This window comes from Miniopterus natalensis, chromosome 6 (assembly GCF_054644295.1).
Source record: "Miniopterus natalensis isolate mMinNat1 chromosome 6, mMinNat1.hap1, whole genome shotgun sequence".
Lineage (NCBI taxonomy): Eukaryota > Metazoa > Chordata > Mammalia > Chiroptera > Miniopteridae > Miniopterus > Miniopterus natalensis.
In genome coordinates, this window is record NC_142086.1 from 4,511,877 (window position 1) to 4,583,965 (window position 72,089).

The 72,089-nt window shown below is 41.9% G+C and overlaps 1 protein-coding gene and 1 long non-coding RNA gene across 3 annotated transcripts; one reads left to right on the top strand and one right to left on the bottom strand.

The window, feature by feature from the left end:
• Positions 1 to 20,806: 20,806 nt before the first annotated feature.
• On the bottom strand, positions 20,807 to 25,244 carry LOC107543240 (uncharacterized). The gene is made up of 2 exons (XR_001603794.2): positions 24,630 to 25,244; positions 20,807 to 21,308 (listed from the first exon to the last, which is right to left on the bottom strand). It is a non-coding gene; the product is annotated as an uncharacterized LOC107543240 (long non-coding RNA).
• Positions 25,245 to 26,609: 1,365 nt separating this feature from the next.
• On the top strand, positions 26,610 to 47,728 carry DIPK2A (divergent protein kinase domain 2A). 2 transcript variants are annotated; one of them, XM_087818064.1, is made up of 3 exons: positions 26,610 to 27,266; positions 41,193 to 41,496; positions 44,911 to 47,728. In XM_087818064.1, the coding sequence occupies exons 1-3, from the start codon at positions 26,610 to 26,612 to the stop codon at positions 45,240 to 45,242; spliced, it is 1,293 nt and encodes a 430-aa protein (XP_087674190.1). In that variant the 3' UTR covers positions 45,243 to 47,728. The 2 variants fall into 2 exon arrangements, with proteins under 2 accessions (XP_087674190.1, XP_087674191.1); XM_087818065.1 differs by lacking the exon at positions 26,610 to 27,266 and adding an exon at positions 29,314 to 29,909.
• The last annotated feature ends 24,361 nt before the right edge of the window (positions 47,729 to 72,089 follow it).

Consider the following 72,089-nt stretch of genomic DNA (forward strand, 5'->3'; position numbering starts at 1 on the left):
GCAATGTATCAGATATAGAGTTCAGAATACTGGTTGTAAGGATGCTCAACAGCATGAAAAAGTTATGGAGACTATGAAGGAAATGAAGAATGACAGTAGAAATAAAGAATACATTGGAAGGAATAAACAGTAGAGTAGAGGAAGCTGAGGATCAGATCAGTGAATTAGAAGACAAGGTAGAAAAAATCACTCAATCAGAGATCCAAAAAGAAAAATCAATTAAAAAAACAGGAGGACAGTCGAAGGGAGCTGTGAAACAACATGAAACTTAACAATATTTGTATTATAAGAGTGCCAGAGGAGGTCGAATGTAAACAAGGATTAGAGAATCTGTTTGAAGAAACACAAGCAGAAAACTTCCCTAACCTGATGCAGGAAAAAGTCATGCAAGTTCAGGAGGTACAGAGTGTCTCAAGCAAGAAGACTCCAAAGAGGCCCACTCCCAGACACGTCATAATTAAAATGCCAAAAATTCAAAACAAAGAGAGAATCTTAAAGGCAGCAAGAGAAAAGCAATCTGTTACCTACAAAGAAGCTCCCATAAGGCTGTCAGCTGACTTCTCATCAGAAACTCTACAGGTCAGAAGAGAATGGCATGAAGTATTCAAGGTAATGCAAAACAAGGATCTGAGACCAAGACTACTCTACCCAGCAAGGCTATCATTCAAAATAGAAGGTGAAATAAACAGTGTCCCAGACAAAACAAGGCTAAAGGAGTTTATGACCATCAAACCAACATTGCAGGAAATGTTAAAGGAACTGCTGTAATTAGAAGTAGAAATAAAGAGAGTGACATAGATATAAATAATTAAAATGGCAATATATAAGTATCTATCAATAATAACCTTAAATGTAAATGGATTAAATGCTCCCATAAAAGGACATAGGGTGGCTGAATGGATAAGAAAACATGACCTAAATATATGGTGTCTACAAGAGACCCACCTCAGAACAAAAGGCTCATACAGGATGAGAGTAAAGGGATGGGAAAAAGTTTTCCATGCAAATGGAAATGAAAAAAAGCCAGTGTAGCCAACTCATATCAGCCAAAATAGACTTCAAAATGAAGACCATAACAAGAGACAAGAAAGATCATTACATAATACTAAAGGTATCAATCCAACAAGAGGATATAACCCTGGTAAACATATGCACCCAATATAGTAGTATCTAAATTTATAAAAAAAACTTATAGAGTTTAAGGAGAGGTTGACAGCAATACAGTCATACTAGTGGACTTTAACACCCCACTGACTTCACTAGATAAGTCTTCCAGACAAAATATCAACAAGGAAACAGTGACCCAAAATGACATACTAGTTCAGATGGATTTAATTGACATTTACAGAACATTCCACCCCAAAGCTGCAGAATATACATTCTTCTCAAGTGCACACGGGACAATCTCAAAGATAGACCACATGTTAGGACACAAAACAAGTCTGTATAAGTTCAAGAAGATTGAAAATTTATCAAGCATATTCTTGTACCACAATGGCATGAAATTAGAAATCAACCACAATAAAAGCACTAAAACACATGGAGGCTAAATAGCATGTTTTTAAACAATGAATGAGTTACTAGTAAGATCAAGAAAGAAATAAAAAAGTTCCTGGAAACAAATGAAAATGAACACACAATAACTCCAAATCTATGGGACACAGTGAAAGCAATCCTGAGAGGGAAGTTCATAGCACTACAAGCCTACTTCAAAAACCAAGAAAACCTTCTAATAGACTCTCTAACCCTACAACTTAAAAACTTAGAAAGAGAACAACAAGAAAAGCCCAGAGTAAGTAGGAGGAAGGAAATAATGAAGATCAAAGCAGAAATAAATGACATAGAAATTAAAAAATAAAACAATAAAAAAGATCAATGAAACCAAGAGATGGTTCTTTGAAAAGATAAACAAGAATGATGTACCTTTAGCCAGACTCATCAAATAAATAAAATCAAGAATGAAAGAGGTGAAATAACAATTGACCCAACATAAATACAAAAGATTGTAAGAAAATACTATGAACAACTATATACCACCCTGCTGGACAACCTGGATGAAATGGACAAATTCCTGAAAAATACAACCTTCCACAACTTAATCAGGAAGAGTCAGAAAACTTGAATAGAATGATAACTGCTGATGAAGTTGAAGCAGTAATCAAAGAGTTCTCAGCACACAAAAGCCCTGGCCCAGATGGCTTCACAGGGTAGTTTTACCAAACATTCAAAGAACTAACACCTACCCTCCTCAAACTATTTCAGAAATTCCAAGAGGAAGGAACACTTCCAAGCTCTTTTTACGAGGCCAGCATTAGCCTAATTCCAAAATCAGATAAAGACACTACAAAGAAAGAGAATTACAGGCCAATACCCTGATGAACATAGATGCTAAAATCCTCAACAAAATATTAGCAAATTGGATCAAGCAATATATTAAAAAGACCATATGCGATGACCAAGTGGGATTTATTCCAGGGATGGAAGGCTGGTACAATATTCGCAAACCAATAAACACGATACATCACATAAACAAATTGGAAGACAAAAGTCACATGACCAATATCAATAACTGCAGAAAAAGCATTTAATAAAATCCAATACCCATTTTTGATAAAAACTCTCAGCAAAGCAGGAATAAAGGGATCATACCTTAACATAATATAGGCCATATATGACAAACCTACAGCCAACATCAGACTCAATGGGCAAAAAGTAAAACCATTTCCCCTAAAACCGAGAACAGGACAGGGATGTCCACTTTCATCACTCTTATTCAACAAAGTACTGGAAGTTCTAGCCACAGCAACCAGATAAGAAGGAAACATAAAAGGCATCCAAATTGGAAAGGAAGAAACAAAACTGTCATTATTTGCAGATGACATGATATTGTACATAGAGAATCCTAAAGACTCCACCAAAAAGTTACTAGATTTAATAAATGAATTCAGCAAGGTAGCAGGATACAAAATTAACACCCAGAAGTCAATGGCATTTTTATACACCAATAGTGAACTCTCAGAAAAAGAAACTAAAAAAAAACAATACTATTTACCATTGCAACTAAAAAAATAAGATACCTAGGAATAAACTTAACCAAAGATGTAAAAGACTTGTACTTGGAAAATTACAGGACACTGAAAAAAGAAATAGAGGAAGATACAAACAAATGGAAAAATATACCATGTTCATGGATTGGAAGAATTAACATCATTAAAATGTCCATACTATCCAAAATAATCTATAAATTCAATGCAATCCCTATTAAAATACCAACAGCGTATTTCACAGATCTAGAACAAACACTTCAAAAATTTATATGGAACCAAAAAGACCCCGAATAGCCACAGCAATCTTGAGAAAGAAGAACAAAGTTGGAGGGGTCATATTACCAGATATCAAGTTATACTACAAAGCCACTGTAATCAAAACAGCCTGGTATTGGCACAAGAACAGACATATTTTGTCTAATATTAAATAGCTACTTTAGCTTTTTTTTTTAATAACTAAAGATCTTTTGTTTTCTTTATATTTAGAGCAATATTTGGCTTTTTTTTTTTTTTTTTTTTTTTAGAGAAAGAGACATCAGTTTTTTGTTATGCTTGTTTATTCATTCATTGACTGTTTCTCATATGTGCCCTGACTGGGGATCAAAGCAAAACCTTGGAGTATCAGGATGATGCTGTAATCAAAGTGATTATTGTGGACACCATAAAGTTTGCCTTTGTTTTTTTATCTAGTATGAAAATCTTGGCCTTTTAATTGGACTGTTAGAACATTTGAGTAGGGTCAAATTTTCATCTCTTATTATTTTTATTTAGCTTAAAATAACTTCCTTTATAATTTCTTGTAGCACTGAACTATTAGTGATATGTTTTCTTAGCTTTGCTTGTCTAAAAAGTCTTTATTTTGCCTTCATTTTGAAGGATATTTTAACTAGATATAGAATTTGATTATAGTTTTTTTTCTTTTTGTATTTTTTTCCATTGCCCTCCAGCTTATATTGTTTTTAATAAGTCACTGTTAATTCTTATCCCATTAATAATTCTCCTCCACGTAAAATGCCTTTTCTTGTCTTTGACTCATTTAAAAATTTTCCAAAATCTGTAAACAGTTGTTTCCTATGTTTTGTCCAAATTTTTAGTTGTTTATGGTGAGAGCACTAGTCCAGTTCTTGTTACTTATTTTATTTTATTTCTTTTTTGTCTTCTTATTGAAAAACAAAATTAAAGAAAAAATATGCAAAAGAAAATTAAGCTCAGTGAATTACTATAAGGTTAAATACCTGCTAGAGTGTGAATGTTTGTGCCCTCCCCTCATAATGAATGTTAAAATCCTAACTCCCAAAGGTGATGGTATTAGTAGGTGGGGCCTTTGGGAAGTGCTGAAGGAATGAGGGTGGAACCCTCATGAATGGGATTAGAGCCTTATAAAAGAGGCTCCAGAGGGCTCCCTACTGAGGATACAGAAGTCTTCTCTTCACCTTGAAGTCTCTAACCCAACCATGTTGGTTCTGTGATCTTGGACTTCCAGCCTACAGAACAGTGAGAAACAAATTTCTGTTGTTTATAAGATACCCAAGCTCTAGTATTTTGCTATAGCAGCTCAAATGGTCTGAGAAAATACCCTTATAACTGCCCACCTGGCCAAGAAATGGAATTTGGTTAGCCATCCTAGGAGCCTCTCTGTGTGCATTTTCCTACTTACTGCTCCCTCCCACCCATATCCATTATCTCAACTTTTATAATATACCTGTACTCCTTTCCTTGGAGTTTTTCATCACCCAAGTAGGCATCCCTAGACACTATAACCAGTTGGAAACCTAGCCATCTTTGTGGACCAAACAAGTGACATAAGTGTCTATGAAGCTGCTCACTCTAATACCATATTCAGTGGTGAGTAGTTCGGTGGAAAAATGGAAAGTTTGTCTTCTTGAGGGATGCAATTCTAAAAAAAGGTTTTAAACATTCTGGAGTAAGTTTTGTGTCTAGACATCATAGACTAATTTCAAGTAGTTTAACTGCATCCCAAAACAAACCCCAACAACATTTAAATGAATACACTAAAATCTAGCATCTTCAAAATTCAAAATCCTGCCATCCAGTAAAACTTAGCATTCATACAGAGAACCAGGAAAATATAACCCCTAATAAAAAGAAAAAAAAATCAAATTAATAGAAATAGACACAGAAATGACAGGTAGGATATTAAGTTAATATAAATTTGTATGTTCAAGAAGATAGAGGAAAGTATGGATGTGATGAGAGAATAGGAAGTTTCTTCAAAGAACTACAAAAAACTTGTAGAGTTGAAAAATACATTATCTGAAATAAATAATATACTGAATGATATTAACAGCATATTAGACTCAACAAAATAAGCCTAGTGAATTTGAAGATACAGACATGGAAACTACCCTAAATGAAACAGAGAAATAAGAGGGGGGGAAATCCAGTGACCAAGGAAACAATCAACTAGTTTAGCATAGGTGTAAAAGGAGTCACAGAAAAAGGGGGAGACAAATATTTGAAGAAATCACCCTGGTCAGGTAGCTCAGCTGGTTAGAGCACTGGCCCAATACACCCCGGCTGTGGGTTTGATTCCTGGTCAGGGCACATACAAACCCATGAGTGCATCTATAAGGGGAACCACAAATTGATGTCTCTCTCTCTAATCCTTTCTCTGTCTTTTGAGATCAATAAATAAAATATTTAAAAAGCATTTGAAGAAATACAGGTAAAAAATTTCCAAACTTGACAAAAGGTGTAAACCTTCATATCCAAGTTCATTGCCTGCCAAGTAGGAGAAACAGGAAGAAAACTACAGCAAAGCACATCAATTCCTTTCAGCCGTGATAAAGAAAACACCTTAAAGGGGGAAGGCCATTACTTACAGAGACACAGAGATAAAAATAACAGCGCACTGCATCTCAGAAGCTACACAAAGCAGAAAACAATAGAGCAAAACCTTTTTCTGAAAATAGTCAACCTAGAGTTCTATAGCTAGAGAAAACATTTCAAAAATTGAGATGACAAAAACTTTTACATACTAAACAAAAATTTGAAAAATTTCATCACTAGAAAATTACAGTACAAGAAGTGTTAAAGAAATACAGAAGAAAAATGACCCCAGGTAGAAATTTGGATTTACGCAAAGGATTGAACAACATGGGAAATGGATGGATTGTTGCCTTTATTTTATTTTTAAAAATGTTTTTAAGTTTCTTTTTTGTTGTTGACATTATTACAGATGTCCCCTATTTTCCCTCCACTTCCCCCTCCACCCAGCCCCATCCCACCCCATCCTTCACCACACTATGGTCTGTGTCCATAGGCTATGCATATATGTATACACATTCTTTGGGTAATCTCTTACTGTCCCCTCACCCACTCCTCACTGGGACCTATCAGTCTGTTCCATGCACCCACACCTCTGGACCTATTTTGTTCATCAGCTTCCTTTGTTCATTAGATCCACATGTAAGTGAGATCATGTGATATCAGTCTTCCTCTGACTGGCTTATTTTGCTCAGCATAATACTCTCCAGGTCCATCCATGCTGTCCAAAGGATAAGAGATACTTTCTTTTTATAGCTGCATAGTATTCCATGGTGTAAATGTGCCACAGATTTTTCGTCCACTCATCTATTGACGGGCACTGGGACTGTTTCCAGATCTTGGGTATTGTAAATAACCTACTATGAACATAGGGGCATATATTCTTTCTGACTGGCATTTCACAATTCTTAGTGATACCATTGCAATAACCTGGTTATTATTTAATAGGAAAAGAGCAAAGGGGCAACTAGATATTATAGATATGCCTTTTATACAGCTTTGCCAGGAAGCTGCAGTTAACATTCTCCAAGTCTGGTCCCTGAAGATCAATGGGAGAAAGGACTGGACAGTAGACAAATGCCCAGTAAGGCCTGGGTGATGTGGGAAGATGCTCACCTGTCAGGCACACCTGGGAGTGAGTCAGTGGCCGAAGTATGTGTGGCCATTGCAAGGACATGAAATCTGAGATACTTAACTCCTGAACAAAGAAAGCCCCCCCCCCTTCTCTCTCCCTGCTCGCCCCCGACTCCTGGCTTGCAGGGCTCTCATGCTCTGCCAATGGACTAATGGACTATTGCTACACTTGACCCAACTCCAATGTGGAACAAAAATTCTGGACACTGGTTTTGCTTTTATTTCTGCTAAAGCCCCCGCTACAACTTTTAAAGGACTGGATTCAGGGAAATAGGACTTTGGAACCCAAGGAATGTAGCTCCATGAAAATAAAGCCTTTTCCCACATCTCATCCTCCCACGGGGGCCTCAAGAAGTGCTCATTCCAGCGGCACCCCAAGAACCCACTCCCACTATGATGGAGAAATTCAATTATCTGATCGATAACATTAACATATATTCCCAGAAGAGAGAATCCTGGGTCAAATGGCAGCTCCATTTTTAATTTTTTGAGGAGACTCCACACTATTTTCCATAGTGGCTGCCCCAGTCTGCATTCCCACCAGCAGTGGCCTCGGTTCCCTTTCTCCACACCCTCGCCAGCACTTGTTTGTTGACTTCTTGAAGAACAGGCATAGAGATCAGTGGAACAGAACAGAGAACCCAGAAATTGACCCACGCCATTGTGCCCAATCAGTATTTGACAAAGGAGGCAAGAGCATCCAATGGAGTAAAGACAGTCTCTTCAATAAATGGTGCTGGGAAAATTGGACAGAAAAAAAAGAAAGAAACTAGACCACCAACTTACTCCATACACAAGAATAAACTCAAAATGGATAAAAGACTTAAATACAAGTCACAAAACTAGAAAAATTCTAGAAGAAAATATACATAGTAAAATCCCAGACATCTCACGTAACATAATTTTGGCCGATACACCCCCTAGGGCAAGATTAACAAAGGAAAAGATAAACTAGTGGGACTGCACCAAACTGAAAAGCTTCTGCACAGCAAAAGAAAAGATTAACAAAATGAAAAAGAGGCCCACTGTATGGGAGAACATATTTGTCAATGATACATCTGATAAAGGGTTAATATCCAAAATATATAAGGAACTCATACAACTTAACAAAAGGAAGACAAACAACCCAATTAAAAAATGTGCAAAGGACCTGAATAGACACTTCTCCAAAGAGGACATACAGATGCCAAGAGACATATGAGAAAATGCTCAACGTCGCTAATCATCAGAGAGATGCAAATTAAAACCACAATGAGGTATCCCCTCACACCTGCCAGAATGGATCATTGCCTTTAAGAGGAAGGTTAGCAGAATTGCTTTCTTAGCCCACAGCTGCACTACATTTAAAATATACCAAAATGATGAAAATGAGATACCAAGGTCTTCTGATTCTTGGAAGAAAGTAACCTACTTAATAAAATTGCATACAATGTAAATTAATACAAATATAAGAAAATGTATATTTTCCTTGGCCTTATAGATATTAATAATTTACCTTGTGTCTTATGTAACAAAAAATGTTGAGTAAGTTGTAGTTTCTTGTTGAGATTGGAGTTTAAAGGAAAAGTAATTGAATATTTAAAATATATGTGGTAAGCTGATTAAAGGCAAATATTTATTTTTACTTTTGAAATTAGAAATGAAAAAGACACTTAAAGATTTTACAGAATAAATTACTGTATTGTCATGGCTGGAGCACAAAATATTAATAAAGCTGTGTATAGATGACATTGCAATACCTGCTAGATGAAAATTCAGTAAAAGTAAATCATGGAGGTTCTATTTTCCAAATATATAGTAAATTTTTTATTTATCTTTATTGTTGAAAGCATTACAGATGTCCCTTTTTTTCCTCATGGACTCCCTCCACCCTGCTCCTGCCCCCTACCCAGGCCTTCACCACACCTACACTATTGTCTCTGTATACATGCATGTAAATTCTTTAAGTTCTTTCATTAATCTCTTTCTGCCCCCCTTTCCCTCTGAGATTCATCAGTCTTTTCCATGCTTCCATGTGTTTTGTTCCTTAGTTTATTTGATTCATTAGATTCCACATATAAGTGAGATTATGTGATATCTGTCTTTCTCTGACTGGCTTATTTTTCTGAGCATAATACTGTTGCAAAGGGTCAGAGATCATACTTCTTTACAGCTGCATAGTATTCCACAGCGTGAAATGTACCACTGATTTTTTATCCACTCATCTACTGATGGGCGCTAGGATTGTTTCCAGATCTTAGCTATTGTAAATAATGCTCCTATGAACATAGAAGTGCATAAATTCTTTCTAGTTGGTATTTCAGGATTCTAAGGATATATTCGTAGAAGTTGGATCACTGGGTCAAAGGGCAGCTCCATTTCTAATTTTTTGAGGAATCTCCATACTCTTTTCCACAGTGGCTGCCCCAGTCTGCATTCCCCCCAGCAGTGCACTAGGTTCCCCTTTCCCCACACCCTCGCCAGCACATGTTGTTTGTTGACTTGTTGATGGAGCCATTCTGACAGGTGTGAGGTGATACCTCATTGTGGTTTTAATTTGCATCTCTCTGATGATTAACGACACTGAGCATTTTCTCATATGCCTCTTAGACATCTGTATGTCCTCTTTGGAGAAGTGTCTATTTAGGTCCTTTGCCCATTTTTAATTGAGTTGTCTTCCATTTGTTAAGTTGTATGAGTTCCTTATATATTTTGGAAATTAACCCCTTATCAGATGTGTCATTGGCAAATATGTTCTCCCATACAGGGGCTCCCTTTCCATTTTGGTGATGGTTTCTTTTGCTGTGTAAAAGCTTGTTAGTCTGATGTAGTCCCATTTGTTCATTTTTCCCTTTGTTTCTTTTTCCCTAGGAGATGTATTGGCAAAAATATTGCTACGAAAGATGTCTGAGATTTTCTGCCTATGGTTTCTTCTAGGATTTTTCTAGTTTCGTGACTCACGTTTAAGTATTTTATACATTTTGAGTTTATTCTTGTGTATGGTTTAAGATGGTGGTCTAGCTTCATTTTTTGCATGTACCTGTCCAATTTCCCCAACACCATTTATTGAAGAGACTGCCTTTACTCCACTGTATGCTCTTGCCTCCTTTGTCAAATATTAATTGACCATAATGGCGTGAATCAGGTTCTGGGTTCTCTGTTCTGTTCCATTGATCTATATTCCTCTTCTTGTGCCAGTACAAGGATTTTTTTATTACAATGGTTTGATAGAATAATTTTATATCTGGTATTGTGATCCCTCCAACTTTGTTCTTGTTTCTCAAGGTTGCTGTTCCTATTTGGGGTCTTTTTTGGTTCCATATAAATTTTTGGATTGTTTGTTCTAGATCTGTGAAATATGCTGTTGGTATTTTAATAGGTATTTTAATAGGTATTTTTATAGATTGCTTTGGGTAGTATAAACATTTTAATGATGTTAATTCTTCCAATCCAACAGCATGGTATATTCTTCCACTTCCTCTATTTCTTTCTTTAATGTTCTGTAGATTTCTGAGTACAGGTCTTTTACATCCTTGGTTAAGTTTTTTCCTAGGTATCTTATTTTTTTAGTTGCAACAGTAAATGGGATTTTTAAAAATTTTCTCTTTCTGAGAGTTCACTATTGGTGTACAAAAATGCCATAGATTTCTGGGCGTTAATTTTGTATGCAGCTATTTTGCCCAATTCATTTCTTAAATTTAGTAGTTTTCTTGGTGGAGTCTTTAGGGTTCCCTATGTAAAATACCATGTCATGTGCAAATAATGACAGTTCCCCCTTTCCAGTTTGGATGCCTTTTATGTTTTCTTGTATGATTGCTGTGGCTAGGACTTCCAGTACTGTTCTGAATAAGAGTGGTGAGAGTGGACATCCCTGTCTTGTTCCTGTTCTTAGGGAAAATGGTTTTAGTTTTTGCCCATTGAGTCTGATGTTGGCTGTAGGTTTGTCATATATGGCCTTTACTATGTTGAGGTATGATCCCTCTGTTCCCACTTTGTTGAGAGTTTTTATCAAAGATGGGTACTGGATTTTGATGAATATGCAGCGGTATGTTTTGCATCTATTGATATGATCATGTGATTTTTATCTTTCAGTTTCTTTATGTGATATCACATTTATTGATTTGTGAATATTGTACTAGCCTTGCACTACCAGAACTAATCCCACTTGGTCATGGTGTATGATCATTTTAATGTATTGCTGGATCCAATTTGCTAATATTTTGTTGAGGATTTTTGGCATCTTTATTCATCAGGAATATAGGCCTGTAATATTTTATTTGTACTGACTTTATCTGGTTTTGGAATTAGGATAATGCTGGCCTCTTAAAAAGACTCTCCTTCCCCTTTAATTTTTTGGAATAGTTTGAGGAGGGTAGGTGTTAGTATTTCTTTGAATATTTGGTAAAACTTCCCCTGTGAAGCCATCTGATTCAGGACTTTTGTTATGTGGGAGTTTTTTTAAAAAATATTGCTTCAATTTTGTAAGTTGTTATTGGTCTATTCAGAATTTTTTATTCTTTCTGAGTCAGTTTTGGAAGGTTGTATGTTTCTAGGAATTTGTCTGGTTTGCCCAGTTTTTCCAATTTGTTGGCATATATTCTTTTGTAATGTTTTCTTACAATCATTTGTATTTCTGTTGGATCAGTTGTTACTTCGTCTCTTTAGGTCCTCTCTCTTTATTTCTTGATGAGTCTGGCTAAAGGTTCATCAATCTTATTTATCTTTTCAAGGAACCAACTCTTGGTTTCATTGATCTTTTGTATTTTTTCTTTTTAGTCTCTGTCATTTATTTCCACTCTGATCCTTATTATTTCCTCCTTCTACTTCCTCTGGGCTTTTCTTATTGATCTCTTTCCAATTCTTTTAGTTTTAGGGTTAAATAGTTTATTAGAGATGGTTCCTGTTTCTTGAGGTAGGTCTATAGTGCTATGAACTTCCCTCTCAGGATTGCTTTTTCTATGTCCCACAGATTTGGGGTGTTGTGTGTTCATTTTCATTTGTTTCCAGGAAGTTTTTAATTTCTCCCTTGATTTCCTTGGTAACCCATTCATAGCCTAATTAACATGCTATTTAGCCTCCATGTGTTTTAATGTTTTTGAGTGCTTTTATGTAGTTGATTTCTCGTTTCATGCCATAGTGATCCGAGAAGATGCTTGATATGATTTCAACTTCTTGAATTTGTAGAGACTTAGTTTATGTCCTAACATGTGGTCTATCTTTGAGATTGTCCCATGTGCGCTTGAGAAGAACATATATTCAGGAACTTTAGGGTGGAATATTCTGTAAATGTCAATTAAATTCATCTGAACAAGTGTGTCATTTTGGGTCACTGTTTCCTTGTATATTTTTTGTCTGGAAGACCTATCCAGTGAAGTCAGTGGGGTGTTAAAGTCCCTTAGTATGACTGTATTGCTGTCGATCTCTCCCTTAAATTCCTTCAAAAAATTTTTATATATATTTACATGCTCCTATATTGGGTGCATATAAGTTTACCAGGGTTATATCCTCTTGTTGGATTAATCCCTTTAGTATTATGCAATGGCCTTCTTTGTCTCTTGTTATGGCCTTTGCTTTGAAGTCTATTTTGTCAGATATAAGTATTGCTACCCTTGCTTTTTCTTTTTTTCATTTGCATGTGCATGAAAAATTTTTTTCTATCCCTTCACTTTCATCCCGCATGAGTCTTTTGTTCTGAGGTAGATCTCTTCTAAACAGTATATATTTGGGTCTTGTTTTCTTATCCATTCAGCAACCCTATGTCTTTTGATTGAAGCATTTAATCCATTTACACTTAAGGTTATTATCGATAGGGAGTTATCCATTGCCATTTTTATTCTTTATGCCTATGTTTCTCTCTATATCTATTTCTTCTTATTATTATAGCAGTTCCTTTACATTTCTTGTCATGATGGTTTGATGGTAATGAACTCCTTTAATCTTTTTTGTCTGGGAAGCTCTTTATTTCACCTTCTATTTTGAATGATAGCCTTGCTGGATAGAGTAGTCTTGGTTTTAGATCCTTGCTTTTCATTACCTTGAATACTTCATACCATTCCCTTCTGGCCTATAGAGTTTCTATTGAGAAATCAGCTGAGAGCCTTACAGGAGCTCCACTGTAGGTAACAGATTCCTTTTCTCTTGCTGTCTTTAAGACTCTCTCTTTTTCTTTAATTTTGGCATTTTAATTATGATGTTTCTTGGCATGGGCCTCTTTGGGCTCATCTTGTTTGAGACTCTCTGTGCCTCCTGAACTTGTGTAACTTTTTCCTTCATCAGGTTAGAGAAGTTTTCTGTCATTATTTCTTCAAACAGGTTCTCTATCCCTTGCTCACTTTTTTCACCTTCTGGCATTCCTATGACCCAAATATTGTTACATTTCATGTTGTCCCACAGCTCCCTTAAACCATCCTTCTGTTTTTTAATTGTTTTTTTCTTTTTGGATATCTGATTGAGTGATTTTTTTCAACCCCGTCTTCTAATTCACTGATCCAGTCCTCAGCTTCCTCTGATCTTCTGTTTATTCCTTCCAGTGTCATTCTTCATTTACTACTGGTTGTTTTTTATAGATTCTATATCTATTTTCATGCTGTTGACCATCCTTATATTCATTACTCTGAACTCTATATCTGATAAATTGCTTATCTCCACTTCATTTAGCTCTTTTTCTGGACACTTTTCTGGTTCTTTCATTTGGGGCTTGTTTCTTTGTTTCACCCTTTGGGCTGCCTGTTTGGATTTGCTCCTATGTATTAGGTACATCTACTTTAACTCCCAGTGTTGGTAGGGTGGCCTTATGCAGTAGGTAATCAGTGTGGTGCAGTCTCTCTGATCACCAAACCTGGGTGCTCTAATAATCTTCCTTTTGCACATTATTTGGTCCCTCCTGTAGTAATTGAGTCTTGGTTGGTATTGGCTTGTTCCTGCTTGTACAAGTTGTCTGACAGTGAGGCTCATCCTCCAACACAGTGTGCAAGCTGCTATGCAGGTGCTGATCACACAATGTAAAATTCAGCTCAGCCTGGTTTGGAGCCTTCCAGTATCTCCCTGTGGATATACTGTTTGTGAAGCTGTTGCAATCCTGCTCTGTTGTTGTCTGAAGCAGGCCAATGAGTTTATTGGTTTTGGGCCTCTTCATAGGGACTCTGGTGCAGGCCAATGTCAAACACTGTTTATGACTGGCTCTGTATACCCTGTTTGGAGCTGTCAGCGATCCACTACTTGTGACTCCCTCTGCTTGGCTGGGTTGTTTGGAAAGGACCAAGCTGCACACCAAGTTCTACTTTTCCTAACCCTGGGGCCAGAAGTAGATTAGGCAAAGACTCAAAACACCCAGAGATCCACCTCTGCCTGCAGGCTGATTATTAGTCTCAGTCACTTAATGAGTCTCAGGCTGTAGAACAGAGCATGGTGTAAATTCCACAGGGTGTGACAAGAGGGTTTACAATGGGTGGAGCAATTGCTTTCCTCCAGGCTAAAGCTTCCTGTATGTTAAAGACCTGCTTGAGAAAGATGGCCTCTGCAGTATGGGAGAATGACTCAGTACAGGGATCCTGGCATCTGTCCTCTCAGCCCTCTCCCAGAGCCCACAACCTTAGATTCTCCTCACGCAGCTCTAGTCTACTCTGCCCTCCCTCTGCTGGAGCCCAGGTGAGTGGTTGCGCATGAAACTTTGTTCATTGACCCTTTAAGAGGTGGCCTATATTTCCAGCAGTCTCTCCCTGGCAGACAGAAACCTGGCTTCTTTTCACAGCCAATGTTATGTGGACAACTTTCCCAGTTCTGGTGCCCTGGGCTGGGAAGCCCGGTTTGGGATTTAACCCTAGACTTCTCAGTGGGAATGGCCTCTAGCTGAAACATCCATCCAGACCTTCAGCTGCTACTTTGTGGGAGCCCTGCCAGCCCTCTCCCATCTCTGCATTTCCTACCAGTCTCAATGTGGTCTCCTCTTTATGACTTGGTTTTATGGATTCTCTCCAGCTAGCCTTCAGCTGGTTATTCAGGATGATTTTTCTATATTTTATTTGTAATTCCTGTTTGGTCCTGGGATAATGTCAGTGTAGCTTCCACTTAATTCACCACCATCTTGGAATCACCCTACATTTTTTTTTTCTTTAAATCCTCACTGGAGGATGTGTTTTGTTAGAGAGAGGGATAGAAAATCTTTGATGTGAGAGAAGAGCATTGATCGGTGCCTCTGGTATGCACCCTGACCAAGAATTGAACCTGTAACCTAGGTATGTACCTTGACTGGAAATCAAACCTGCAAACTTTCTCTGTAGGGACAATACTCCAACCAACTGAGCAACCCAGCCAGATCTATAGCAACTTTTTAAATTAAAGATTTAACTGAAATGAATATTGAGATGATATCTTGTCTGCAGAATTCTAAATTTTCCTTAAAAAAAAAAAAAATGGGCAGGTCTACATATTTTGCTGGACTTGCTGTTTTGCCTGTATCTGTCTGGTAAAGCTCCAACTAATAATCAAAGAATATCTTTTATTGGAATGATTGGCAGTACTTTTACTAAAATATTAAAGTGTTAAACTTTTTAAGAAATGTTTTTATTGATTTTTAGAGAGAGAGAGGAAGGGAGAGGGATAGAGAGAGAAATATCAAAGAGGGAAACATCATTGGTCAGCTGCCTCCTGCACACCCTCTACTGGGGATCGAGCTGTAACCCAGGCATGTGCCCTGACTGGGAATTAAACCGGTGATCACTTGGTTCATGGATGGATGCTCAACCACTGAGGCACAGTGGCCAGGCTAAACTTTTTGAATTTCATAATTTATCTTGGAACACGTACACTGACATTTGCAATGCTGGTGCAAAAGCACAGGTGAGTAAAACTGCTAACATGAACTAAGTCATTGAATTCTAGCCTGCCACACATATGTGGGAAAGGACAGTTTAAGAATGTCCTTTGTAAAATTTATAAAAACCATTAATTTTATTGAGTAATGTCCTTAACATTTTGTGTGATGAATGGGAAATACACATAAATTACATCTGGACACTAAAGTTACAAGGTCTTCAGAAAAAGCACATGTAAGAGTTTTGAGTTGCAAGCTGGAAGAGATGGTTTTCTATAGCACACTATTTTTACTTGAAACAATGACTGACAAACTATGATTATTTAGTCTATTAAAGGCATTTTTTTTTCTTGAAAAAAATAAAGCCTATTAATAGAAAAGAACTGAAAGTGTTGATGCCAGTAATAAAAATCAGACCATAGCTAGGGTTGGATCAAGATGTTCTCACTCTTCAGAGGCAGATCTAAGTTGGTGGGAGTTGAGGTTTATACACTGGTGAATTGCAGTGGGGGGAAGGGTTCTTCATATTTTTAAAAAAAGGAATAAAAATACAAAATTAGGCATGAAGTATTTTTTAGAATGAGAATGCAACAAATTTATTAAAGGACTGGCAATTCAGGTCCGTTTCTTCAAGAGATCTTTTCAGGCGATTTAACCAGAAATGCTTGCATAGAAATGCTTTGTCTTGCAACCGGGCTTCCTCACTGCACCTAGAACCCACTCCTCCTCTTACAGGGTCCCATGAACACTTTCAAGGGCCTGAAGCTGCACAAAAACTCACTTCTACTCTTACTGTTTGTATTATTAGAGCATGATGCTTCTCGGATTATCTCATAAATGTAAATTTGACTGAAAGAAAAAACTTGTGTACAACTTAATTTTTGCAAACTAAGAATAGCTGCCTAACTAGTCTGTATGTAAGAACTGTATCAGCACCCCAGAAGTCCTTCTGGAACACAGACCCATCGCTGTCTGCCTTTTGCACTGCCTAAGGGTGACTGCTATCCTGACTTATCACTACTGATTTTGCACTTTATGTAAGTGCAATCACACAGAATGTACTGTTTTGTGTCTGGCTTTTCTTAACATTGTTTGTGAAATTCAATCATACTGTTTCACACAGTTGTAGATGGTAATTCTCACTGCTGAGTCATATTCCACCCTGTGAATATACCAGTTAATTGTTTAATGGACATTTGAGTATTCTTAAATTGTCATTGTGAGTAGTGTTGATGTAAATATTCTAAAATGTCTGTTGATGAATAAATGCATTTTTTCTTGGGTAGAACTAAGATGGCTGGGTCATAGGGCATGCATACGTTGCCTGTAGCAGATCCTGCCAGGCGGTCTTCCGAAGCAGGCTTCCCAGTCGACCTTCCCGCCAGGAGAGCGTGAGGTGTGGCTGCTTCGCACCCTTGCTCTCTCCATTCCTGTCCACCTTCTCCGCTGTAGCCATTCTGGCTGGGCGCGCGGTGCTATCATATTATGGCCTTAGTTTACGAGTTTTGCAGAGCTTCTTTTTAAAGTGCTTTTTGTCTGCCTTCCCAACCCCCAGTTGGATTTCTTTTGTATTGATTCATATGAGTTCTTCACATAATCTGCACACTAGTCTTTGTCAAATGTATGTATTGAAGATACATTATTTGGAGTTGCTTAATCACCCTCTTAATGAATAAAAGTTCTTAATACAGAACAATTTATCATTTTTTATCTCTTTCGCTAGAGTTTTGGTGTCTCCTGTGTAAGAAATCTTTATCTACATGCAGTAAAAGATTAACCTTGTCCAAAGAAAGGTGTAGCCCTTTACCCCTGCGATCTGGGATGTAACCTGTAAGCCCTGGGAATATCTAGCCTCTTTTTTTTTTTTTACCTGTGGGCCTTAAGTCATGTCAGATAATCTATGCTAACAATGTGATTTACGCGGGGGCCTTGGGCCATCTGGTATCACAATGTTTGGTGGAGCACTGTGGGAAAGAGCCATGACTATGTGATTGACCCTCCAGTCAAACCCTGGACACCAAGGCTTTTGTTGTTGTTGTTAATCCTGAGGATATTTTTTCCATTGCTTTTCACAGAGAGTGGGAAGGAGGGAGGGAGAAGGAGAGAGAGAAACATCAATGTGAGAGACGCATCAGTTGGTTGCCTCCCGCATGTGCACGGCCGGGGCCAGGGATGGAGCCTGTAACCCTTGACCAGGAATCAAACCCTCCACCCTTTGGTGTGCAGGCCGATGCTCTAACCACTTCACCACACCAGCCAGGGTACCGAGGCTTTTTGAGCTTCCCTGGTTGACAATAGGTATTTACATTTTTTGGTTTTTAAATTTTAAAAAGTGATACTCATGTGATTTATATAATTTGCCTGTGTCAATAACCCAAAAGAATCTACAAACTATTAAAATAAAAAAATGTAACCTTGCCAATGGATGTCTCTCTCACAGCAATGTGTGTGTGTGTCCCCTGCCTCCCTTCCACTCTCTCTAAAAAGCAATAGAATATCCTCAGGTGATGATTAACAAAAAACAAAGTAGCACTGTTGCTGAAGTAAAGACAATATACAAAAATAATTTTATTTCCATAAACCAGCAATAACTAGAAAACAAAACATAAAAAGATTCACTAATAAAGTTTTATTAGAAAAACATTTCTCTTTAAATATAACTTAAAAAGATCTGTGAAATTCAAAAGTAATTTAAAAAATAATTTAATATTTTTCCTGAAATTTCCTTTGCAATTATTTCCAATTTTAAGAAAACAATGTAAAAATTTTAACTCATTTGGTAGTCATTTTGGTGGAAACATACATTCCAAAATATATAAAAACATACATGTTATGGTTAATGATTTTTATAGGAAAGTTTTTACTATTCACTATTGGTAATCTCTTTGGTATTTGAGACTTTAACACTAAATTTTTTCTCTCTTGATAGTGAAGATTATAATTGTCTTTCATTATCTATAGTTCAATATTAACTATATTGACTTAAAAACTTGAAATGAAAACCTAATGCAAAAAAAGTTATGACTTTATATAGTTTAAAACATTTTTAAAAACAAATTCTAGAACTTCAATTACTGTATTTACTACTAAATCTGCAAACTAATAACTGCAATTAGAGGCTATCTTATCTAGCTGATAAAGCATCTATAAAAATATAAATTTTATAACATTCCAGTTTAATCCACTAAATTGCTAGTCTTAGTTTTCAACAAGTTCTATTGGTTTTGTTATCTTGTGATTAGGTCAGCACACAATATATTTTATTTATCTGTTGTAGACAAAAAAAGGAGCCACATACTAAACCTGACAGCTCAGGGGAGGCCTGATGGCGGCCTTGCAAACTCAGAGACCTAAAGCAACCACAGAGGATGGTCTGAAATGAAACGTCCTAACCAAAAGCCAGTCACGGCAGGCAGGCATGTCCTAGGCTGGCATCTTCCCTGACAAAAGCCAATCTTTACCCTAACTGAGCCTGTCTTTTTGCATCTAAGATAACATACCTTTGGGATATCAGAGCGATCTACCTTTTTCCAGACCCCTCAGGACACAATCTCCCATGAGGACAGGAGACCACAGAGGCCCTGGTTGTTGTCAAGTTCCCCGAACACCATCTCCAGGTGCTGTAAATGCTAATAGTTAACCATCCTGTACCCGCCAATGTGAGCAAGTATGTATCTGTGTTTTACTCTTTACCAATCCCAGAGGTTTCCCTGCTTTGCTTTCTCCCGCCTCCTAATCTACCACCAGTGGATTCCATGTAACCCACTTACACCCCCACCTTTGATTCTATGTATAATATAAGGTGCAAAACTGCCATTCTCTGGAGCATTTTCGCCATGTGTTGAGATTTTGCTTCCTGGCAATTGTCAGTTTGGCTCAAATAAACTAATAAAAATTCTCTACAGGTCTGGACGTTTCTTACGTTGACCCTATAATTAAGTTCTATTTTCTAAGTAGCAGGCAAATGTTCAAGGAAGCTTCATTATAATACAAGAATGAGTAATATTTCTTTTCCATTGGATGCAATTTAAATTTTTAATTCCTGACTTTTCAAAAAATAGTGTTACCATTTCCTGAAAAAAAGGAAAAAGCCCTGTTAACCAGTTCCTTTCCACAGAAAATACAGGGCAGCACCATGACAGAAAAGTAGCAAATGACCTATCAGTTCAGACAGACCAGTGAATCAGTTGTATCTTAAACATGGGAATCCCTATCATGAACCCATAGCTCTGGTCAGACTCCGTAATTAGATTACACTGGATGATGCACTTTGTAAGAAAATTTGGTCATCCACAGGTTCCTGGCTCACAGCTCCCCAAACCCTTGGTTTAATGACCAATAAAAGCAGTGGGGGAATCTCTTGTTATACTGTTTCATCTCTTGTCCTGTTCCTGAAATGGCTTCAGGGCCGTAGGGGTGAAGGGGTGTCTTGTCATTTATAACATGTCCTTTCACCACAACTGGGTTTACGTGAACAAGGTGACGTTTGGAGAGCACTTAAGGATGGGGGCTGGTTGCCAGGGGAACCAAACTTGAATAGAGGGTCCAAACTTTCAGTCCTACTCCTTGATGAAGGGGGAGGGGAGGAGAAAGGAGAGGGGATGGAATCAATCACCAATGGCCAATTTCATCAATCGTGCCTATGCAATGAAGCCTCCATAAAAACCCTAACAGATGGGGTTCAGAGGCTTCTGGGTTGGGGGAGTGTGGGGACAGTAGCACATTCAGGCAGGGCAAGAAAGCTCTAAGCCCTTTCCCATACCTTGCCCTACACGTCTCTCCTACCTGGATGTTCCTGAGTTATATTCTTTATAATAAACCAGTAATCTAAATTTAATGAGTGAAATGTTTGAGTTCTGAGAGCTGCTCTAGCAAATTAACCAAACCCCAGGAGGGGGTTTGTGAGACAAACAGATGATAACCTGGGCTTCTGATTGGTTTCTGAAGGGGCTGGGGGTGCAGTCTTGTAGGATCCATCCACCCGTTAACCTGCCCCCTCCTGCACATGCACCCCCCCCCCCACATGTTGTAAGTGGTAATCAGAATCTTTAGTTCTCCAAAAGGGTAATTCTTGTTTATTTATTTACCTACAGAGTTTATAAGCCCTTTTGTAAGGAAAAACAAAAACAAATCAATATATCTCAACTCTATAACTTTAAACACTAAATATACGTTATTATAATTTATAGTACAGTATATAACTTATATGTATTATATACATATATTATATACCAAGTACAAAGCATAATGACCTTCCTCAGCTGTGGATAATCTTTATAACTGACACAGCCATTAGGCTGAAGACAACGGCCAGTCTTTTTCACATATGTGTGGTGTCATGAAAGGGTCCTGGTAGAGACGCCGGAGAGGAAGTCTGAACTTTGGTTACCCAGGAGGGTGACTTTTCTCCAAAGGGCAGCTGTGGTTCTCCAAGGGGGCAGTGTGCTGCAGCTGCCATTGCCCGGCACAGGAGGCAGGGATGTCATCTCACAAAACAGTCCATTTATGGAGGCAGGAGACAGGAACGTGAGGCTTAAGGAGAAAACAGGCTGTCAAAGGAGAAAGCAGCAACATTATTCTAGTGCACATAACCTATTCTCCAAGAAGATTGCTATCAATGCAAAGATAATGTTGGAATAAACAGGAGTTTCTTCCTTGTTTATGCTCTTTAATATTTGCTTATATCTCAGTATGTATCACAAACATGTAATAAAGTTGGTATGTACGTAGCTGTCTCTGCCACTCAACTCTGAGAACCCACACCCTCAAAATCTTACACTTGTGGGGAACAGCAAAGAGCATTCTTAGTATGTATGCCGACCCATAAAATAGCTAATGTTAATAAACACAGGTGTACGCATTTGCGTTAACTTTTCAAAAGATCATAACTGGGTATGCAAATATCCTCTCATTGAAATGGTGCTAATTTTTTCTCTTTGCATATATTATTTTGTCTGCTAAAACAAACTAGAAAAATACCCAGAAGTTTTAAAAACTTACTAAGAGAAAAATGTGCCTCTTTGGAGCAACCTAGCCAAGGTGGAAAACTATGTAACACTACACATTCATCTGAATTAATATAAACCATGGTTTAATGTTGCAGTTGCACTGGAGTTAACTTGCATTATTCTGACCAAGTCTGAAAACGATTATCCCAAGTGAAATCATGGTGTCAGTGTTTATGAATGTGAGAAGTCTATTTTTATATCCAATGAAGCCAAGTATTTGATTTTTAAACTTGTGCTCAAAAAATACCTGCGTATAAAGTTACTGATTTAAAATACAATGAAGTGTGTTTAAAATTCTATTAAAACATTGAACAGTTTTTAACAATAAAACCTGTCCTTAAGGTAGATCTAATATACACAAATCAGATAATTAACATTACTTAGAAGAGTTACAATTAACATTGTCAAGTGTTTGAATTTTAGGCATTGGAGTTAAAAACAAGGGGGAAATCCCATCATTTTGTGGGAAAATGACTGTGTAGGTCTTTCAACAACTAAATTAAACTTAGGAACACAAATGTAGCGCTGCAAAAACGGGCAGGGGATTGTGCTTGGATCTCCCTCTTCCTTTCAGTCTCCCCCATCTCAGTAATGGTAACTCTCCTAGCAGTTCAGGCCAAAAACCATGCAGAGACTCTACATCCAAGCCTTGAGTAAATTCTGTTAGGTCTGTCTTCAGAATATGTCCAGAATGCACCACTTCTCACCAGCTTCCCTGCTATCACCTGTCATTTCTAGCTTGGATTATTATAATAATATTTAATTCTAAAGTGTTCATCCTTTCAATTGTTCATCCATCCACCCATCCAACAACCACTTAAATTAGATACTGTTTCAGGTACTTAAGTACACAGAGATTTGCCCTTCTGGCCTTTATGAAAGGAATACCTCTTACCCATTCTGAATATTAATATGGTACATTATTCTGGAACATAACTGCAAGTGTACTAAACAGTCAAAATTGAGAAAATTAATTATTGTCCAAGTTAGGATTCTAATGCTGTGCTTCTAAACCAAACTGAACTGGAGAATCTAATATCATTAAAAATATTCTGATAGATCACTGTCAGTAAATTATTTTTATCATATAACTCAGAAAGAATAAAAACAACTGAACTCAGCCCTGGCCGATTTGCCTCAGTGGTTGGCGTTGGCCCGCGGACTGACGGGTTCTGGGTCCTATTCCAGCCAAGGGCACGTGCCTCGGCTGCAGGTTCGTCCCCAGCCCCAGTGGCTTGGGAGGGAGGCAACCAAACGCTGTGTCTCTCTCACGTCAATGTTTCTCTCTCTCACTCTCTTTGAAAAAGCAATGGGGGAAAAAAATGCTCTTGAGTGAGGATTAAAAAAAAACACACAAAAAACCAATTGAACTACATTGCTATATTAACATTCTTTATATTCCCAACTTAAATGAACAAAATATTTTGGCCTTTACATCTCTAAAAATGAAAAAGAGAAAAACAAGTGATGTTAAATTCTAGCAATAAAAAATATCCATCCATGCCAACATAAGAAAAGTGATAAAAAGCCCAATCTCATTAAGAAATACATTTCAATGTTACTTTTTGTAACTGAGAATTGATATTTATCTTTTAATCAGCTGAACTGACTTAACTTTTAGAATATTATGATCACAAGATATGCAATAAATTTAAATTTACACACTTTTATTTTTTCTGCTGTAGGAATGATAACCAATAAGACTTTCATGCCTAAAACCTTACATAAGAGAATTCTGTAGATCAGGGTTTCTCAATAGCTCAGCACTATTGACATTTTTGGCTGGTTAATTATTTGTTGTTTTGGAAGTTGCCTTGTGCAACACAGAATGCTGCAATATCCCTGGTCTCTAACCACTAGATGCCAGTAGCTCCCGTGCCCACACCCTTATTAAGACCTGACTCCAGATATTGCCAAATGTCAACTAGGAGGCAACAGTTCCTAACTGGGAACCACTGCTACAGGGGATAGAATAGCGATGCAATGTGAAACTTTGACTATCAAAGAGTTAGCTAACTTTTAAAAAAAATAGATTATTTAATACTATAATATTTAATCCCATTGCTACATTTAAGAGTGATAGATATTATAAAATGACATTTACAAGGCACTGGGAATTACAATAGTTGCCATTATTTAAACTTATTGGGGAAGAAAATTGGATGTTAGCTTATAATCCATTAGCCAACAGCTGAAAGCATTCTGTAATTTTTAGGATAGGTGGGTAATGCACATTATCTTACTGATCTTTTTCCAAACCCTAATAAAATACTTTAGAATAATTTGAGTTTATCTCATATAGCTCTCTTTTTTTTTTTTCCTTGAGGAATGCATTAAGTTCTTGAAGACTATCTTTCTTGATAAAAGTCTAGAAATCCTAACAGAAAAGAATATCAGGGCTTTTATACAAATGTAAAATATTTAGATTAAAAAGCAAATGTTTTTAAAACTCAACTTGTATAGACCAGTAACCTTTTTTACTCCCATTCTTCAAATGGTGCCTATACAATTCCAAGTATCTGGAGGCTGAGAATAGTTTAAGAACTCCAAAGACCTTTTCCACACATAGAAACAGTACCTTAATCCTGTTACTAGTCATCTAAATAGTCTCTCACTATCCCCAATCATCTCAGCTTAATCAGTTTACTGGCAAGTTTGCTAATAGAATCAATCATTCAAACTATAAATATAAATATGTATGTAGTGCCTTTATTGTTTTACAGCAATTCTACACAAATTATCTCATATTAACTGAACATATCTACAGGACAGATACAAAATAAACTTGCCAACATTCCAGCAGCAGCATCCCTGACATCTCCAGACCAATCACATCAAACTCTATTCTGAGGCAATCCTCACCTGAGATTCTGCTCATAACTTTACATTGTATGGAGTTCTGGGATGCCTGAAGGCAAGTTAAACCAAATTGCTGTCAAAGATGGCAGAAAGTCTTTAGCTGTAGCAGCGAAATTTCTTTTAAGTCATTTTGTAAGAGGCTTGAAGACTAAATCTTCCAATTTGTATTTAATGCAAGAGCATTTAAAAATCACTTCTATGTTGAATAAATTAAATTGTCCAAAGGTTTTTTTCAAAGTTTGAATTCTTATATCATGAAGGACAAAACATTAACTTCAACAGTACTCAAGAGGAGGGGTCTTTTACAATCGAATAGCTGTAGAGAAAAGCGAATTCTATGGATGTTTCTCATAAGGCCTCTGCAGAGTTGGTCTATACATGCCCATTACTAGGGTCTCCTAAAAATCATTGTCCAATCTATAAAATTAACTCAGTTAAGACCCAAGTATTTAATACTGTATCGGTAACCACCTATCCTTCAGACTAACAAATGCTCCTCGTTCTGAGGAGTAAAATAACTTTAACTATATTCTAGCGCTAAAACTAAAAGTCATTATAATGATACATTCGCAGCTACTGCTGGGGAGCCCGGGTCCTCTAACACTCACACCGAAACAGGGCCCTGGAGCTCACCGCCGAGCTCTTTCTGCAGGGCCGGCCGAGCCGGAGCCGAGCGGCGCGCTGGGCGCCCGTCCCGTCCCCATGGTGACCGCCGCCGCACCTCCGCGCACCGCGGGGGCGCCCTCCCGCCCCTCGGGGCGCCCTGGGGCGGTCCCCGCCGCGTGGGAGAGGCTTCAGGGCCGGGCTGGGAAAGCAGGCGGGGACCCACGCAAACCTGCCACCGGCTCCTCCCCGCTTCGCCGCGTTTTAGGGCCGGACTCCTGGCGACACCAGGCCACGGCGGTTCCCGGGGCCCTTTAACCCGGCGTCTCGAGGCCTTCGACTTTTCCGCGTCCGCTCAGGGACATGTAAGATGCCTCTACAGAAATGACACACCGAAGACGAAGTCCCCAAAAAGCCCCCACAACCCACGCCTTTCGCGCTTTCGCGGGAGGCCAGGCCCTCCACTCAGAGGCACCGGCGCTCGGGGACGCGGCTCCCGCCAGGCTCGCCCCGCCCGCGCCGGCGCGCGCCCCACCCGTATAAGGCGCGGGGCGGGGCACGACGCCCCGCCCCCCGCCCCCCGGCGCCGCAGGAGACCGGGTTGCAGTGGGTTTCCGAGTTCGGCTTTCCCCGCTCGGAGCGCCGGTCCACAGTGGGAAACGCCGGGCTCCAGCAGCCAACAGCCATAAAAGGCGAACTGTTTGTTACCCGAGGTCGTCTCACCCCCGGAGCTCGCGAGCGGATCCCTTCTCCGAAGCTCGAGCTCCGCCCCCACGGAGACGCCCCCAAAGCACCCCGCGAGCCTGCGCTGACGCTCTGGGGCGGCGCGGACGCGCTCGGCGGCCCCGCGTGCCCCGCCCCCGGCGCCCGGCCCCTCCGGGGAGCCGGCGCGTACGCACAGGGGCGGGCGGCGGGCACGCGCGGGCGCCTCCCCCTCGCGGCCGCCTACACCGCTGCCACGTTTCGGCGAGAGACGCGCCGGCTTCTCGGCCCCTCGCGTGAGTCGCTCCTTCGCTCGGCGCGCCCCGCGGGCGGCCGCCGCCGCAGCTCGCGCGCCCCGAGCGTGCCGTGCGCGTGCGCGCGCTGCTTTCGGGCCCCGCGCGCCCTCCCCGCCCGCTCCCCTATAACTCGGCTGGCTGGGAGGAGGCGCCCGGGAGTCGGAGGGCGGGGAGCTCGGAGGAGGGAGCTCCAGAGTTGTGGGGACTAGTGGCGGGGAGAAGTCGCAGCCTGCTCGGGTCGGTCCTTCCCGCCCCCGGTCTCGCTCTCACACCTACTCCGCCTCCCGTCCGGGGCCTCTGCGGGTCGCCCTCCGGGTGGCGGCGAGGCGGGGGCGCCCCGGGGGTGCCCTCGCCCTCCGGGTGCGGGCGGGCGGCGGGCGGGATGTGGCGCCTGGTGCCCCCGAAGCTGGGCCGCCTGTCCCGCTCGCTGAAGCTGGCGGCGCTGGGCAGCCTGCTGGTGCTGATGGTGCTGCACTCGCCGTCGCTGCTCGCCTCCTGGCAGCGCAACGAGCTGGCCGACCGGCGCTTCCTGCAGCTCAATAAGTGCCCGGCGTGCTTCGGCACGAGCTGGTGCCGCCGCTTCCTCAACGGGCAGGTGGTGTTCGAGGCGTGGGGCCGCCTGCGCCTGCTGGACTTCCTCAACGTGAAGAACGTGTACTTCGCGCAGTACGGCGAGCCCCGCGAGGGCGGCCGCCGCCGCGTGGTGCTCAAGCGCCTGGGCTCGCAGCGCGAGCTGGCGCAGCTCGACCAGAGCATCTGCAAGCGGGCCACCGGCCGGCCGCGCTGCGACCTGCTCCAGGCCATGCCGCGCACCGAGTTCGCGCGGCTCAACGGCGACGTGCGGCTGCTCACGCCCGAGGCGGTGGAGGGCTGGTCGGACCTGGTGCACTGCCCCTCGCAGCGCCTGCTCGACCGCCTGGTGCGCCGCTACGCCGAGACCAAGGACTCGGGCAGCTTCCTGCTCCGCAACCTCAAGGACTCGGAGCGCATGCAGCTGCTGCTGACCCTGGCCTTCAACCCCGAGCCGCTGGTGCTACAGGTAGGCGCGCGGCGGGCCGGGCCGGGCGGCCTGCGGAGCCGGGAGAGGCGCCCGGCGTGCACCGGCCCGTCCGCGCCGGGCTGCGGGCGCGGGAAGGGGCAGCGCCGGGGGCCCTGGGCCTGGGCGGGGCTGCGGAGGGCGACCCGGCGGGTGCGGAGCCTGCCCTGGTCACCTGGACGCGGCGCATCTCGGGCTTGGCCGCGGAGCCCTCAACGCCAGAGGGAGCGCGTCCGGTACGCTCCCCAAATGCCCCTCCCGCTGGCCGTCCCCGGTCCTCCTCGCCTCCCCGCCGCGACCGCCGGCTCGCACCGCCCGGCAGGCTGCTGGCGAGTCCGCGGACCGTCCCCAGCCCCCCTCAGGCGGAGGTCACCGCGCCTGCCCCCTGCGCGCGGCCTGGCCGCCCGCTCCGCCGGGGCTGCCTTTGTTTAATCGCGTACCCCGCGTACCTGGCACAGCCTCGGAAAAGCTGGCTTGGGGCAAGCTGGGAGGGCAGGGACAGAGAGCGGGGCTGGGGCCAGGGGCGGGTCAGGCGGGTCCTTGCTCCGGGGGGACCGAGGAGAGGAAAACGCGAGGGCCTCCTGGGCGGGGGCCGGGGCCGGGCGCGAGGACCGGTCGCCGCTCCCGCGAGCGCCCCGGGGGACGCGCTAGGCCCGGAGGAAGGACGGTCCCTTCGCTCTCTGGTTCACTTAGTCATTGGCTCGCTCCTCACTTTCTTTTGAAAACAAACGTGCCTTTTAGGGAAGTAGGTTGAGTTCTTACTGGTGACAGCAAAAAAGAAAATTAAACCTTAAAAAAAAAGCTGTGCTTACCTTGGGAGTGGTGCTGAGACTCTGCACGCTCCCTCCCAGCTTCAGCGCCCTGCCCTTGGGTCGCGGCTGCAACTGGGGGGCGATCCCTCCTGCAACCGCAGGAGAAGTTACTTCCTCTTTTCCCACACCAGCTTGACTAGTATTTTAAATACAAGGGGGAAAAAAACCATTATTTAAATTTAATCACAAATCATTTTGATATAATTTATGTCTTTTCTGTGCTGTTAAGAATGTCACTGATGGCTGGGGGTTTGTGCAGCGTTCTTGCATAAATTAGGACTGTCACACTCATTCAGGTTGCTTTCTTTTCTCAAGTTCTGCTGCCCTTCTTAGCTAAAAGAAACCAGTTTCCTTTGATTAGTTCAGCCAAATAATTGTAACACAAAATAAATATTTTGCTTCAAACAAAACTTTAGTGTGGTTCTTGGTAAATTTTAAGGTGAGATAGGATATAGTATGTAACTACATCAAAGGATGTGTTGTATATTAAATACTACTTTCTGTAACAGTGAAATGGTTCAACGTCCATTGAAGAAATTTACTTGGTAGTTTGAAAACTAGTCAACCGCTAAAGTTTAAGTCTGTATTTGTGATACATACATTTGATTTGACACTTTCCCCCCCATTTAAACTGCCTTTTCTCTTTGAGAAATAGATGGATATGTTAGCAAGGTGGTCCCTGGAGAAAGCTTTAGCATTGTAGTTTGCTGAGTAGATTAGTCTCTCAAATTCCCTGGGACTGAAAATGTTAGTAAGGAGCCATAGCAGTAGAATACACATTCTCTGCACTTATAATAGTGGCTGCCCGTTGAAAGATAATGCTGACTATTGACGTATTAGAAACAACTAATATTAAAATTAATATTTTAAGAACATTATGTGTCATGTATGTAGTTTTTTAGAAACACATGGCATTCGAATATGAGAAACTTGGGCATTTGATTTTTGCTCTAAGGTAAACCTGCTTTATTTGGGAAGGTTTTCTATTTTTCGAAGTTTGAAGTTGCCTTGACACACTCAGCTTATACTTGAGATAGTTGTGTGCTTGTATTGTGTTTTCTGATGAACTCTTCCCCCCAAACTTACTCTTTATTTCTCTCTTTTCATTATTTATTTATTTATTAGTCAATCCTCACCTGAGGCTATTTTTTCATTGCTTTTCAGAGAGAGTGGAAGGGAGAGAGAGAGAAACATCAATTGGCTGCCTCCCTCACATGCCCCCACCGGGGCCAGGAATCAAGCCTGCAACCAAGGTACGTGCCCGTGGCGGAAATCAAACCCCGGACCCTTCAGTCCATAGGCAGACTCTCTAACCACTGAGCAAACCAGCTAGGGCTGTTTTCGTCTTTTAATGATAAACAACTTAAAAAAATTAGTTCTGTTCTTGTAATTTAAACCAGTGACACAATTGCTCAGAGTGAGTGGGCAGAGAGATGGGTTATAGGTAGGATGAGTTTGTTTTTAGTATGTGAGGAAATACAGGTATCAACATTGTTGACTGGCATTTGTAAATTTTATTTTCAGTTTAGGCACCCCAGTTCTGTACATGCTGTGTGAAATATAAATTCCGGTCTTTAGTACCAGTCATGTTGATGTGGTTTTTTTTTACTTGATGAATAAGCAAGTAGAATAAGACGTATTTTTAAATGAGATCTTCATAGAGCTGCTATTTTCTTTATAGAACCACTTCATCTTTGGTGAAAACTAGTGAGTTAAGAAGTGTGGACAGTATTACTTGAGCTCTGATGATGGTCTACAACCACTGAAATGAAAGGAATCTCAAAATGCTGTGATCAAGTACAAAGATCCTTCTTACACACGAAGTCAAATCATGGTCATTACTTTTTGTTATCTAGACAAATGTGTATAACTTCAGTATTTATACTAGTTTATATAAAACTGTTAATAGCTATTTTTGTTACTTTTGGAACATTAATTGATAATAGTAGAGAAACTCACTAAAATTTAGTTCTCTATTTGTATACATTTTTTGTTCATGTATTTTTAAAAATGTTTTTGTAAGGATACAAGTGTGTGTTTTACAGTTTAAAGAGGAGCTCACTCCCCCCCTACCTCCCCCCAGGAGAGTGAAGTACTTATTGAAGTTTTGGACATTTGGTGAAAAGCTAGACTTTTCCTATCTTATATTGCCTAAAAATTAATTACTTTGGAGAAAAAGTCTTTTGAGCTGACATCTAACTATTCTTAACAAAAGTTGGGAGAAGGACTTTGTTGGTTTTGTATTGTGTAATAGCATTCTTGGAATATTCAGAAGTTGAGGTGTTGGCGTATTTGGCAGGATGGCAACATGTTTTCTGTTCTTACATTGGTAAATTTTCTACCAGTATTTGTACTTACCTATTCTTGAAGCTAAAGAAGTTGTGTGTGAGAGGAAAATGTCGTCCGGATTTCCTGACGTCCAGACTGTATTTCTGACTCTCTCACCTGGAGATAGTAAAGATGGTTTTGTTTCTAGAAATGAAGGAAGCTCTTGGTTGTTCAGGGAGGTGGAGGTGAGAATTTGTTTTACTGTTATATTTTGTAGAACTTTATTTCCCTTAAGTTTTCTGCATCATGGTTTTAATAGGACTGCCTTAATTTTTATAGTATATAACTATCATTATTTAAGCAATGCAGTCCTGTAAATGTCATGATACTTTCAAAACACCTTACGTAGTGCCTCACGCATGTAAGCACTCAATGTTAAATAAGGTAAAAGTAACTTTATCTAGTGTATTTGATCAGCTATTTTGAAGCTTATTTGGAAATGGATCACCTTAAAAACAGTTACAAATCTGCCATCAACCATGTTTTTATTTAGTACATTCCTACATAACAGGATGAATATTTACAGAAAACTTTGAGTGATTATTGTTGTTTTTATCCTTAAAAATCATTTCTGCAGGAGAATATATTTTTAAGGTGTACTGTCTAAGCTGTAGTTTTTGAAGTAAACAAAATATTACAGCTGTTTACCTAATTACAGGTTGATAAACTTTTTTATGGGGCTCATTTTACTTATCTATAAAATGAGACTTGGGTTTCCTTTCCTTTCAACCCCAACATCCTGTGACTGTCAAACTCTTGACTCGAGAAATTATTTTTTTACTTCTCTTTTGAGCTTGACTTTAATTTGTGGGCTTAAGTTCTTCTCAAAGGGGGTTGGGGATCTTGGGACTTGGCCAGACTAGATAGATAACCCTTTTTCACGTTTGTCTTTCTATCCCAAACTTTTTGTACACATGAAATCATATTAAAACAAACTACCAGAGACTGCCTTTACAGGAAAAAATATGGAGGTAAAGGTAGCCAAGGATCTTGTAGGTCTATTTAGCATTTAGAAAGGATGTTCTAGACTTTGTCTCGGGTTTCTTTTCAAGCAACAGCTTGGGGAGCCACGTACCCCTCCAACTGGCTGCAGCTGCAGGAACTGCATGCTCAGATTCAGGCCTCAGAGATGGTCTGACTAGGTAGTTCTGAGTAGAGCACATTTTATCTAGTACATTCATAAGCTTAAGTCTAGAGGGTTTTTGTTGTTACTGTTTTTCATTGGAGGTTTCAGTGACACTTTGATGCTTGAATGTCCTTCATGAAAAAGCAAACAAAAATAAAAATAATTCTGTATACCTCAGATCCCAAAAGAGGGAGACTTGGAAAGATCATAGAAATAGACAGTAACTCTTAGGAAAGCATCACTTTGGGATCGGTGGAGTTAAATCATTTGACACCATGGCCTATTTTCTGGATTAATCTATCTCTTTTGACCATTATTGATTCTGAGGGTTTTTCTGTACTTTTGTCTAATCTTCAAACTCTTTTTCATGCTTCCTCTTCATGGGTCGGCACATGTTCCTCAAGGGTGTTGGTGGGAAATAGAAGGCTTAATTTGGGGGGAATCTTCTTTCTTGGCATGGGTGTTCAGCTTCTCGGGATCTTCAGACTAGCTTTTAGTCTCTGTTTTACTAGCTTATGGTCTCTGGCTTGCTTCCTGTGTTGCTCTCATTGCTGCTGACTCTTTAGAATGCTGACATTTTTTCTTTCTTCATTTTTCACTCATTATTTGTATATTAAACCAATAGGGCCTTAAAATAAGCCCTACATATACAGCCCTACACGAACTGTTTTTCCTACATATACAGTGAACTTTAGTATATGATTGTAAAGTGTCTTAAGACTAGATTACTAGTGTAAGATGAAGATAGTTACTCACCCTGGTCATAGACCCTGAAAGACTTTATATTTTATCCCATTTGTATGTCTTTTTTAAAAATAGATTCTTGATGAGAAGTTATCTGTGAAATAACTGGAAGCTCTTTGGACTTACAGTCTTGAACTTAGAATCAGAAGGACTGAATTTTACTTGTTCATTTGGTAAATTGTCTGGTCTAAGGCATTTGGATTGGAAGGATCTTTCTAGGCAGCAAGTAGTTTACTGTGTAGGAGGTAAGTATATAAATAATTACAATCAATACAGCATAATAAGCCCTGCAAAAATGCACACACCCATTATATAACTTATTTAGGAAAGGATAGCTGCGTGTATCTTCATAGGAGTGGGTACCAGGGAAGATTTCACACAGGAATTGGGCCCTGAAGGATTAATGCGATCCTGCCCATGGGTGGAGGTGGGGAGGTGGGAGCCGCCATGGGGGCAGTGCTGAGAGAGCATTCTAGACGACCTTAAAGCTACTGGGTGGCACGGGACAACCGATTTAATGTTTAAGGGCCTGAGTTTTTAATCCGTGACGTGGGAATGTTAACACAACAGGATTGTTTTAAAGATTAAACACTCTTTACTACATTATATTGATGCCTGTCTTACAAATACATAAATTTTGCTCTTCGTATAGCAAACGTTCATGTAAACCCTTTTTACATGTACACATATCATAAAAACCTATGTGGCTGCTGCTTCAGGCCGTAGTGTTTTTGGAACAGAAATTAAAAGGGACGTTAGGGATTTGTGCCACATGAAGTACAGTGAATAGAGTTAATTTTGTAGGAAATGGGGTTTAGGTAAGGGTTTAGTCATACAAAGCAAACAGTTTAATTTTTGTCTTTAGATCATTATTACAGTTTAATAATTCCATTTAGTTCATTGATGAATACTTTTAAAGATAGAGGTTAAGTCTGGGTTATTTATAGGCGTTCTTAAACTCCGGGACAGAATCTTAAAGGATGTATTATTTCAGGTAGGCAGTTATGCTGCTTCGGGGTCTTTACAGTTTGCCTTTCTTGTGCTCATTTGGAGTTGTAACTGTGAAGTGAAGGGACCTGGCAAGCATCCCGTGGCATTGCGCAGTAGTGCCAGGAACTGATCTTTATGCCCTTGGGATATAGTAAAGTTGACAGGACAAGGTACCATCTGTGCAGCCTTTGCTTTCTGGGGCTTTAGGTGTCGACAGCAAACAAATAAAGAACAAGGTAATTTCGAATTTACATCCTATGATGGAGAATCGGATTGGGGATAGAATACTTTAAATCGAGTGGCCAGGAAGGGACATTCTAGCTGAGGTGTGAATGCTGAGAAAAAGCCAGTGGTGCTAAGTTCTGAAGGCAGAGGGTTTTTTGCCAAGAGAGATGGAAAATTAAGAGGCCCCCAAGCAGGCCCAAGCATGGGAATGGGGAAGCGTGGTAGGGCAGGGGGTCAGGGAGGAGGCCGGCAAGGCCTAGCCTGCAGCCTCGTGGCCGTGCTTCAGGAGTTAGGGTTGCCTCTTCACAGCAGCGCAAGCAGCAGGGGCTTCACAGGGCAGGGTTTGTGGAGGGTGGCTTCTGAGTGGCAAGAGAACTACTTTGAGGGAGAGAACTTGGTAGTTTGGATTAAGATGGTTGCAGCAGAGGTTATGAAAAATGGTCAGACCCAGTATATTTTGGAGAAATACCTGACGCCTTACAAAAGGATTAAAGTGTGAGGGAAAGAGAAAAATAAAGGGTATCTCCTAGGTTTTGGTCTGAGCTACACGGACTATTCCTTATTCTGATGAGGAAGCCCAGGGAAAGAACGGCTTCCGAGTAGGGGAAGCAAGAGTTGTTTTGGCTGCATTAAATTTCAGGCAGCAATAGGAATACAAATCCAAAACCAGGCACCAGGTATTTAGCAAAGAGACTAATATTTTGCTATTCTTCCGAAGGGCTGTGTTAATTCACTTTGTGTTTTAAAGGAACCAGGGAAGTTAGTACTGTTCTACTTGGCAGACTGTTTAAAAAAATCAGATATTGACTAAAGAAAGGAAGGCAGCATTCTTAGGTTATTAGGTCAAAAGAAGTTCATGTCTTTTTTTTCTTTCCTTGAATCTTTGTTTTATTGGGAGTGAATGTTGAGATTGGTGTTTGTAGGTGTATTTCAACTTAGAAATGTGGATCACGATCGCTGGTTGTGAGAGTAGGTAAGAAATAGTCAGTGGAGACTAGTAAGTTTACGCATGTTTAAAATTAGTGGCCAAGTGATTTTTAAAAATTTTTTTTGGTAGAGAGCATTTCTTAAGCTATTTAACTGATGATTTATTTCTGTTAAACGTAGGTAGTTTTTTTGTTGATGTGTTTTCACATTGGTTTCCAATTTTAGATACAGCTGTTGGATATGATATTCAGTGAAATAGCACAACCTTACTATTTTCAAGGCATTACTTAATATTGCTTAATATTGTTGGAATCTAGGTGGGTGGAAAATGGCATTCAGAAAATCATTTAATGAAATAAATGGGACATATTCTGTGACTTGAAAATCTTGAGATTATTAAGATTCTCCAGTATTTGCAATGGATTTTGGCCACTATTTGGTAGCATAAATTAAAAAACTAAGGTTTTAGAGTAATTTTAGCAAACATTAGGTAACCATTAAATTATCCCAGTAATTTTACTGTGTTCACCCCCCCCAGACATTTCACAAAACTGTGAACATACTAGTCTGTCACCAGTACAGTTGACTAATCTCTATGAACAGCTGTTATAACACGCATTACTACAATGGAATTTAGTTCAAATTTGGGGTTTTAAAAATAATTTTGAAACTTAAGTTGAACCTTTAAGCATTTTCTGTGCTTTTGATAACATTTACTTTATAAAAGTTTTCTCAAGTTTAAATTTGTGTGTGGTTGTGTGAGTGCAGAGAAATGCCAATTCTGTAGAAAATCTTTAACCACATCTTAGGTTGTATGTTTTCATTATTGGTAGGTTTCTTTTTAAGTCAGTTTGTTTTTACTAGGAATTTTCTGTTTTTTAAAGAAAAAACAATTTTGTTACCCATCTCTTCCTTAGGAGAACTGCAAAGTTATGCTCCTTTCAATGGTATGTTGTGAGGTAATAAATGACTATAAAATAGTTTCTATTCCTTGGCAGGAATTATGGTTTTTTAAATTTAGTATGCAAGTCCTACTTTTGGTTATGTAAGGAGGGAAAGAAGTATTAGAACACAACCACATTAGAGTTGACCTTATTTTTTTTAATTTTAAAAATATTTTTATTTATTTTTAGAGAGAGGAAGGGGAGAGAGAAACATCAATTGGTTGCCTCCTGCATGGCCCCTGACTGGGAATCAAACTGGCAACCTTTGGGTGCACAGGATGACACCCAACCAACTGAGCCACACAGGCCAGGGCTAGAATTGACCTTACTGTGTGTTTCAATATGTCAGTTACATGCCATTCATTGTAAGTAAATGCATGAATAAAACCCAGCGGTACTGTCTTACGTATTTTTACTCACGCACTCCTTGTCTCCTTTCTTCATGACTCTCCTGACCTGGTAGAGCAGCGTCAGTTGATCACAAGGTATCGCGATCGTGTGAAAACTTGACGTTGGTTAATTCTAGTATGTAAGATATTTTTTAATGTTAAGGCTTTGTTTCACATGTATCTGGGTTTTTCATAGCATGTAGACTGCATTGAGGAGTTAGTGTTTTATTGTATTAAGTCCCATCATCGCCCTAGGTCCTGCTCCAGACTCTCACTACCTCAGGGTGTTTCTTCCTATTAATTTCACTGCAGCTGCTTTGGCCATTGCCCCACCTGGTTGTGAGAAGGTAGTTTCTGGTTCTGATGTGTGCCTGGAAGATTCTCGCTGCCCCTCCTGTCTGTTTAATCTAATGCTCATCCTGTAGCTCTCTGCCCTCGTAGCCCTCCCTTACACACGTGGTCCTCTACCACATGACCTAAAATAGGTCTCTGCTCTTTCTGGATGTACTCCACTTTTCTGTAATTTGTAACAAATTCTGTCACTTATAATTTTATGTGTATTTAATAACCTTGCCCCCAACTCAGACTAAAAAAGCTTCCTGAGAATAGGACTATATTTTATTTACAACTGTTTACTTAGCATTTCATGGTGAAGTTAGGCTAGATCTAGGTTTTTTTAATTCAAAATATTGTCATTCCACAGCAATTCTCAGTGCTTTTTACTCCAGCTGCTTATAGTAGTAGTCAATGAAAGGTGGGTTGCTGCAGTCTCTTATTGGCAATTACAGATTTAAAATCCTGTGGAAAATAGGTTTTGTCAAAATAAAAAATAAAAAACACTAAATGTGAGAACACATGAGGTAATTTATGAACTTTATCCCAATGAGGATGAATAATCTCACAGTATTTTTGCAGCACAGTGTGTGTTTTTGTGGGGCTGCGCCCCAGACCGCTGGACACATTGCGTAACAGGAGCATGAGGTACATGCACTGTTGCCTCCAGGGTCTGAAGCTTCTGAAACTGCGACCCTGGCTGAGCGCTTGTATTTGCCTGACTTTGCCTCTTGAGTTTAGGCGAATCACTTAAACCGTGATAATAAGACTGAACTAGATTTACAACCAGGGTTAGATTCCACATCCTTTTATTGATCACATAAACATACTTGGTTTTTGATCAATAAATAGGTGATAGGTTACGTCAGCGTTTAGAATTTACTTTGTGTTGCTTACTTATTCAATGAGGAATAAGTTACGACACTGTATTTTTGTGTATATGTGTTACCAAGTTTTAAATATTGTATGTTTAGTACTTGTGGTTGCCCTGTATATTTCTCAGAGCACAGTGTTTTTAAAGTCTGGTAACTAATCTATATATCCCATTGTAAAGTAGAAACTGCTAGAGGACAGTGAAGATGTACTTCTGATTTAATGGTTCTTGGCTATATTTGGAAGGAGTTCATTATTTGTAGATGCTTTCAGGCAGGTAATAACACAGTAAGCACATCTATTGACGAGTATCTGGACTTTTTATTCAGCAGATTGAATTAGGAAGTATTGAAATGTTTTGGTAAGCATTTCTTTATAAAATAGCATTAAGTCTACCAAGAACATTTCACACTGTTTTTTCCTTTGGTCCTTGTATTGCCTGATGAATGTCTGGCAAAGAGATACTACTGTTTTACGGAGGACGATACTAAAGCTCTAAGAAGTTTTGACTTTGCCAGGGTCACACAGCTAGTGAGAGGCAGAGGGAAAGTAGACCTTAAAAGCTAGCCTTTTGATTTTTAAGTTCATTATTCTACTGATTATACAATATTGTCCTTTAAATGTAGAATTTTATATTATACACCATAAAGAGTATAAAATTATCTAAATTTTCTTATCTTGATTATAGACATTTTACGTCACCTTCATTTTATTTTCTCTTAAAATGGAAGGTGACCATAGTGGTTTCGCTTATTTGTTTCTGAAACCTTGTTTTTAAGCTACTGTTAATACATATACTATTGTTATTTATATTATTTGAGTTTTATGATATCCAAGAAGTAACTTAGAATTTTCTGTTTTTTTAAAAAAGAAGATACCTAGACATGGTGATTGATCTTGTTTCATCTTCAAAATACTTTTTATTTTGTAAATTAACAGTGAAGGCATTTAATATTTCTTTAATGGTTTAATACTTAAATATCCATTTTTAATATTAACATTGGTAGTAATACCCAACAGATGTTTTCTTTTAAAATATAATAGTAATATTATAACTGTTTTGTGCAGTTGTACAATCTTAAACTAATATTTAGTTTTGAAAACTTTACATGTTATATACTTTATGACATACATTCAAGCCTGATGAAAAGTCTAGAACAATTAGAGGGCCTGTAATCCAATTATAGTTTAAATCATTCCACATTGAAACGCTCTTTTCTGACTGAAAAATATTTGTACATATTTTTTCAGTTGTAAATAATTCATTAAAATATATTTTATTTCAGATTACTTTAAACAATGTGCCTGTGTTCTAGCCAATTTGAAAATCTGATTTGAAGATTTGGTTTAAAATTTTAAAAGGGTGGCCTGCGGCAATAAACTTCTTATACTAGCTTCTGTATTTTATACACTGGGAGTTTGGTAATAAGGAAGTAATAAGTTTTGTTTCTTACTGTTCGATATACTTAAGAAATACAAACCATAGCGTCTTAAAATTTTGTCTCTCAAGCTGCTTGGCTTGACCATGGTAACTCTGGTCCTAAGTCAGGGCTGTTGTTTTGTTTGTTTGTTTTACTTCTCACCTGAGGATGTTTTACTGATTTTAGAGAAGGGGGGGCATTGATTGGTTGCCTGACCAAGGATCAAACCTGCAACCCCTTCTGGTGTACAGGGCGATGCTCCAACCACCGGAGCCACCCAGCCGGCGCTAGGGAAGGATGGTTTGAATACAGGTATACTTAGGTTGGCTTCCTCTGAACATTTTCTTTGCACTACATACAATGTGTTTAATAGAATTCTGTTCTCATTAATGAAATCTGACAATTTTGTTTATATAATGAAAAATTCTTGTCATATGAGCAAGAAGTGTGAATTCATGTATTAAAGTTCTTCCAGAAGATTCAGGTAGCAAACTATATGGAAGAGTTGTAGTGTTCTTAAAATGAGGCGTGACAGGATTTCAGTTAACAGTCGGAAGTCACTGTACAAATATAAAGCTGCTCGCATATTTCATACTCTTCTGTGTGGGACTTGGGTAATGAAGTATATATTTGACTGTTTTTTGCCAGTTGGAAAGGCTCCAAAAACAAGGAGACATTTGTACATGTGCAGATGTTGGCAGGGTTCTCTCTTTCCTGTTGTCAAAGACCATTTTATTTCCACAAAGATATGTTTGTATCTGTTTTACAATATGGCATGAGAATAATGTACCAACATTGTATGGAGGAGTGTTTGGTTTTACTTTTCTGCATGTTAAAACTATATAATCTCACACATATATTTTTAGCGATTTTAGTTTTTATGCCCGTGACTTTATACATGAATACTTATGGGAAACGGTTAATTATTTTGTAAATATTTTGTGTAACTAAATTTTCAGGGTCGTGTAGGCAATTAAGTTGGGAGGAAAAGTTGAGAATAACATGTGGTTAGCAAACAGTTTTTGCACTTCACGCTGGATAGGAGGCAATCTGTCACTTTTCCCAGTGCCCAGAGGAACAAATTCTCAGGTATGAGATTAAAAATGTGCTTTCTCCTGATTGCTAAAGAATCAGTAGGTATTTCCTCTGAAATAAAATTGAATCAATTCACTTACTATATTTAAAGATTCATACTATCGTATCTAAATTTTTAATTTACATAATTAGTGCTTTATTGCAGAATTGAAGATATTAAAATAAAAAATTAAAAGTTGTATTTACAAACCAGTAGTTATGCACTGATGGAGAGGAAAGGAAGCACAAATGAAAATAGGTAATTATTTGGATGCAGTTGAGTTTTTAAAATCTTTCTGTTTTTAAAGTTGATAAGAATTTTAATATGTCTATTGAGTTTTTTCAGTTTTATGAAAAGCTGAGATGAGAATTAATGTTACTTATTTTCTTGAAGTTCAAGAAGAAGAGCCTCATCTCTAGTTCTCATGTATGTGTACTGTTTAGTTTTCATCAGAAGTAGGTGTGTTTCTGTTCTGCAGTGTTTTGCTTTGTTTCCCCTGCAGTATTGGTATAAACATCATGTTCTCAGAAATTTTTTCCCCAATTTAAGGAAGGTGCAGGGAAGGAATGGCTCTTAAAACACACCTTCTCTGGTCATACGATCTTCCAAGAAGTTCTTTAAAATATGACTTCCCCTCCTTTTGTAGGTGGGCATTTTTGTACTGGAGAGAACCTCAGATAAAGCCTGTTGTTTTACTTAACTTGAAAATAACTTGTTCATGGTCATGGAAGGTTTTTGTTATGGGATGTTAATCCTTCCAGTAGTTATAAAATCTGTTAGAAAACCTTGCTAAGAAGTTGGGCTAGAGGTAAACAGAAAATATGCCGTTGTACAGGGGAAATGAGTAACTTGGGGCCAAAGGGACTTGGAGTGGAGGTTGCATTGATATGATGTCAGATTGCTCTTTACCAGTCCTCAGGGGTAGGTTAAAAACAGGCACCTACCAGAATCCTCTGAATTCCACCCCTAGGACACGCACCACTTCTTAGTCACTAACACATTATATTCATCATTATTTTTGTTTGGCATCTGTCTTTCATTCTAATGTCTTTGTTTTAGAGTCTGTTTAGCTCACTCTTGTTGCCAGTGTAGCACAGTGCCTGGTGCTTGGTAAATACATGCTGCCTGATAGGCCTGCAGCGCAGTCCATTCAGAAGAAAGGATTGGTTGATTGTCCTTACACAAATCAGAAAGATACAGGAAAGCCAATGTGACTAAGTGGTTGAGTGTCTTCCCATGCACGGCCGGGGGGGTGAGGAGGGGGTGTCACCAGTTCCATTCCTGGTCAGGGCACATGTCTGGGTTGCAGGCTCGATCCCCAGTAGGGAGTGTGCAGGAGGCCGCCAATTGATGTTTATCTCTTACATTGATGTTTCTCTCTCTCCCTCTCCCTTCCTCTCTAAAAAAAAATAAATCAATCAAAATATATTTTAAAAAAAATAAAGCATCAATACTTCTGGTAATAAAAAAGGTGTCTTTTGTTGGTTGGTCAATTTGGTTCTGAGATTTTAATAAGCAATACTTTTAATTTTAGCTTTATAATATAAAGTTAATCTATTTTTAAAAAATGTTCAGGTCCATAGTAAAGATATGAGTTAGAAAAGAAATTAAGTCTCGCCCTGTTACCTACAGCAAGAAGATCCAAGCTCATGGCTAATAGCAATCTCTATTAGAGGACCTGGGGATAGACCTAGGATGTCTTCATCAGAATCTCTTATAATAGTAAGATAATTCTTTTGTAGAGTTTTCCGTCTGATGAAGGTTGGCCATTTGCAAAGTATCTTGGAGCTTGTGGAAGGATGGTGGCTGTAAACTACGTTGGAGAAGAGCTGTGGAGCTACTTCAACGCACCTTGGGAGAAACGAGTTGACCTTGCCTGGCAGTTAATGGAAATTGCAGAGCAGCTTACAAACAATGACTTTGAGTTTGCGCTCTACCTGCTGGACGTCAGCTTCGACAACTTCGCAGTGGGGCCTCGAGATGGGAAGGTGATCATTGTGGATGCTGAAAATGTTCTGGTTGCCGACAAAAGGCTAATCAGACAAAGTGAGTGTATAGCTTTGAGATTTGTTTTTGTACACGTTTTTTCCTGTCAAAGTAATGTTTACATTTATATGAAACAAGTCTTTCATTTCCTCAGAAGGCAGCCTTGCACCCTTTTTTGTTTCACTTCACCAGTATCTGTCGACAAATACTGATTTTTTATACATGTATTCTTAGTCACAGCTTCTCCGTATTTAGTGCAACATCCCTTTCCTGCAGTCAGACACAGATCCACTCTGAGTGTGTATGGACACGTCTTTCCACACAGTCTGCTGTCTTCTCTGGTTAGGAGTCTAATGCGGAGTTAAGGTGTAGATACTAGTCACAGGCTACCGGAGAGACTGCTGCTCTCAGGGAGGCCCATTTTCCCGTGATGTTCTGTGTTCCATTGTTCTGCGGGGACCCTACAGTGAATTTTTCCCCTTTTCGTTAGCACGGTAAATCTTTAGTTTTGGTTTGACATTATTACACCTCACCCAAAACTTTGCTCTCCATTTATTTGTGAGCTCTTCACAGTGTAGCTAGGCAAGTGTCTGAAATGTTCTTAAAATTAATGCCATAGGAATTTTAAAGCATTGGGGACAAAGCCTATGGTTCTATAACTAATCTACTTAGTAAAGAGAAATGGAAGGGTGGTTGCTTCGTGGTGAGAGTCTTATATTTTTAATTCTCTCCCCTCCCTTTGTATGCGGATCTCTGATGAACAGAAGCCAAATTTGTGGTACCTGGAGAATGCAGTGAATGTCACAGCAGTCTGTTAAGTTGACACTCTGCATGATCTTTGCTTGATCCCGTTAAATGCGCCTTGATTTTCCCAGTGCCTTGTTCTACTCCACACTCACCACACTACTTTCTGGTTGTGTCCTGACTGCCCTGCCTGCTGGAGGCCTCACCCCCACCTGCCTCTTACTGTGTGAGCGGATGTGGCAGCCATACTTTTCCTTCTTTAAGTGCCCAAGTCAGTGGTTTTTAATATGTTCACAGAGTTGTGCAACTTGCTTAAACTTTTAAAATATTCATTCCAATGCTTGTAAAAAAAATTGTTTAAAATTGATTTAAGGGAAAGGGGGGGGGAGAGAGAGAAACATCAATGTGAGAAAGAAACGATCAGCTGCCTCCCATACTTGGCCCAACCAGGGGACCAACCCACACCCTGGGCATGTGCCCTGACTGGGAATTGAACCCATCACCTTCTGGTATATTGGGCGATGCTCCAACCAACTGAGCCACACTGGCCAGGGTTAAAAAAAGTTAAATAATTTTCTTGATGTGGACATTCCTGGAATACATGTTACAATTTTATACCAGTTCCTGACTTGGAATGAATACAGCCCTATGGCTTCTCTATTCTTGCTTCCTTAGCTCTGCCCACTTCTCTTCAAATGGCTCTTGGTAGGGCGGTCTAAACAGCCACGTTGCAAAGGCCAGATCTACTTACTCACCCTCTTTTCTGAACTCTCTTTCTGTCCTTCACAGGGAAATGGGGGTTTTGATGGCGGCATCTCCCTCGGTGTCCTTCCTTTTATCTTCTAAATAGTAAAAGCAATGTGTGCTCACCCCTTTTCAGACACCGGAGAGCAGCTTCTTTGAGAACCTGCTGCATCATCACCTCTAACTTCCCACCTCCTCCAAATCCAGTTTCATAAGCAAGTTTGTTGCTTTTCAGCTGTTTTTAAAATCTGCCTCTGCTTGCTTCCTGGGTGTCCGTTCATCCCGCAGCACTAACACCTGACTTAGAAGTCCGCGTTGCTTTAGCAGCCACCTCACTGGCCAGTTCCTAAAGTCACCGATTGGTGACGCCTTCCTGAAAGTCTTTGCTCCCTTCGGTTTCCGTCTACTTAAAGAGCTCCTCTTTTAAAACATAAATCTGGTCTTATCACTCCCTTGATTAATACTTTTCATGACTTCCCATTGTTCTTCAAGTAAAATTCCCCTGCTCCCAGCGCATATCTGTATTACTTGGCCCTGTTCTGCTTCACGTTTAATACCCCTCTGTCCATTGTTGCCCTTGATGCCTCAGCCAGAGTGGCCTTTGGTTTCTTGAATGAACCTTTCCAGTTCTGGGAAGTTTTCTTGTGCAGTTTTCTGGCCTACAATGCCTCAGCCCTCCATACACTGCTAGGCACTTGTCCTTCAAGCCTTAGCTTAAATGTTAACTCTAAGGGAGACTCCGCCTCTGTCCCAACAGCAGAGAAGGTTGTTTCTTTCTTAAACCTTTCTACTGTCAGAAACTCCTGTTGCCTTCTTAGCATCTCCTACTATTTTTGGTAGATGTTTAGTTACCTGCTCAGTTTCTGTTTCAGACACTTGATTGTAAGTCAGTGAGGATAGGAACCATGTGTATTATCTGTTCTGTTTGTCATTAGACACCCTTGGCTGCTGTAGAGTAAGCATTCAAATAATTACTTGCTGAATGAATGAGTTCCTTTTACTAACCTCTCCTCTGCCAACCCCCTGAAGCTTTAAGGTTCTGCCCTCAGTCATTTCCTCCCTTTGCTTTCAACATGTTTTTCAGTACAGTTGAGCCATTCTCTGGGCTCATCAAGGTTTTTGTGCTTATGCATTCTGTCCGTCTAACGTCAGTCATAAGCTTGGAGTCTGTTTCTAGTTGCATCTATTACATTTCCACCTGAATATATCATAGCCACTTTACGTTTACTAAGTATTTATATATCAGATATTAACACTGTTATGTTAATAGTGTCTATGTTGTCATCTAATTAGACCCTTAAAATTTACTCATACACTTACCTGTTAATTTTTGTCTCAAATGTTTCTACAATCTGGCTTTTTTTTTTTTCTGGGCCTCCTTTAGTTGCTGTCATCATGTTAGTCCCTGCAGTCTTCAGCCTAGAGTTATCTTTTTGTAAAACAAATCACGGTCATGACTACACAGGCACAATGTATTTTTCTAGCCTCTTCTGTACCTGCTCCCCGGGTGCCTGTCTCACACTCTAGCCACAGTGAACTTACTGTGTCCTGAGCTAGCTAGACAGTCCCTTAGGTCCATGCCTTGCAGGTACTGTACCCTTGGCCTAGAATGCTGTTTTTCATCTTCTTTTAGGCCTGCTTATCTTTTAAGGCCTAAGTCAGGTGTTCCCTTTGCAGCCTTCTGCAGCCCCAGGCAGATAGTGCTTCCTCTGTGTTCCTGTGCCATCCCCCCGCCTGTCCCTGACCGGTAGGTGGAAGGTTCCCTCTGACTGAGCGCTTCAGGAGTGGGGACCTTGTGTGATCCTCTGCCTGGCACTGGTGTGCTCCCACTAAATCTTTGTATATAATCAATATATTTAAATGTTTAAAGTTATAATACAATTTTAAGAACAAATAATACTGTGCTAATTAGTGAATTGTCATATTTTGGGAAGCAGTAAAAACTCTGAAAATGTATTTCTCTCTCTGCTTTTCCTCCTTTTACAGATAAACCTGAAAATTGGGATGTGTGGTATGAAAGCAAATTTGATGATTGTGATAAGGAGGCTTGCTTGTCTTTTTCAAAAGAAATTCTTTGTGCTCGTGCCACTGTGGACCACAATTATTATGCTGTTTGTCAGAACCTCTTGTCCAGACATGCCACCTGGCGTGGTACTTCTGGAGGACTCCTTCATGACCCGCCGGGGGAAATTGCCAAAGACGGCCGGCTGGAGGCCTTGCTGGACGAGTGCGCCAACCCGAAGAAGCGCTACGGCAGATTCCAGGCCGCGAAAGAGCTGCGCGAATACCTGGCACAGTTGAGTAACAACGTGAGGTAGTGGATGGGCAGCTTCCCTGTCCTCCGCCTAAATAGCGCTGGCTGACACAGCCACCAAAAGCTATCTAGAAAAAAGAAATCTGGAAGTAGTACAGTCAGAGGAAGGTAAACGTGTACTGATACATCTTATGTGAACATCCATCAAAAGAAGACATTTCTTTAAAAAACCATATGGTTCTTCTGCAGATCAGTTTGTTCTACACTTTGGAATCGTGCGCTGTGACTGCTTTGCCCCTTGAATGCCTGAGTGCACTAATGAACATTGTGAAGCTATTGGAAATGAATCTGATAGCTACATTGGCTTGTGTATCAAAGGGTACTTGGTACTTGACTTGTTTGCATTACTATCATGATTTTGTGAATCTCTTACATTTACGTTGAATGTCAAGTTCGATTTGGCCTGTTTTATAGGCTACTTTTTCCTTCCAATGTGTAGGGTTTTTTTGTTTGTTTTTGCATTTTTGTGTTTTTCATTGTGGTACACATTCGGGTTACTGTAGGTGCTCATTTAAACTTGAGCTGATTTTCATTCAGTGCTGAGCAGCACATACCTATTCTCTGTTAGGGCAGATTCCCAGGTTTACTCTGTTTTTTCAGAAAGTCGAATATTTTATTATGTAAATACTTTTCTTCCTGTTTTCTGTGGTTTTACCACAGCATGAGGTCATTTAAGGTTATTTAACATTACATCACTCTGTGCCAGCAATTAGTGTCCACTAAACATGAAGTTGGCCTATGTTGCAAAAATATCGTTCTGTCCTTTAAAGGCTTTGAGAAGAGAGTGTTAGCAGTTTTCACCTTGATGTTAATTTTGAGAGAAAAAAATAACCCAGTATTTTTCAAATGCTAACTAGTGCAAGATAGTAATGCATATGCCAAAGAAATATTAGACCTAGTCCCATGGTTAGAGTTTAAAATTGGTCACGCACTCATTCTTACTGTCTCACTTACAGTACTTTTTTGTCATTAAATTCAAATCTCCCTGGCTGTTCTTTTATGTTAAAAGTTAAGGTACTGCCTCCCAGCATAGGTAACTTAAAGATATTCTACCTTTTATTCATCAGCAGTTTTGCAAAATTTACCATGGTTGTCATCATTTGAGTTTAATCAGGCATTGTGACTTTTCATTAACTGATGGACAAGTAATTTTTACTGTCGCCAGTCTGCCCAACTTGGTGTTCATTACCCAGTTGTTAAACATCAAAACAGCAAAGTTTAAGTATGTGGGTAAAAATACGTGAAATTTGTGGGCTGTTTTTAAATTACAATGGACACATATTGACGATCACTATCTTATATTATTTCTGTTTGAAGTCGTTACTTTTTCAGATGGCAAAGTTTGGTGTAGTGTGCAGTATCTAATTCTAGACTGACCTGGTTTTTAATCAGAAAGCGATTAAAATATGCACAGCCAAAGCCAGGTTTTCCTTCTGTTTCTCATGCATTCAGCAACTATTTATTGAGCATCTGCTCTGTGCCAGGCGTATTACCAGCTGCTACACACTGTCTGAACATGACGTGGCTAGGTAACTACAGTGATTATCAGATACTTTAATGTAGGCATTTCTTAAGTGAAATAGCATTCATTAAATTAGGGTGATGCTTTCATGTTATTTTATTATTGTGGTGGAAATTCTACTTGTTCCGTCTGTAACCAGGTTGCTATAAAAAGAGCAGCACGTTCTTAATAAAGGTAATCCCAGGTTAGAACCGGGAGAAGGTACGATCTCTGCATTGTGAAATAGATTGCAGTATGCTAGCTGTTACATCGACATCAGTGCGTTACGTGTATCAACTAGCCCTCAAACGTTTCAGTGCTGGAAAGTTTACTGTGCTGACGTTTGACTACTTTGGAAAACTTTTGAGGGGAACAGGTAAAATTACTTGTCAGACATTCAAGCCTCTTACTCAAAACTTCAAACAAAATACACACTTTCAAAACTGAGCACCTTTTATGTTGGGTAAGTATTCATTACCAACGTGGGCTGCCGGTCACAGAGGGGTTGTCTTTCTGTGGTTGAGCAAACGCTTATCTTACTTTTTGGAAGAGATTGTGATTGCAGAGTAGGAAGTGAGAAGACAGCTGCCAGCAGGGATCCTGCTTGAGGCAGTTTCCCTGTGAGATTATGTGGAATTTCTTTTATCTTGGAAGAGGTTGAGAAGACAGTAAAAGAGTTAGGAATTTAACAGGGAAAGTGATGTATGTGAAAAGCAATAAATATTTTGTTCACTTTGCTATCAAGATATTCACTATCAGATATTTATTATACAGCAGCAATTTATATTTTTAATCATTGCCCATTAATAGACGCAGTAAAATATTTTTGAATCAGACATTTGGGGTTTGTATGTGCATTAAAGTTGTCTTTTGTACTGTAAGTTACTGTTTAATTTGAATATTTTATCAAAACTGTCTCCCTGTGCCTTTACACTATAAAGTTGTTTCTGCAACTTTAATGCTCTTAATAAAGAGTACTTTAAGAAACACACTTGTCTGGCTGTCTCTTAACTTCACATATCCAAATATTTCTTGAGTGGAAAGTGAGGTTGTGTAGATGTTGTTTTTTTCTCTTGCATGTACTGTGATATAATTTTCAGAAACCATCTGTGAGGGCATGAGCTGGACTTAAGGTCTTTGTGTTTTCTTCTTTTTTTCTGTAATCATGACATTTTTAGCTTTTATTACTAAAATGGTATTAAACTTTATTATAGAAAACAGCAGTGTAACTATGGTTAATACTAATTTTAAAACATGAGGCCACACTTATTTCTGTTCCTCAGCCTACTTGCCTCCAGCTTATTTTGAGAAAATCTGAGTACTTGAGTGTTTTACACATTGGACATTTTCTCCTCCAACAAAAGCACAGTATTATTTCACATCTAAAAAATTAACGGTAACACCTCGGCATTACTAAAGCAGAAAAGCTGTAGATACCACTGGTGGTGTCTTAAAAGCTCAAGACCAAGCTGCAAGGGCTCTAAACCACTGGCCATATGCAAGGAGTGTTCGGTGATCAATAACATAACAAAAGTGGATTTTAACATACACTCAAAATGATAATAGCAATAAGAAATAAAACCAATTTAGTCAGCTTTGGAAGGATGTTGAGGAATTGTTTGGGAAACTGGTAACTGGGAGAGAAACAAGCATTTATCCTGCCTTACCCAAGTAATCGGGTATTTGAAGGGAGGAGAATCTGTGGATAGTAGAATTGTTCCAGTTAATGCAGAAGGGGTGTTGCTAAAATGTTGCTGTTTTACAAGTCCTAATTAATTGACAAGAGCTAGATAATGATTATCAATGGCTGCAAATGTTATTCATTGAAAATGAATGGATCAGGCTGTGAAGACCTGAATTTGCTGGTCAGTCTTGATGATGTGCCTTCCAGCACAACTCAGTGAAAAGGACTGCCCGGCACCGCCTGCGAAGCGTCTGCCAGAAAAATCTCATCGAGCCCCCAGATCTATCCGTTAACAGAGAAGCACAGCACAAAGGGACACGTTAGAGGACACCATGGGGTGCAGTCAACGAGTCCAGAATGTGGGCAGTTTTACAGGGTAAATGACTTGGTTTTGTTTAACAGATTGCAAGGAAAGGGGTGGGGTTTACATTAAAGAGACAACACATAAAATAAATGCAAATGTTACCTTTCCTGATTTGAACAAATTAACTTTAAAGTAGAAACAAAAATTTGAGCAACTGAACTAGGTGAATGTTTTGGGTAACCTTGTCTGCTTTAATTTTGCACCTTCTTTAATATGTGAAAAAAACAAAATACCAATTGTACACTGTAGACTGTTACGGCTGTAGTTGATTATACAGTTAGCTAGATGTCTAAATTTTGTAATAGAACATTTTAGACCTTTTTCTTTTGAAAAGTATTTTCCCACGGTGACAAAAATAGGTAGTGGCAGACCTGGGGCTCAACAATGATTTCCTAATTGCCTACAATATTTTGCTGTACTGTGATGCAACTTTTTCTTTTTTTAAATATGTATTGATTTCAGAGAGAGGAAGGGATAGAGAAACATCAATGATGAGAGTCATTAATCAGCTGCCTCCTGCGTGTCCCCCACTGGGGATGGAGCCCGCAACCCGGGCATGTGCCCTGACCGGGAATCAAACCCCGATCGCCTGGATCGTAGGTCCACGCTCAACCGCTGAGCCACAACGGCTGGGCTAATAGGCAACTTCTAAGAACCAGAAGCATATAGTTGCAGGCAAGATCATATCATTGTAAAAGCTTTCATACACATTTCCTCAATTATTAAATTTGGGAGAGGAAGATGTGTGAGGGCAAGAAAGGCAGAGAAATCCCCAGTGAGACACCGCGGAGGGGGAAGGAGGTGCAGGGCGGGAGAGGCGGAGAGAAGGGGGCAGAGAAAGCACAGAACAGGGAGGGGGCCAAACCCGTTCCCTTTGACCCCAGAGCTCTAGGTCTCGCATCCGTAGATTATGCAGACGGTTCTCATCGTGAGTCCGCTCACCTCTTCTGTTTCTAGGAGCCCACCGCAGCTTTCTAACTCTTCTTTTTCTTCTCATGATTCTACAAATACTATCGAGGCCGGCGGCAGTGCCTTATGCCCTGAGTTTTAAGAGTACAGACTTGTAAGAAAGTCTGCCTGGCAAGGCCACAGACCGTCGTATGCTCAGCCAGCTAAGCTCAGGGTTTTGCTGATTGTCGCCTTCCTTTCCCATCCTGTCACACGTTTAGACAGCTCAAGGTATCAAAAGGTTACCTACGGGCTGTGGGATGAACGTGTGACTCAGACGCAGTGCACTTTTCAATGTTTCATTTTATTCCTGGAGCAAAGCCAGTGGCCCTCTAATATTAAGTGGTCTCACTAATTTTTAATGTTTTCTTACTTAAAGACAAATTGATTTTAGTTTTTGTAATGTGTCCTTATCCATCTTTCTAGCTACCCAAATTACTTAACTATACACAGTATCCTAAGGACTTCTCATGAGGGCTATCTTTCCATTTTTTTAAATATACATTTGAGTATTTAGTGGGTGGGGAGGGAGTGGTGAGGAAAACACCCATCCCAAATTATTTGCTGAGATTTGCTTTAAAAGGTGAGTTTTCAGTTGTCTCAACAATAATTCTAAAAACCTTACAGTTTTTTTTTGTTTTTTTTTTTTAAGTCAATGCCTATATGTTTATAGTAATACCATGGGTTAAGTTTCTTTGATTTTCTCATAATAGTGTGTGTGTGTGTGTGTGCGTGTTCTCCTTTTATGTAATGATTTTAAAGCATAACTTGTTTTCAAGTGTTTGGGGAAGTAGAATAAAGTAAGAATTAGAAGAATTTATAGGCAGAATATTTTGGTCTTAGAGACTAGTTAATGAAGCTGCTGCACTCCTAGATGTGAGGAAGTGTGCGGACAGTTCTCTGTGTCCCTGCCGAGCTAATATTCTTTAAAGGGTTATTCGCTCTTAAAGACATGAGTAGAAATCTGAAACAACACTCATTGTTTCCCATGGGAAAATAATGCTGCTCTGATGTCATTTGAGAAAAGGTGATTACAAAGAGAGGAAAAGGAGACATCTTTGAACTGTTAAAAATACATACTTAGGTGTTTCTGAGAGGGAGGGTTTGAACCTCTGACAGTTGCCAATTGTTCCCCTGGGCAAGTTATTCAACATCTAAGAGATAGATGTTAAAGAAACACAGAATTTCCTCTTTGACTCTCTTAGAAGTGTGAACAGATAGGGTAATGTGTGGAAACGCCCGTTGTAAGTTGTGCTGTGCTAAACAAGTGCGTTGTAATAAGTAAACATTGATGGTTTGCCCAGAGAGAAAGACACTATTCATTCAAGGATTAAATACTTGGCTTCTTGCTAGTAGACTGTGCACTGCAACCAATAACCTTTCCTCTTTATAAGTTAAGACTAAACTAGTTTTAGCAGGGGAGAGGCAGCAGAAATTGCCGAAAATATGATTCAGCCTGAAAATGTTAAGTTTCCAGTTTCTTGTGCTATATAGGATAATAATTTATAGTCAGCAAGGCGCAAAATCAAACTTTTGGGGGGAAGAAAGACTGATCCAAGACTATTTACTACTGTCAAATTCTCATTTTTAAAAAAATATTTTTGTTGATTTCAGAGAGCAGGAGAGGGCGAGAGATAGAAACATCAATGAGTCATTGACAGGCTGCCTCCTAGGCACCCCCTGCTGGGGATGGAGCCCACAACCCACACCCGCCCCAACCGGGAATCGAACCACGGTCTCCTGGAGCCATGCCAGCCGGGCAAGTCCTCACTCTTGAAGCTTAATTTTTCCATCTTTTGTTGAAATATCAAAAATAAGAAGTGTCAGTTACCATGATTCTTATTATGGCTACTTATTTTTCAGCTTGTGGTTTCATTATAAATCTTTAGTTTATTTGATAAACATTAAATGAAACCAGTATCTGTAACTTAAGTCCTACATTTCTCAAAACAGGAAATAATAGGGCTAACATAGCACAATTTGCAAGCTCATTAATCATCAGATAATAAACCACTTGGTCTGTAGCCTTCTTGTTGAAAGGACACAGCACCAGTAGAAACGGGAATCAAATGGCACTTTCCTTCTGGGCAGAGCAAGTCTTCGCCAAGGGGTCAGTAGAGGGACGGGGTGCTAGGAGGCAAAGAGAAGGCCATGTGGGTGGAGCCACATGTTTTCTGTGCCCTTCCTGAGGCCTGTACTAAAAACTACTGAAGGAATACATGGATATAGGCCCATCAAAATCACCCCTCCCCTCTCCAGTTCTTCCTGCTTCAAATAAGCAACTGCTGTTAAAGCTACTTGTTGGGGTTGCGTTTATGCAGGCGTATGGACAGAGTTCTTATAGAGTGGAGATCACACTCCACGGAATAGGAATTATGAGAATCTCCATCTTCAGTTAGAGTTTTTTCGTGATAGGTCTCAGAGCTATCAGTTGAAATAGATCTAATTCTCCTAAGTCAGGCAGTTTCTTTAAAGGTCAGATAGTAAATGTTTTAGATTTTGCAGGCCATGAGGTCAACTACTGAACTCTACCATTTAATAGCACAAAAGCAGCCACGGACAGTCCATGGCCCATGAGCACGGCAGTGTCCCAACAGGCTTTACTTGCAAAAACAGGCCGGGTTTGGCCCATGGGTCACAGTTCCCTGTGCTAAATGATTATGTATTACTTCTACATGAAAATTGTCATACTTTGTTTATCTCTCTAGTTAATGGTGTCCAGTTTTTCACTTCTGAACACTGCTGTTATAAATATCTTTTGCAAATGACCCTGACATGTTTGAGTATGTCTGGAGGAAGTGAAATTTTCAGGGCAAAGGTGGGCATATTTAAGTATGTGAATATCACTCCCAAATTCTCCAAAGACCTTTACCAAGCTACATTCCCCAAAACAGTGAAACTGGGCTTTTTACTGCCTGTCAACACTATTGTTTATTTTTATCGAAATGTGCAAAATGTTATTTCCCTCATGTTTATTTGCAGCTGCTTAAAATTGAGTTGATGCCCGGCCGGGAGTGGCTCAGCGGTTGAGCATCGACCTAGGATCCAGGAGATCGGGGTTCAATTCCCGGTCAGGGCACATGCCCGGGTTGCGGGCTAGGCAGCCGATCAATGACTCTCTCATCATTGATATTTCTATCTCTCTCTCTCCCCCTCCTTTCCTCTCTCTGAAATTAATAAAGATATGTTTAAAAAATAATAATAATAATAAATAAATAAAAAATAAAAAATAAAAATGAGTTGATGAGGGGCCCTGGCCAGGTAGCTCATTTGGTTGGAACATTGTTCCTATAAGCCAAGATTGTGGGTTCTGTCCCTGGTCAGGGCACATACATAAACCTACCATTGAATGCATAAATAAGCAGAAAAACAAATCGATGTGTCTTTCTCTCTTCCTCTCTCTAGCTCTCAAATCAATAAAAAGAACATTTTTTTAAAAAGAAGAAAAATTAGTTGATGATGCTGGAGAGAACTAATGGCACCCCCTTACCTTTCTGCCTAATTTAGAATAAATTAAGAGGCAGATACAGGAATCCAGAGGATAGAGAATATTACCTATGCTATTGATACAGCTGTTGGACAGCATGGACTATATCCATCATAACAGTTTTCCAAATACTAGATTCTGCAATTAATCTTTCCCACTTTTATCCCAGGCAGAGTTGGAAGACTACAGATCTTTCATCGACAGCCCTGCTTGGAAAGCACACATAGAGAAGCAGAGAATTTGTGATTCATAAGGAGAGAAAGTGGCTGGAAGCACAGGCCTAATTGCCTTTCCCAACCTCTCCACTTAGATGGGTCGCTGGGGAGGGGAGAAGGCAGGTGGAGAGAGCCACCTGGAAACACGAGTGGAAGTCCACGTCACCCCTAACGCTTGGGCTCTAGCCTTAGTGGGACAGACCCCCGTGCCCATAAACCTGATGGCCATTTAATTGTTTTGTGAACTGCTTGTTCTTTCCCTTTGCTCATTTTTAACAGCTGTTTTGTTCATGTATTTCTGTTGCGTTCTCGGAGTGCTTCATCTTTTTAAGGGTATCAATTTTTGTTGCAATTACTGCATTTATTAAATCTAAGATACCATTAATTGTAAGAGATTAGTTTATATACTCCAAGGGGGGGTATAAAAAAACGCAAGCTATGTCACAATGACTGTTATCACTTAAAAAGATCTTATGTGTGTTCAAAGAGCTTGCTTAGACTTTTTGCGTGTATACTTAAAGGGGAAGCCATGAGCAAAATAGACGGGCTAAGGTATTTGCAAAATATGTTAAGTTCAGAGTCCCCCACGCTCCTGACTGACTGACCTCCCTGTTCAGAGCCCTCGCGGCACATTTCCCACACTATATATTACCCTGGGTGTCATCGGGAACGTCGGGGCGGCCCCATGTCTGCAGAGTGCTTCAGCACGCCCCAGAATTCTCTCCAAGCTGCAGCCACCAGTTCCCTAAGTTTTGATGCTGACACTTTCTTGCACTTAGCAGTAGATGTAACAAGGTTTCAGACCAAAAAAAAAAAAAAAAAAATAGGACGTGTGTTTTCCTCTTAAATGGCTCTTGAACAGTGTCCGGGTGGAGCGCGCGGCGAGGGCAGAGCAGCGGGCGGGCGGGCGCGGGGCGCTCCTCCTCGAGGCCCTGCCTGCGCACCGCGAGTCGTCCGTCGGCCGTAAACAGGTTGCTTCCGCTACGCTGAAACGCGAGGGCATATTTGTTACAATTGATGAGTTAGTGTTTTGCTGTGTTTTCTTTAGGGTGTCATCATGCATCTTATTTTTCCCTTCTTTTCTTGTGGTAAAATATAGAAAACAGTCATCTAGCTATTTTAAGTGTGCAGTTCAGGGGTGCTGATCACATTCACGATGCTGTGTACCCGGCCCACTATTTCCACACTGTTCCATCACCCCCAAAAGACTGTACCCGGAGCAGTAGCCCCCTTCCTCCTTCCCGGCCCTGGCAGTTTCTAACTCGCCTCCGTCGGCGCGTCCACCTGCTGCAGATGTTCTGGGCAGGTGGATCCGCAGCGGCTGCCCCCGCGCCGGCCCCGCACCCGCTTCCTCAGGCCCGTCCCGCAGCGCCCGGGATCCCGCCCCGCCGGCTGTTCTGCGCTCGCTCCTCCGTCCACCCGCCGGGGGCTCGGTCACCCCCGCGCCTCGGCCGGTGCTGGGCTGGCGCGAACCCCGGCTACGGGTGTCTGGGGGCCCCGGCTTCAGTTCTTGGGGGCTTACACCTAGGAGGGGGGTCCTGGGCCACAGGCAGCTCCCTGTTCAGCTTCTGAGGAACCTCTGGCTGCCGACTGGCACTGGGCAGCGGGCTGCGGTGGGCGGAGAGGAGCCCGCGCCACAGCTGGACGGGGCGAGGGCGGGGGCCGCGCCCCCGAAGCCGGTCTCACAGCCGCAGGCTCCTCAGGGCGGGGCCGGGCTGCTGCAGACGCGCCTGGGGCAAGGCTGTGTCGCCACCGAGCACGCGCCCTTCCGAGGACCGCAGGGCGCCTGGGCTCAGGGGGAGGCTCTGTGAGGGGGAGGCCGGGAGAGAAGGAGCCTTACTGCAGATCCGTGAGCATCATTTAAAATGAGAGCGCTCCTCGCTGCGCACGGAGGGACAGGCACCGTGCTGAACGCGGCCGCACGGCGCTGGGGGGCGCTGGGGGCGCCGGGGGCGCTGGGGGGAACTGGGGGGGCGCTGGGGGGCGGAGCCGCGGGCGTCGGGCCGTGTCCTCGCGTCCCCGCCGGGAGGGTGGAGCGACCGCACGCCTGGGCTGCGTGGGATCGCCGGTCGGTCGTGGGCTACGAGCCCGGGTCACGGGAACGAGCCTGCACCGCAGCATTTCCCGCACAAAGCAGCACGGGGTTCAGTGGGGCGGGAGAGCCCCCCCCCCCGGGCCGGGCCAGCGCGAGGCGCCCCCAGAGCCCCGGCTCCTCCCACAGCGCCCCGCGGCCACGGGAGAGGGGAGCGCAGTGGCCGCGCCACCAGCGGCGTCGTCTGCGCCGCCATGTGCCTGCGTGATACACGCGCTGTGCTTATTTTCGTAATCCTCATGGGAGGGTGTATTTTTATTGATTGAGGGAGAAAGAGCAACGTGGACGAGAGAGACACCAGTGGGCCGCCCGCGCGTGCTCCGGACCCGGCCTGGTGTGCGGGAGCCCTCCCGCCGCTGAGCCCCCGCACGCGCTGTGCCTCATGCGCCGGCAGAGCGGCGGGCCCGCTGCCCAGCGCGGCCACAGCAGCAGCGGTGCGTCGCGCTACAGTGTTGCGGCGGCTCTGGTGTCGAGACCGCTCCCACGCGGTGGGCGCAGGAATGTCCGGGGAGCGCGGTGGTGCGCGTGTTCTGTGTCGCCCACAGCGTCGCCATATGGCACGCGAGTTTTCGGTAACCTTTGGGGCAGGGTAGGTGTGCTGTTTCCGTTTCACGCACAGTAAACTTGCCCTGCAGGTGAGGTGCCTTTACAGGGCCACAGCTGGTAAGCTGCAAATCCAGGAGGTGAGTTCAAGGCTCTGCTTCCAGCTGCCTCCCTCCCCTGGCCCCTCACTGTGCCACGGTGGCCCTACAAGTTCAGCAGTGCAGCTCTTTTCGGCCACCACACCTTCCTGTCTGCGGCCAGGGCGAGTCCCCCTGCTCCTCCCAGTTGCCTGGCCCTGCTGGGACTGGCCATTCGGCTGTTAGCCTGCCCAGGGCTCTGCAGTGCCCGTGTGTCTGCCCAGTTAGTGACTCCAAAGCTTCATTCCCAGGCGCAGCCCGCCCATCGTGCTGCTGGCCGATTTGCTTTCTTCTAAAGCCCGTGTCTGCATCCTGCAATGCCAGACTCCTGTCTGCATGCGCAAGGAGGCCTTCCTGCAGGATGCCTGCCCACGCGCGCCCACGCGCGCCCACGCCCTCTCCGCACACCGCTCTCGACTTCCTGCTTGTTTGTTTGTTTCAGAGATTATAAGAGTCATACCCACGGATCCTTTGCCCTTGGGCTTGCAACTGCCGCTACCGGGGTCTCAGATCTGTTACAGTTTCTCTTTTTCCAGTTACCCTGAGAGTTACATTTGCACAGAGCACTAATGTGATTCCAATTTTAGGGTAAAATGATTGTTATAATAACATTTTCCAAACAGCTTCCCCTTACTGATTTCCCCCTCAAGAACCACACTTACTTTCTGTGGTCTCAGACTTCCTCCCCTCTGAGAGGTTCTCCCCTCAAGTCCACCAGAGGCCTGAGGCAGCAGGGACAGGAGGACCAGCTAACAGCCCGGATGGGGTGTCAGGGCACAGGGAAAGCATCTTAGGGGGGTGCTAACTCCACATCCATGCTGAAGGACAGGTGATATTCCAAAGAATTCAAAAACTTCGACATCTTTTTAAAGGGCTTGGTTTAAGCAAGGATGGTCCATTTATGCAGTGAGATGTTCTGATACCTTCTGGCACTTAAAATGATGATACAGATATCTATTAACTCATGTGGAAGCAGGGGGATCCAGGTTTTGTAGGGCCTGAAGTTTACACAATTTAGAGACTGTCCTTAATAAAAAAAATAGATTCAGATACTTCAAAGGGAGTCTATGCATATGTGGGGACTTGAAGCTTGAGCTTCCTAAAAACACTTTGCAAAGAAAGTAGGTTTCTGAACAGCCCATAACACTTCGTTTTTATTTCAGAAAAACCTAATAGGCCATGCAGAGGACTTGTACTTTGTGCATATTTATTTTCCTTTTGCGTCTCTGCAATTTGATTATGTGTGTGCATATGCATATATGTCTGTGTGCCTGTGCATTTCAAATGTATGTGTGTGTACATATGTGGGTATAAGTGCATTTAAATATATGTATTTATACAATTCACTCGAAGGTCAATGGGTCTTCCAGGCTTTTTCAATCCAAAGGGCTAGGCAGACTAAGAGACTCTGAGGTTGTAGAATGGAAAGTTGGGAAAGCAGATGGAAGTAAGGTTTAAATCAGAGAGAGGAGACTAGACGAATTCCCTGAGTTGGTTGCCAGGTTTGTTTGTTTAAATTTTTTTTAATTAAACATTTTTAATGTTGACATAATTGCAGGTATCCCCCTTTTCCCATCCTTTGCCCACCTCTACCCGCCCTTGCCTCTCTCTCCCTTGGCCTTCGCCAAACTATTGTCCATGTCCATGGTATATGCATATATAGGGTGTCCCCCCAAAAATGTATACGCACACTTTGGGCAGTTATAAAGGCAGTGTTTATTAAAATATATTTTCAAAATTGAGCTATCAGCTGTTAAAGTGTGTATAGATTTTTGGAGGATACCCTGTATGCTCATTAGCTAGTCCCTTCACCTCCTTTATCCAGTCACCCCCCCCCCACCTTCTCATCAGGCCCCGGCCAGCCTGTCCCGTGTGTTCATGCTTCTGATTCCATTTTGTTCATCAGTTTATTTTGTTCATTAGATTCCACATATGAGTGAGATCATGTGACACTTGTCTTTCTCTGCCCGGCTCATTTTGCTTTGCCTAATACTCTCCAGGTCCCTCCACGCTGTCCCAAAGGGTAGTGGGTCCTTTTTATTTTTTACAGCTGCATAGTGTTCCCTGGTGTGAATGTCCCACAGCTTTTTCATCCACTCATCTCCTGATGGGCACTTGGGCTGTTTCCAGATCTTAGCTATTGTAAACTGTGCTGCTATGAACATAGGGGTGCATATATTCTTTCTGATTAGTGTTTCAGGATTCTTAGGACATATTCCTAGAAGTGGGATCACTGGGTCAAATGGCAGCTCCATTTTTTGTTTTTTGAGGACCCTCCACACTGTTTTCCACAGTGGCTGCACCCGTCTGCATCCCACCAGCAGTGCACTAGGTCCCCTTTCCCCACACCCTCGCCAGCACATGTCCTTTGTTGATTTGTTGATGGAGCCATTCTGAAAGCTGTGAGGTGATATGTCACTGTGGTTTTAATCTGCATCTCCCTGATGATTAGTGACCTTGAGCATTTTTTCACATGTCTCTTGGCCGTTGGTCTGTCCTCTTTGGAGAAGTGTCTACTCAGGTCCTTTGCCTATTTTTTAATTGGATTGTTTGTCTTCCTGGTGTTGAGTTTTATGAGTTTTTTATATATTTTGGAAGTTTTAAAGAAGCTTTTAGAGTTACAGAAAGGTTGCAAAGATAATACAGAGTTCCCAATAAACTCTCACCCAGTTCCTCCTGTTGCTAACATCTTTTGTTGCAATGGTATATTTGTCACAGCTAAGAATCTTACATGGGTACATTATTGACTAGACTACATGTTTTATTTGAGTGTCACTAGTTTTGCCCTGGTGTCATCTTTCTGATCCAAAATAGCACATCACAGTTAGTTAGTCTAATGTCTCCTGAGCACCTCTAGTCTACGGCAACTTCCCAAACTTTCCTGCATTTCAATGGCCTGGACAGTTTTGAGGGGTACTGTCTGATGTTTTTCTCATGGTTTAACTAGGATTGTGGGTTTGGGAAGGATGGCCACTCTCATCATACGGGCCGAGTGTTCCTGCCACCAACGTGACTTCCCACTGAGGGTGCTAACCCTGACCACCTGCCTGGGGGGTAGCTGTCAGGCTGTCCGCTGTGAAGTTACATTTCCCCTCCCTGTTCTAGTCTTTGGAAACATGTTCCTAGGCACAGCCCATACTTCAGGGGAGGGGAGTGGGCTGCTTCCTTCCGAGGAGGAGAGCCTATAGGAAGTACTTGGAATTCTTCTGTTCGGGAGATTTGCCTCTTCTCCCCCATTTACTTGTTCAATCGTTTGTATCAGTACAGACTCATGGATGTTTTATATTTTGGATTATAACCCAGCATTATATATATATATATATTTGCATGAGTTGTTCCAGCTTTCACCATTGGGAGCTCTTTCACTTGCTCTTGTGTCCTTTCGACAGGCTCACGTTATTTTTCAGCATTTCCTTACTTTCTGGCACTACAGAATGTTCCAGATTCATTTTGTGTATTAACTGCCCAGCCCTAGAACCAGCCATTTCTCCAAAGAGCACAGGTTCCTTTACCAGGGAATGAATAGAAAGCAGGATGCAGCCCTTGGTGTCCTTGCTGCTATTGGAGTGTCATCACTTCCAAGCCCCTTGGTGGACACAGCTAGGAAATATGTGTACGTGTATTAACATGTGTACACATATGTGAACACATATCCGTGGTTATTTGTGTATCTGTCCACCTGTATCTATGTTAAGCCCGACATTATTTCATGCTGATGTCTCCACTTCTAACCCAGACCACAGGGTCTATTTGCCCGCCCCCGTGTGCCTGAGCCTCCTGTCGTCAGCAGGAGAAACCTGGCTGGCGTCCGCCAGGCCTCCCCTCGGTCTCAGCGTGTGTAGACGGCGGTGTCAGCGCCCGCCCAGGAAACACCTTTATCCATCTAACTACAGTGTCTGTGTGCCTTTCCTATTGTCTTCGGGCTTACAGTTTCCAGTCAAAATATTATTTTCCAAACTTACTAAAGTTCAGCACCTTTTCTTTAAATGCCAGTTTTCATTGTTGGGAGCCAGAACTCTAGGTAGAATGAAGAAAATGCATTAAAATATCATGGAAGATGGTTTGTAAAGATGCCCCAACATTCTTCCCACCTGTCCACCAGCCCTTTGCAGCCTACTTCCTTCTCCTGTTTCCCTGCTCCTTAAATCTGGGGCTGGCTTTGTTACTCTGTTGCTTGCTTTGGCCAGTAAAATGTCGCAGAATGGTGTGATTTTGAACTGAGACCCTGGGAGGCAGCCTGAGAGTCCTGCTTGGAAGCAGGTGGCACCACTGCCAGATATGCCCCTGAGGCGTCCTAGATGGTGCCTCAGTTGAGCCCATTAACACCTGCAGCCATGCAAGTGACTTGGCAAAAGCAAAGGAAGAACTGCCCAGCTGAGCCCAGCTGAGCTAAATTGCTGACTCACTGAACCATGAGCAAATAAAGTTCCTTTATGCTTATCTATTGAAATCATTAAGTTTTGGAGTATTTTGTTAAGCAGTGGTAGATAATTCAGACACTAATGCAGTCTGGACTTTTTTTTAACATTTCAAGGAGGTTCTATATCTTACCCCACCTAAGTTTTTAGAATGTTTCCAATAGGCCATATCAGAGCAGCCAACTTAAATCGCTGCAGGTCACATGATAGCACTGCTATTTCTATACACAAATATTATGGAGTCAAGCTATTTATTTTATGTTTCCCTAACATATATGATTTTCATAAGGATTCCCGACTCTGGCTGGATCTTCAGAATGGGAAAGGATCACTGAGGTTCCATTTGTGCAAATAAGTGGCTGGCTAGGGCTTCCAGCTCACAGCATTTCTTCCATCACCATGGAAACTTGTTTTAAATTTCTGGATCCAGTTTTAAAATGGAAAGCTTTCCACATTTCTTGTTTATTCCCATCTTTTCTGCCCTTCCTCTTGCCTCAGTTTGTATTGGAGTGTTTGTGTTTTGGTTTGGTAACTGTTTACAGTCTTACCTATATTGGCCTGGCCACCGGGGACCTGCTAGGTGGGGTCAGCTAAGACAACGCTGACACAGCTTCTCAAGAAGGTCCACTCGCCAGTCACGGAGATATTACCCCATGGTCCTCACAACATTCTCTAACACGCGACTGCCACCTTCTGTGAAGGAACATCAAAATGCAGGCCGGACCTGGACTGGAGACACCACTCAAACCCGAGACCAGACGGCCGTGGAAAGAAATGGGTGTACTGCTGTTTCGTACAGATAATTGGATATAACCTCAAGGGATTATATTAGGGACCTTTAAAAACCCATAACTAATTCTCTCTTTTTAGGATTTAAGGCCAAAAGTAATGTCAGAGGTTTAGCCCAGTAGTGTTTGAAATTATTATAGAGGAAAACTAATTGCAAACAACATCCCCTGTGAACTGCCAGTGGGTAAGGCAGAGCCACGCAGCCCCACTCTGACCTTGGTGGCCGTCGCCTGCGCGAGCCTCAGGTGGCCCCAACAGAGGCCCCCTCAGAGCCGTAGAACTTTGAAAGATGCAATTTAAAGATCGTTCACGGAATCTGGTTTCTATATTTGATAGGTGAGAATTAGACTGGGAGCGGTTAACGTCACTACAAGGCTGGTGGGGGCAGGTGTGGACACCGGGCTCTTGCCCAGTGTGATCGCTGGCACCGCCTGTCCCGCTCCACCGCCTCCCACCTCGCAGTGCCCGTGATTTACTGCGAGATCCCCAATATTCGAGGTTCCTGTACCCATTTCATTTTGTTAACATTTCCTTAAAATGGATGTTGCTTTTTATACTTCTCATGATAGGATGACGAATAGTAACAAAAGTCAATGCATGAGGCAATGCTTAAAACTAAAAACTAGATTCATCTCACTGTTAATGGAAACCACAATAAAAATCTAAATGAAAAGGTATAGAAGCATTTTAAAACTTCTCACTTGATTCTGATTTTCTCCTTGTGATACGCACTTTTCTCAAGTTCAAAATCAGTTCTAAGAAGAAATTTGTTCAGTCTTAACTGAGATAGTAACACGAAGTTCTGAATTATAAGTATGCTGTTACCATCCCTAACTCTAGGTGAATCTTGGCAATTATGGGGGAAATGGTGAGGCTGTAGAGCTTTAGCAATGCTCTTGTTCTGACAAGCTGTTCAGGCTGTAAAAATATATCTAGGTAACTGGGTCCCTCAAGAAAAACGTACTCGTGTGACACCTTCGCATGAAGAAACCCTTTAATAAGACAGTTCAGCAGCGTGGCTCCCACTGAAGTTCCCAGAAATTTTCTCTCCATGAGTGTTTTTACTAAACTAGCACTGTTTTAATTAAGAAGCATGTCCTCACTGCCTTTTTGGTGTGTTCTCTATGGATAAAAAGAGTGCTTTAGTTTTTTATTTATCCTTCATGTGTGGTTTTAATACAAATTCTAAATCTGAGTTGTGACAACCATCCAAAGTAATGTGCATATCTGTTGTGTTTCCTTCTAAAATACTCTTACGTCACATGTTAGAAAATTGCCCCTCAGATGAGATTAGGTTTCGAGTTTATAGGCACCTCAGGTTATATTTAGTGCTACTGGCAAAGATTTATGGGTCTGCAGATCTTTCAACTTTGTTCAAATTTTTGGCAAAAGATTTTTTTCTGTGTGTGTGATATTTGTTTCTTCTTGGCAAGTTTCTGACAACTTGATGCTTTTAAAAATATATATCTGTGATACAATCCTCAATACTTGTCTTGCTCAGTTTTATTTTCTGACACTAAAAAGTTCACTTGTACCAGGCCTTGAGCTGAACAAAAATATATGTTCATACGTGTTGCCACGTGTTGAGAGGCTGTCCTTTCTTTGGAGAGCATTTCTATTTGTGGAAGAATCTACCTGGAGTTACGTATCAAGATACTGGAAAAAGAAGAGTTGTGGCCACAGGGATTCATCCTTCATCTACTCGCCACCTGTCTTCGGCAAGACCGAGAAGAAATTCTGGAACAGTGTTCAGCCTGACTGTTTCCAAAAAAGATACAGTTGAAAACCATTCTTAAAGGCGGGAAACCTTAATCTGAAAAAGTGGGGCACGTTCATTCACTGTTTCTGTCTGTTTACATTTGAAGTCTCTTGGAAAAGCAGTTTATTTTTACCACTTAAAAGTGATTTGAAAGGTCATCAGCAGGGGCTATTGCATCATAGTTGACCTTTAGTCCAATAGTTTAAGTTAAAAGTCTGGGAAAAGGGTGAGTTTTCCCCGTTTTTCTCCCTGAGCAACTGCCTTGTAAGTGAATGTGCATGCCTGGTCAGTGCTGAGGTGGCTGAAAGTAGGAGAACGCTTAGGACATTTCTTTGATCTCTACGGAGAGGGAAAAAATCCAATTGTGTGCTTTACTCTGCAGGCAGGGTGCAAGGAGGCAGTGCCTAACAAGATCGGCAAGGTGATTTCCACAGGACTCCATGCCCTTAAAATAGCTCTCCCTAAGCTGTCTTACAGTGTTCCCCATTTAAATTCCATCCGCACCCGCCTTCCAGCTTCTTGCTGCCGCCCAGGCTGAGTGGCCATGAGTAGTCTCCCCGTCCCTGGGGCTGGGTGGAGCTGGAGGACAGCCTAAGGACAGGCTGTATCCAGGTGCTCTAGCTCGTCGGCCCTCAGAGCAGCTGCTCCCCGCTGAGGGCCACTCCGCTGTCCGCCCGGATGCCTTCATCTCGGACAGCGGCCGGCCTGAGCAAGCCCCCGTTCCGAAGCGGTGAGGACTGCACTGTGTGCTGCGAGCGGTAAGTGCATGGTGATATGCACCCAAGACCGGTATACTTTTGTTAACCAGTGTCACCCCAATAAACTCAATAAAAAGAAAAGTAATAATAATAATACTGTATTATTGGATAAGTCCTATTGAATACGTCACTGAAAAGTTGTTAAATATTTTAAAATATTCTTTCAGTAAACATCTACCCGTTTGAGGAGCTGGCAGTGGGTCGGCGGTGGGAAGTGAGCACCCAGGCTGGGTGCGGCAGGTGCCCCGAGCTGCTGCGGGGCCAGGGGCGGCCGCGGGGAGGGAAGGGCGGGGGCAGGGCCAGGCCGGCCGGGCGTCGCGGGGCGGCTTTAGGACGCAGGCGGAAAGCGTTCGCCTTTACGGATATCCGTGTGCGGTGTGCTGCGCGTCGGGGTGCACGGCATTGCTGGGGACGAATGAGGAGCGTGAACTTTTGCTAAGTAAGTAATCTCGAGAATCTGGTAACGTTGTTATTTTAGGAACTGTTTTCAGAGCATTATAGGGTTAGGTTTCCTTTCACATTCTTCTAAGCCTCCAAATAGCTATGCATCCTGTCAGATCCTAAACCCAAAGATTCGTATCCGGTGTCTCTAAAATGTGTGTAAAACAAAATTATACTCACATTTGGAAAAGGGCCTGAGCGCTGCTCTGCGCAGAGGGTGCCGCAGAGATGACCGTGCCCTTTCCTTGGTTCCTTTTCGTCCCGGCGCTTTTTATAATCTGTGTTCTATTTATTTCAGTTGTTCGCCTTCACTGCACCTGCAACCCGGCTGCCGAGAGCCCAGCGGGCGCGGGAGAGCGAGAGGCCCGCGGGGGCCCGCAGGCCGGGGACACGCGCCTTCCGCCGCATCCCCGCGCGCCGCGGGCCCAGGGCGTCGCATCGCCGTGTCAGTTTCACGCACTTGCAGTCAGCGCTCCCATTCGGTGTCGCTGGTCTGAGTGCGGCCTGTTTATTTTTTTAATTAGAATGACTTATTGGAATAATTAAATCAAATATAGATGGATTACTTAAATCATCTTAGAAATAGTAACTAAGGATCATTTGTTCTTACTGGGACAGAAAGTGACTTAAAAGCCTGAATCTTTCCAACAACTACTTGTTTTCAACTCTCCTTCTTTTGAAATTGTTCCTTGTACGTGGCATGATGGTGGCGGCTATGAAACAGAATTTGTATTCTCAGGAGACCTCATTCTTACCAGGAGCAGCTTCGAAGTTACTTGCTGCGAGATAGTTTACAGTGTCTCTTTCCTGCAAAGTTTAGCACCTATTCCTGTCTCATTTTCACTATATATTTGCACTGGAGGTTAAAATTGATGTCGTCTATAATACCTACCAAACACACTGCACTGCATTTACAGTGGGAAGGAAAATGTGACGTTTCTTTTACACGTCATTTCTGATCAAAGAGCAGAGCGTGGGTATTCTGCTCCAATAGCAGCCATTGAGAAACATTCAATGATATCAAGGCAAGTATTCTAAGAAAGTTTGTTAAAATATTTAGAGGGGAAAAAAAGACTAATATCAAAGTGAACCTTCAGAAAAACATACAAACATGACAGAACCGGGAAAATGAACACATTGTATCAAAGGGCGCAGCCACGAGATGAAAGGCAGGATGTAAACAGCAGCTGGGCAACTTGAGAGCTGGATGCTCCCTGTATTATATTTGGAAAACAGTATAAACCACTAGCACTTAAGAAATGCCAGACTGTCTAATGGGACTTCTCTACCATCAGGAAGAAAATGCATGGGAGAGCTGAGCAAGTGTGTCCCCTCATCATTATATTAAATCACCGGGTGTACCACTCAGAACTGGCGTTAGGTGGAAATACTTGCATGGTACAGGGAAAAGTAGAGAGAGCATTATGGTTAATACTTTGATCATAAAGAACAGAGAGTAACTCAGGCTAGTTTATTTAAGAAGCAAGAGAAAGTATTTACTGTAAGCGTCCCATTCCCAGCAGCATGAATGTGGCCAAGGAGTGAGTGCCAAGGTTCTGGTAAACACGTGTTTCTCCCCGTTGCTTTTTTCAGTGTCTCGCTGGCAGTGTAATTTGAGCACAGGTCTAACTCCTGCCGCGAAGGCACCCAAAGAGCATCTCTCCATCAACCTGTAACGCGGGCCTCGGAGTGTTGATCAGTAGCAGACGGTCGCACCTGGGGTGGCGACTCTCCTGGCACAGCTGTGGGTCCTCAGGGCTGGCACCCACAGGGGAGGAGTGTGTGATGGAACAGGTGTAGCAGGTCAGAAAGTTGGCTTCCTGAGGCCCGATGGCCGGGAGGCAGCGGCTCAGGGGCGCACAGAGCCTTCCCTTGCCCTTCCTGCCCTTTCAATTGGAGAAGGCTCTTCCCTGGGCTCCTTGTGTGGCTTGCAGTCCACTTCAGCCCACATGTCACCTGCTCAGAGAGGCCTTCCTGACCACTCCATTTACAGTAAGCCCCACATTGCATTCAAAGTACTAATTATCTCCTTTGAATCACTTATTTTTCTGAAAATATATTTTTTCGTTTACTTACTATCTGTTCTCACTTTTCTTTTCTTGGTGACATTAGAGGCCTTTTCTACCTGTTCTCCCCTCTGTCTCTGTTATCTAGCACAATACCTAGCACAGAACAGGTGTGCAGGAAACATCTGCTGCTTCAATGACTAGGAACATAACTTGCTGCTGTAGAGCTGGAACTAAGAGCTGTGTGTGGTGTTAGGAACTAGGTGTCTTGACATCCTGGAGCAGAGAGAAGGTTTTTCTCGTACTATCAGAGGCAGGACATGCCCTTCCATGGTATCAGGAAGCCTTAAAGTACATATTTATTATAGCTATGCTTCAGTGAGGCTGGGAGGTCAAGACTTACCAGCTGGTTTGGGTCCAGTCTTAGTACAGAAGAGGGGACGAGGTGCTCATGGTGTCAAGGGGCCTTGGCTACACCAGGCGCCTCTGTGATCTATGAGGAAGGGCTCGGCCACCTCTTACAGATGATTGTCTCACAGCTATTGACTGATTCAAGGGAATACAAGTGGGGGTGTTGAGAAAGAAAGAGGGAGCTGCAGGTATAACACTGGGTTTTTAATATAGATTTTGGGGGCGGTTAATGAAGCAAGAATTTATTTTAAATCCTGTCTATACATTTGAGAGACTTAAATTAGATTCTGTGAAAAGGGGGGTACTGCAGTTATGCGTGAATAGTGGTGTTAGGACATCATGCTTTTCTCATGAAGCTTATCAGTGCCTTTGATATCATGCAAGCCAACGAGGTGAGCAGGCAGGGATACGGGTCTCTTCCCTCTGGGCTGCCTTTCTGAGGAATGAACACCATGAAAATATAAGGTGTGTGTCCATTTAGACAGGAAGCGTCTCCCTGAGGAGGTTGGAGTGAAGTTTGGAAGCAGGAGAGAAGCTGGTCAGGTGGAAGTATTAACCTTTTCACTGGCACTTGAACTCACATGGCAGATTGTTGGTAGCACTGCATTAAAAATATGCTGCAAATTGGTCTATGTTATACCCAGAAAATTATTTTTTCTGGAATGGTCATTTCTTTAATGGTTTAACTCTAAGAATAAACTTGCTTTTGCACAATCGGGAAGCATGCCTCTGTAACTGCCTAGTTCCTGCAATCTCAGACTAAACAAGTGAGTCTAACTTTAGCCACTGTGGCTTCTTCTTTCTACAGTTATGAGCGTATTATTTATACTCTGTTCTGGGGGAGACTGAGTAGCGTAATTAGGGAGAAAGAAAGCTATTTTCAGTTGCCAGCTGCTCCTGTCACTGTCAAGTTTGCATTTCACATCATTTCGGGGTGAGTTGGTCCCCTTTCTTCTTGCCCTCCTCCCAAACTGGCACCCTCGCTGGCTGCACGTGCCCCCCCGTGACCCTGAAGCACCAGTTGTAAGGCCTTGACTAAAGACTTCTTACCATTATCTCTACCAGTTATAATGAAAATAATAATATAAAGTGACATGAACTTTACAATAAAAATATTTATATTAAACATAACTCCTCAGATTCAAGTTAAACTCCTAAAACTCTACTGAAAATGAAATTTATTTCATGTGTCCTTGATCTGAAATGGTGGTTTCAGCCCATATTGGACATGAAGCCCTCAGTGGAATTTACGACGTGGAATTAACTGTGTTGCTCCCATGCTGCAGACATCACCCCCTCTGCCTCCCCGAGTTGGGCAGGGTCCCAGGCCTCTGCGAACAAGCTTCTGGGCTTTGCTTACCCAGCCTTCTTTCTCTCTCTCTTTTAGTATGTTCACTCTAAAATATGCACCAAGAATGGACTGTGTATGAATATGTAATTTCTCGAAAATCATTCCACTTTATCATTTTAATTTTCATTGGGACTTTCATTTTCTATCAATTTAACAGTGAAAATTAATCTTAATTAATAATATTCTTCATACTGCACTTCTACAATATTTCAGGAGTTCAATTTGTATTAAGTCCATGTTAAACATTTGATAAATTTTATCTAAACTCTTACAAAATTCTAGCTACTAATCTATATTTGTAAAACATTTGCCTTTTTATTTAGAGACCTCTTCATGTCCCTGGGAACCTCCACTTAGGGCACAAGCTGGAGTAAATCTTTGTGGCAATTGTTACAGTTCTAAGGGATTGTTGGGGTTGGAAATAACTGAAAATTGTGGGTGGCATCGAAAACTTATGTCTAATAAAAAACTGCATAGGAATATTTATAGCAGCTTTATTCATAATTTCCAAAACTTGGAAGCAACCAAGATTGCCTTTGGTAAGTGAATGGGTAAACTGAGGTACATCCAGACAGTGGAATATTATTCGACACTAAAAACAAATGCTCTCTCAAGCCATGGAAAGACATGAAGGAAACTTAGCTGCATATTAGTAAGTGAAAGAAACCAATCTGAAAGGGCTGCATTCTGTATGACTACAACTATGTGCCATCTGGGAAAGGCCAAACCGTGGAGACAGTGAAGAGAGCAGGGTCTGAGGGTGGCAGGAATGAAGGGGCAGAGCACAGAGCACCTTTCGGAAAGAGAAGCTGTTCCGTGTGACGCTGCAGTGGTGGGCACGTGTAGCACAGTTGTCAAAACCCATGGAATGTTCAACGCCAAGAGGGAATCAGTGTAACAAACACGCCACTCTGCTGGGGATATCAACAGTGGGAGGCTACGCACGCGTATGGGGGAGAAGGTATTTGGGAACTCTGCACTTTTCATTTAGTTTCTGCACAGTTTTGCTGTGAATGTAGAATTTCTCCCCCAAAAAGTGCTTATTAATTAACAAAAACTGGTGGACATTTGGAACTGAGGAACCATTTGGCACACACTGGAAGTAACATGGCCCTTGAATCAGAGAAACATCATTTGAATCTTGACTCTACCATTCATTGATCTGATAACTGTGAAGTCTCTGGGCCCAGTTTTCTTGGGAACAGATTGAGTGAGTGATGTTTACCTTGCAGGATGGAAATAAGGAGTGACTAAGGAAGCCTCTGGCATGCTCTATAAGTAGCAGCTGTTATTTGCAACATATTCTGGGTTTGGGGCCAAGGGATTTGAGTCTTTATGCCAGTGGGAGAACCCAGAGGCCTCCCATTGCTGGGGTGCTCCCAGGGCCAGGAGGCCCTCGGTGGGCAATAGATACACCTAGACCCTTTCAGGAGCAGTATACGGGGGATGCAGAAAAGGTTAAATCTGACCAGTCTCAAGGGCACTGTATTTTAAAATTTTACCCTTTACTCTAGCAGCGATAATGTAAGATCTCCTTAGAAAAACTGATGCTATTTCTAAAATGCCGTGGATACTTGACAAAGTATTGGAAATGATCTAGAATTGGACAGAGAAAGTCTTTATTTCTTGAAGAGATTTCCCTTCAAATATTAGGAACTTGACTAATATTTCCAAAAATAGAAGAAAGAAAAATACATATATGAAAATAATTACTAGGAAGGCGCAGTCTCAGTGTACTGGGTCCTAGTCGCTAATCTTACCGAGACATTGTACTTGCAGCTCGGTGCATAAATGGGGAGCAAGGACAGGGAGCCTAGACTGGGAAATACAAACGGAAAAGTAAGACATTCCGGAGGAGTGGGCCACCAAAACCCTGTGAGACGGCTTCTCCAGTTTCCCCGTTACCTCTCACCAAAAATTCCCACTTAAAAAACAAAAATGAAGCCCAGTGGCAGAGCCTGTTGGTCTGCCACAGAGCACATTCCTTCTTCCCTTCCGAACAGTCCCCCCTTTTTTGTGAACATCTCCTTTGCCCCTTCCTTCCCGGGGCTTCAGGGACCAGGGCCTGTCCCCAGGTGGAGGGCTGGTGTCGCTGCTCTAGGACAGTCCCTCTCTTCGCCAGTGACTGACCCTCTAAGGGCCTGTGCGGGGACCGAGGGGCTGTGCCCAGAGCTCGCGGGAGGAATCCCTCTCTCCCAAGAAAGCGCCACGCGAAAGGGGTCTTCCCTCCTTCCCTGGGCGCGGGAAGGCGCGGCCCAGAGCCGGGCGGCCGGGCTCTTCTCCCACCCCGGCGGCCCGGCGGAGGGGAGCGGCCGCGGGGCCGAGCGGCGGGGGTGCTGGAGACGCGGGCCCGCGGGCCGGGGGGCTGGAGAAGCGGGCCCGCGGGCCGGGCCGCCACAGCCTGGAACTCTCGGGCCCGCCTCCTCCGAGCCGGCTCCCGGGGCCCGCCTTGCAGCCCAGAGCCTTCTAGCTAACACCAGCCAGCTCCTGGCGATTTCTGACATGTTGGCTTTTATTAAAGTTGTGCATGAAAATTTTAACAAAGATATGGTAAGGCCTTTAAGATCATGGCCCAGGATAAAGAAAATCAGGATTTCTTTTTTTTTAAATATGTCTTTACTGATTTCAGAGGGAGGAAGTGAGAGGGAGAGAGAGGGAGAGAAATATCAGGGATGAGAGCCACTGATCGGCTGCCTCCTGCTCACCCCCACTGGGGATCGAGCCCACAACCCGGGCCTGTGCCCTGACCGGGAATCAAACCGTGACCTCCTGCATCCCAGGTCAACGCTCAACCGCTGAGCCACGCCGGCCAGGTGAAAATTGAGAATTTGATAGCTGGGAAAAGAGTTCTGGAAAGGCAGCTGGTTTGCCTCTGAAGCTGCCACCACTCATTTTTGATGATTAAACCGTTACACTCATGTCCTTTGGATTCACTTGGTTTTGACAGTTTTGTGAATTGTTATGTGACCTCATACCCGCCTGGATTAGCGATATAACAGAAACACCATGCATAGGTATGTAAGAGAAGTGGAACAGGCTTAATGTGACTTTATCATATCATAGAAAATGGGAACGAAATAATGCTGACAATTACAGCAAAAATTATGGCAGGGAGACTTTTATAAGTGGGATTAATGTAACATTGAATCTAGATGCAATAGCATTTTAGGACTAGGTTCTCCAACGGGTGTTTTTTAAAGGATGGAATGTGTTATAAAATTTATGGAGAAAAAAATGCGTTATCAAATTGTGAACAAAGAATTACGCTGATACATTCCATGATATGGAAACAACCTGTCTTTATTTTTCTATATACCAGTAATTTCTAACATACAGGAAGACGCACATTCCCTAGATGTCCTGAACTGCCTTTCACTTACCTTAAGTTTTACTTGTAAGCTTTCTTAATGGGGTAGGATCAGATGTAATTGATGTAGAATAAATACAATATGTCATTCATGATAAAATATACATGTTTGAATAAACGAATGAATTAATGAATGAAAAGTATTTTCTCCTTCCTTTCAGTGGCCACTTTAGCTACTGGCCTACACAGTGAGTTCCAAGCAGATAAAGTACCAAATTCTACAAACCAGCTGCTCAGGAAACTTCTTATCACTTTATTGTCACATTTCACTGTGTGCTCCAGGTCTAGCTGCCTCTTTCCAGATGCCAATAGAACATTTTCACACGCACACCCCGCTATTAGCTCAAACGCAGGCGTCCCAAATCAAGCCCCCCTCTCATCGGCATCTCTTTCCATCTCCCCCCCTCTTTTCAGAGTGGCAGAGCTGCCTCCCAGTCACTAAGGGACGCATCGTGGGCACCATTCACTCTCCCCGTGGAGGCCCTGCGCGCTCTTCGTGGGTCACCATTGACTGTTCCCTCTCTCCGTGGGGCCCTGTATGCTCCTCCTTTATAATGTCCCTTTATCCCTAGTCCTACAG

Coding starts and splice junctions, on each gene's coding strand:
- DIPK2A (XM_087818064.1), top strand. CDS start 26,610: ATGTGGCGCCTGGTGCCCCCGAAGCTGGGCCGCCTGTCCCGCTCGCTG. Junction 27,267..41,192: donor CCGAGCCGCTGGTGCTACAG/GTAGGCGCGCGG, acceptor ATTCTTTTGTAG/AGTTTTCCGTCTGATGAAGG. Junction 41,497..44,910: donor CAAAAGGCTAATCAGACAAA/GTGAGTGTATAG, acceptor CTCCTTTTACAG/ATAAACCTGAAAATTGGGAT.